General features: G+C 43.6%; 3 protein-coding genes and 1 pseudogene across 5 annotated transcripts; 3 read left to right on the forward strand and 1 right to left on the reverse strand.

Moving 5' to 3' along the window:
- The first annotated feature begins 6,561 nt into the window (after nt 1-6,561).
- Nucleotides 6,562-13,588, forward strand: LOC111959145 (rhomboid-related protein 2-like). 2 transcript variants are annotated; one of them, XM_023980616.2, is made up of 8 exons: nt 6,562-6,649; nt 7,446-7,700; nt 8,875-9,023; nt 11,246-11,358; nt 11,766-11,866; nt 11,969-12,029; nt 12,158-12,219; nt 12,971-13,588. In XM_023980616.2, the coding sequence occupies exons 2-8, from the start codon at nt 7,464-7,466 to the stop codon at nt 13,145-13,147; spliced, it is 900 nt and encodes a 299-aa protein (XP_023836384.1). In that variant the 5' UTR covers nt 6,562-6,649; nt 7,446-7,463; the 3' UTR covers nt 13,148-13,588. The 2 variants fall into 2 exon arrangements, with proteins under 2 accessions (XP_023836384.1, XP_023836383.1); XM_023980615.2 differs by having other exon boundaries at nt 6,648-7,026.
- A 4,963-nt stretch (nt 13,589-18,551) lies between these two features.
- On the forward strand, nt 18,552-20,661 carry LOC111959138 (gap junction alpha-9 protein-like). Its single transcript, XM_023980600.2, has one exon. It carries the CDS (start codon nt 18,557-18,559, stop codon nt 20,045-20,047), a length of 1,491 nt encoding a protein of 496 aa, XP_023836368.2. The 5' UTR covers nt 18,552-18,556; the 3' UTR covers nt 20,048-20,661.
- Nucleotides 20,662-21,007: 346 nt separating this feature from the next.
- On the reverse strand, nt 21,008-25,039 carry LOC111959152 (c-Myc-binding protein-like; annotated as a pseudogene).
- LOC111959140 (ras-related GTP-binding protein C) lies at nt 24,548-39,394 on the forward strand. Of its 2 annotated transcripts, none has more exons than XM_023980604.2 (7): nt 24,548-24,650; nt 28,811-29,014; nt 32,699-32,898; nt 34,601-34,715; nt 37,331-37,473; nt 37,740-37,888; nt 38,281-39,394. In XM_023980604.2, the coding sequence occupies exons 1-7, from the start codon at nt 24,594-24,596 to the stop codon at nt 38,430-38,432; spliced, it is 1,020 nt and encodes a 339-aa protein (XP_023836372.1). In that variant the 5' UTR covers nt 24,548-24,593; the 3' UTR covers nt 38,433-39,394. The 2 variants fall into 2 exon arrangements, with proteins under 2 accessions (XP_023836372.1, XP_023836371.1); XM_023980603.2 differs by lacking the exon at nt 24,548-24,650 and adding an exon at nt 26,027-26,723.
- The last annotated feature ends 32,695 nt before the right edge of the window (nt 39,395-72,089 follow it).

The raw sequence follows: 72,089 nt of genomic DNA on the forward strand, positions 1-72,089 counted from the left end.
ATGCATGCTTTCAACTCGCTTGCCTGCACCCGCACGCCCGACTAGCATCACCACCCTGGACGGTTCCGACTAAATATGTGTGGACATCTATAGTACCCTAGGGTGTCTGGCTAGACTGCAAACTCTCCTTCCAGACTCATATCAAACATCTCCAATCCAAAAAAATCAAATCAAGAATCGGCTTTCTATTTCCGCAAACCAAAGCCCTCCTTCACTCACGCCGCCAAACTTTACCCTAGTAAAACTGACTATCCTACCGATCCTCGACTTCGGCGATTCATCTACAAAATACTTCCAACACTCTACTCAGCAAACTGGAGTGCAGTTTATCACAGTGCCATTCGTTTTTGTTACTAAAGCACCTGATACGACCACCACTGCCGACCTGTATGCCCTGCGTGTCTGGCCCTCGCTACATGATTCGTCTGAGACGTGCACTGGCTCCAGGTCATCTGCAAGGCTATGCTAGGTAAAGTGGCCGCCTTATCTCAGTTCACTGGTCACGATGGCTACACCCACCCGCAGCACGCGCTCCAGCAGGTGTATCTCACTGATCATCCCTAAAGCTAAAACCTCATTTGGACGCTTTCCTTCCAGTTCTCTGCTGCCTGCGACTGGAACGAATTGCAAAAATCTCTGAAGTTGGAGACTTTTATCTCCCTCAACAACTTTAAAAATCTGCTATCCGAGCAGCTAACCGATCGCTGCAGCTGTACATAGTCCATCTGTAAACTACCCACCCAATTTACCTACCTCACCCCCATACTGCTTTTATTTATTTACTTTTCTGCTCTTTTGCACACCAGTACCAATATCTCTTCTTGCACATGATCATCTGATGATTTATCACTCCAGTTGTTAATCTGCTAAATTGTAATTATTCGATTTATTGCCTACCTCATGCCTTTTGCACACATTGTATATAGATTCTCTTTTTTTCTACCATGTTATTGACTTGTTTATTGTTTACTCCATGTGTAACTCTGTGTTGTCTGTTCACACTGCTATGCTTTATCTTGGCCAGGTCGCAGTTGCAAATGAGAACTTGTTCTCAACTAGCCTACCTGGTTAAATAAAGGTGAAATAAAAAATAAAAATAAAAAACACTGAAACATGCATGAGAGCATCAGCTGTTCTGAACGACTGTGTGATCACGCTCTCCGCAGCTGATGTGAGTAAGACCTTTAAGCAGGTCAACATTCACAAGCCCGCTGGGCCAGACGGATTAGCAGGACGTGTACTTCGAGCATGCGCTGACCAACTGGCTGAGTCTGTAATACCAACATGTTTCAAGCAGACCACCGTAGTCCCTGTGCCCAAGAACACTAAGGTAACCTGCCTAAATGACTACCGACCTGAAGCACTCACGTCTGTAGCCATGAAGTGCTTTGAAAGGCTGGTCATGGCTCACATCAACACCATTATCCCAGAAACCCTAGACACACTCCAATTTGCATACCGCACCAACAGATCCACAGATGATGCAATCTCTATTGTACTCCAAACTGCCCTTTCCCACCTGGACAAAAGGAACACCTATGTGAGAATGCTATTCATTGGCAACAGCTCAGCATTCAACACCATAGTGCCCTCAAAGCTCATCACTAAGCTAAGGACCCTGGGACTAAACACCTCCCTCTGAAACTGGATCCTGGACTTCCTGATGGGCCGCCCCCCAGGTGGTAAGGGTAGGTAACAACACATCCGCCACGCTGATCCTCAACACGGGGGCCCCTCAGGTTGTGCGTGCTCAGTCCCCTCCTGTACTCCCTGTTCACTCATGACTGCACGGCCAGACACGACTCCAACACCATCATTAAGTTTGCTGATGACACAACAGTCGTAGGCCTGATCACCGACAACGATCAGACAGCCTACAGGGAGGAGGTCAGAGACCTGAGCATGTGGTGCAAGGTCAACAACCTCTCCCTCAACGTGATCAAGACAAAGGAGATGATTGTGGACTACAGGAAAAGGAGGACCGAGCACGCTCCCATTCTCATCGACGGGGCTGTAGTGGAGCAGGTTGAGAGCTTCAAGTTCCTTGGTGTCCACATCACCAACAAGCTAACATGGTCCAAGCACACCAAGACCGTTGTGGAGAGGGTACGACAAAACCTATTCCCCCTCAGGAGACTTTAGAGTTTAGTTCATGGGTCCTCAGATCCTCAAAAGGTTTTACAGCTGCACCATCGAGAGCATCCTGACTGGTTGCATCATTGTCTGATATGGAAACTGCTCAGCCTCCGACCGCAAGGCACTACAGAGGGTAGTGCGTACAGCCCAGTACATCACTGGGGCCAAGCTTCCTGCCATCCAGGACCTCTGTACCAGGCGGCGTCAGAGGAAGGCCCTAAAAATTGTCAAAGACTCCAGCCACCCTAGTCATAGACTATTCTCTATACTACCGAATGGGAAGCGGTACCGGAGCGCCAAGTCTAGGTCCAAGAGGCTTCTAAACAGCTTCTACCCCCAAGCCGTAAGACTCCTGAACACCTAATCAAATGGCTACCCAGACTATTTGCATTGCCACTCCCCCGCACCCCCCACGCTCCTGTTACTCTTTTATTATCTATGCATAGCCACTTTAATAACTCTACCTACATGTACATAATTATCTCAATTACCTCGACACCGGTGCCCCCTGCACATTGACTCTGTACCGGTACCCCCTTTATATAGCCCCGTTATTGTTATTTACTGCTGCTCTTTAATTATTTGTTATTTTTATCTGTTACTTTTTGGGGGATTTTATTCTAAGTATGATTTTAGCCTTCTAAGTGAGATAATGGCGTTTCATATAAACCTGGGCCCAGTCAGTAACCATGCCCACATGAGCACAGACATTGTGTTAGCGTGATGGAATGCCCCTAAGACCAGAGTGCTTAAAAGGACTTGCTAACGAAATGTACATTAGACCAAAACATGCCGGGTTGCTGCCGACGTGCAAAGTGATCCTAGCTGTACCCTGAATAATCAACCATTGAGACCAGAGAACATGAGGCCGTGGTCCACACGTTGAAATGGTTAGAACCTTTGTAAACCAGACCAAAACATGCACCGTCTGAAACTTTGCGTGTAAAGTAGCCTAGGACATTCAACCAAAGATGAGAGGGAAGGCAGATCCCTCTGAACACCATGTGGTACACCTGAAGTATCTATTCTACAGAACACTCCAGAACAGAAGAAGCCTACAACTAGGAAGGACATTGTGACCTCTGGTGGACAACCAGAGACTTACATTGAAGGACTTCCCATAGACGGATCGAGTGGTTTCAACAGAGACGACAGAGAAAGACATCTACGTGTAAATATATATTGCATTTCTTTTTCCGAATGGAGTGGTCGTTCATGTGCAAAGTATTCATATTTCCGTGAGCGTAGCTTCCAAATGTGTGTATGAGAAGTTGGCTCTTTGTCTCTCCCTCTCCTTGCATACCCCTCCCCTTTCCATTGCGTAACCAATCGGTCATGCTTTTGTTAGTCCCCTAGGGACCTGTTTTCATTGTATTATGTATGTAATCAATAACCTATGCTGTGTGTGTTTACATATTCTGTGTGATTTAGTTAGTTAGTTAATAAATAATTAAGCCAATTTGTGTATCGCTGATTCGTCACTTAGGTTAGGGTTATGCAGATATCCAAGGATTATGCAACGTTCAGAACGAGACTGATGAGGTAATCATTTATAATTGACTGTTATTTACAGTGGGGCAAAAAAGTATTTAGTCAGCCACCAATTGTGCAAGTTCTCCCACTTAAAAAGATGAGAGAGGCCTGTAATTTTCATCATAGGTACACTTCAACTATGACAGACAAAATGAGAAAAAAAATCCAGAAAATCACATTGTAGGATTTTTTATGAATTTATTTGCAAATTATGGTGGAAAATAAGTATTTGGTCACCTACAAACAAGCAAGATTTCTGGCTCTCACAGACCTGTAACTTCTTCTTTAAGAGGTCCTCTGTCCTCCACTTGTTACCTGTATTAATGGCACCTGTTTGAACTTGTTATCAGTATAAAAGACACCTGTCCACAACCTCAAACAGTCACACTCCAAACTCCACGATGGCCAAGACCAAAGAGCTGTCAAAGGACACCAGAAACAAAATTGTAGACCTGCACCAGGCTGGGAAGACTGAATCTGCAATAGGTAAGCAGCTTGGTTTGAAGAAATCAACTGTGGGAGCAATTATTAGGAAATGGAAGACATACAAGACCACTGATAATCTCCCTTGATCTGTGGCTCCACGCAAGATCTCACCCCGTGGGGTCAAAATGATCACAAGAACGGTGAGCAAAAATCCAGAAACCACACGGGGGACCTAGTGAATGACCTGCAGAGAGCTGGGCCAAAGTAACAAAGCCTACCATCAGTAACACACTACGCCGCCAGGGACTCAAATCCTGCAGTGCCAGACGTGTCCCCCTGCTTAAGCCAGTACATGTCCAGGCCCGTCTGAAGTTTGCTAGAGAGCATTTGGAGATGGTAGGGGAGGTTGTTTACCGGGTGCAGCTTTCTCCCAGAGGGAGAAAGGTGGCACTGCACCGGGACAGGTTAACCCAATATAGAGGGGCCTCTTCTTCCCAAACCCCAGGAACCCCCATAATTCCCCTCTCTGGCAATGACATTCTCCAGGCACCAACCCCAGGTGCCGCAGACAAGGCTCCAGACAGCCCACTCTCCCAGTCTCTGGCAGGTGGATGGAGCATTGGAAGTTAAGACCAGGTTTAGCCGTTGTTCTCTCTCTTACGTCTGGCCTTCACAAGAGAAGGTCACGGTTGTTTTACTGGGTGTCCTTCATTTATTTGGCGTGGGCTACGACCAAAACAGTAGCCTGTGTGAAGTTGGGTTAATAAACCGTAAATTCGTAAACTCAATCCTCTGTCTGGACAATTGTTCCTTTATGATCTAGTCAGGTCATTACAATACATTAAAAAGTTATACTTTAAATGCAAATGTTTAATAGCATTATTTTTCATAACAAACCAATGCATGTTTAAATACATTGTGGTTAAAGTAGAGTATGACTTAATTTAATAATTTAATTAGAATTGTTTTAACACCAATCATAGTCAAACTATTGCAAACTGTTTGTCTTGAAAAAATACAAAACATTTTTTTAAAGAGCCGGTTGGGAGCCAAAAGGTCTTTTTGGTGATCTGAGCCGAACGAGCTGGCTCACTGAAAAGAGCCGGAATGCCCATCACTATTAAGGGGAAGTGTGTCTGCACTCGTGCGCCAGCGGCAGGTGCGCGAGACAACTTTACTAGCATCATAGCATACATATCGGTGAATCGAGTAGGATTTCTATTGTAATCAATGTGTAATAACTACGTAAAAAATTTATTAACGTGTTAAATGATTATGTGACGTGCAGTCCTATTCAGGTCCCGATTGGTGAACAAGCTTATTTGACATGTCAAATAGTGTTATTTGACGTGTATATTTGACAAGCAAAGACCCAAATGGCGTTCCATATCCGAATGCACTCTATGACTTGAGGAGTTGTCGGGTTGGGGGTAACTATTGTGACAATTCCAAAATGTCTAATTTAACACTACTTCCTCCCCCCATGGCACTTATGAAGATCTGAGAGGATCGGTGTATACAGTGTTGCCAACTAATTTTCAGGGTACGTTGCTAGAGGCAGGTTGATAAGTTGCTAAATGACGTTGTGATGTAATTGCGTCTTAACGTAAAACTGCGTCATCACATAGAATATACAATAACGTTACTCAAATTGACTGGCCATCTCTGCAAAAAATATGATTTGACATTTGTTCAGGTACAGACTCACACTCTTTTCTGTACTTCTGGCTGTACAATTTTGATTGAGACATGTTGATTGATGTTGTAAGTTCTGTTCAAGATCAAACATTCGTGACCAACTATATTCATTGGGTTTGGCTCGTCGAACCCGTACTACTGCTGCTGCATTTAGCCAACAATGATTTGCAATTTGCTGAAATTGCTTCTGGCCTGCTGCTGCTTGTGCACGAGCTGAGCGCCTGCTGCAGACGTCACTCACAATGCACTTTTGCAGCCAGTCACGTGTGTTGTGACTGGGTGTGTGACAGAGAAAATCGTTTTTGTGTCATTTAGAGGGAAAATGCGTGCATTTTAGCATTTGAGTCACCTTTCAAAAGTTGCTAAAAGTTCCAAATACATTTTTAAAAGTAGCAAAATTTGTTGCTAGGTGCTGTTTGAAAAAAAAGTTGCCGGGGTAGTCTGAAAAGTTGCTAAATCTAGCAACAAAATTGCTAAATTGGCATCACTGTGTGTATATGTGAAAATCAGCAGCAGCCCAATAAAGTCAGTACATGTAAAACTTTTTTAATTTTATTATTATGGGTGTCTCTCTTTCGTAATGGTCTCTTACACCCTCTAGTGGTACAACTCGTATTGTGCAGAAATTGCATTGATAGGATGCTTGACAGTAGAACAAGCTTTTCCTTTGGAACAATTAAAATATTTGAACACCAGAATCGTTGATAAACAAGTATATGACTCGTTTGTCTGTGGTCCACGAAACAACGATGCATATCACACTTTTAATAATATGTTGTTGATGGAGGACATTTCTACAATGTGGACCTCAAGCCCATGATGGCGTCACCGGTCTCAGGTGTTACCGGAAGCGCAGGTGAGTTGTTGCAAAATGCCTGCGAAATTCAACTTTTTAGATTTATGAAATGAGATTCAGTAGCCTATTCGTTTCAAGTGGGGGTGCTTCAGTGGTTTGTTTGGGAAAGGAAGGAAGTTCGTAGCAGGAAAAGCAAAGGGAGGTCTATAATTATCTCAAGTCATTTATCAGAATTGACCGTCATTTCCCCAAGGACAGTAGTGAGGATTTTACGCGTCTTGGAATGTCCGGACTGTTTTAGAATTGCTTGAAAATATAAAAACAGAAGAAAAAGTATTAAAGAGAAACTTCTACAGTAATTGATGTATTTTAAGATGCTAGTGGAAACGTTGAGTTGAATCATTTTACACGACAGCTCTACAAATCAGTAACGTTACGTAAGTTACTTCTAAACTTTCTAAACACCATTGCCTGCTATATAGGCCTCTGCTATTATGGACAATGTGTAGATCAACTTCTGTACTGAATGGGACATGATCATGTGTGTGTTGGTTAAGTTTACATGGTTCATATACAGGTAAATTGGGGGGGGGAAAGTCACGTTGTCAAAAAAGGGTCTTAGGAAAATTCACTTTGAAATTGTATTGTTCGTGCTTGTATTTCTGTCATTCATATTGACCCTACAGTGGCAGACTCCAAAGTAGTCCAATATATCAGCCATTGCTGTATTAGGCCAGGGTTCCCCAATGGGCGGTCTGAATTTATTTATGACAATACTTTCATAGAGATCTGAAATGTATCGTGTTCTTCCTGTCAATTAATTTGACTGTAGGACTCATCCACTCTATTTGTCTAGGCTACGATCTGAGGAGTGATGGACATAGACATTGAAGAGCAGGACCCCCTTGCTGTAGACCCTGTAGACAGAGATGGGAGACAGATGGGCGATACGGCAGGTGATGATGACGGGAACAGGAAGGTTGGATGCTGCGAGAGGTTCCATCGCTCCATCTCCAAGTGGATGCTTCCGGAAGAACTACACGAACAGTACCGGGAGCGAGCCAACTGCTGCCCCCCTCCCATCTTCATCATCCTCATCAGCATCGGAGAGGTGAGGGTTAATACGCATCCTACTAATGGCAGCGCAGCATTGACAACAAGTAGCCTCGTTTGCATCTGCATACGTTGTCACGATTGTGTTATACCTGAGTGAATTTTCGATTTCAGGAAATGCTCTGGACATGGTATTTAAAGAGAGAGGTGCAGCTGATATTATACCTCCACCATGGTTCATTGGACAAAGCCTATGGGGAAATTTATGTATATATTTTTTAAATAAATGTCAGAAATAAGGTCTGTGGTAAACACAGGCTTAGGAGATCTTATACGTTTTGTTCTATGAGATAATCTTAATCAGCTAACGTCACTTTTTGTGAATTTTGAAGCACATAAAGCACAACGGCGTCATAATTCATAAAGGTCATTTTAACTGACTGATATTATCTCACAGAATAAAATGTCTCTCCTAAGCCTGTGTTAACCTCAGACCTTATTTTCTATGCTTATCCCAAAACCCTATTCTTTCCCCATTCATTTCCCCCATAGGTAACTCATTTCTGTTTTTTAGGACTACAAGCTGGCGAGCTCGATTAAATGGCCAAACATTGGTATTTGTGTATTCAAACTCTGAGTTTTGGATGTGGCTAAGGTCCAAACTGAAGAGCTCTTGTACCAGACATTCCTCTCTCTCCTTCTGCTGTGGGAGGTCTTGGCCAGCTTATCCATCTCAATGTTTGAATTCATCCAAGATTCTTAGAGCAATCCCTAGATCTATGCGTTGGCTCAATGAAAATAGAGTTTGAGCACAGTTAACATTGGGACCAGGGTTTAAGGCTATCCTCCCAAGGAATGTGATTGTAATCATTCACTGTGTCCATGACATTTCACAGATATTTTAGTAGTATGGTGAGCTTGTTATGGCAAAATAATTGAGATGTGTGTTTGTTATTTAAAGGTGAAATGAGTTTGTGAGTAGAAAAATGTGCGATGTTTGTTAAAGGAATTTGTCTAGGGTTCTCTCTGCTCTTCTCATTAACTTTGTTGCCATTGTGTGTTATCAGTTTGAAGTATGTTTGTTTTCTGCTATAATGGTCTGCTCTGCCCATACTGCAACACTATGAAAAAGGCTGACTAATGGCTACATTTAAAGCAACTGTTTAGCCTTTCAGGACCCCTCCTGTCATTATGTAACTAGTCACTGATCTAACCTGTGTCTGTCTGGACAGTTAGCAGTGTTTATCTACTATGCGGTGTGGAAGCCCCAGAAGCAGTGGGTCACCCTGGGCGAGGGCATCTGGAACAGCCCTCTCACTTACAAGTCTGACCGGCGGGAGGAGGCGTGGCGCTTTGTCTCCTACATGTTTGTCCACGCTGGGTAAGGGTCACTTCACCTCACACAGATGCCCAAACCCACTGGAGATTTACCATTGACCAAACTTTTTAGTCCAGGACTAGGCTTAATCCACAGGAGGCTGCTGAAGGGAGGACGGCTCATAATAAGAGCGAATGGAATGGCATCAAACACATGGAAACCATGTGTTTGAAACCATTCCACTGATTCTGCTCCAGCCATTACCATGAGCCCGCCCTCCCCAATTAAGGTGCCACCAACCTCCTGTGGCTTAATCTGTGTCCAAAAGAGTAGAGCATTGCAGATCATTCTTCTTGCCACATCTCACTGAAATGATTCACTCTCTCCCATATCATCTGTTTATACAACACTTGGCCACTGCTAAAGCAGTTCTGGGTTCTTCAGAGTTTGAGGTCACGATTCAATCCAAGTGAAAGGCTTTAAAAGGCAATTTCCCAAATGTTCACAGAGCTTGCATTCACTGTAAACGCTGTGGATGTCGGCTCAAGCAAAAATGACCTTTAAAAGTAAATTGCAGTGTGCACGTTGTTTGTGTTTCTTTGAGTCTTTCCACAGGTTCTGATTCATTGGTAAGACATTCACTCGCCTATCCACTCAATCATACTCTCACACTGGCGGCGCTAGGGGGTAGCAAGACGGTGGCGGAAGCCCCCTCTAGAATAGGCCCGTTTTAAATTGTCAATGTATAACGAAAGTTAACATTTCAATCAAATCAATCAAATGTAATTATAAAACCATTTTTACATCAGCCGATGTCACAAAGTGCTAAATCCACAGGATTTCTCTCTCTCTCAAAATCCTGTTCTCACGAACGAGCTCCCACTGCTCAGCAAGACGGCACAGCCTAAATAACGCCGTGCCTCCTCATTGGCTCAGCCAGAATCTCATGAATTTGAGTGGTTGAAAAATCCTGTTAATTGAGATACTGTATCTTCGGACTATGTAAAAGTTGCTTATAGCTAGCTATACCCTATGAAAGTCTCGCCTACTTCCTGGTGCAAGTCCTGTGCTGTTTTTGAATGGGCTTCAATCTCATATTATCAAATTCATGAAAATGTGGTAATTTAAGATATGTACAATTATATTCGTGTTCATGGATTAATTTACTTCTACCTGATGCCTTTTATGAAGATTTTCGATTGCATTTTTTCTCCAGAATTGTGGAATGTACCCCATAAGGAGTTTTTACCAGAAATAATTTAAGAGGATCTTCTCAGGTAAAATAATGTTTTTGAGGATGTGTTGAAATGTACTTTGCTTGCAAATACGTGCCAACCTAGCCATCAGCTAGCGTTAGCTAAAAGCTAAAAGTTTTGCAATTAACATTAACTGTGTTGTTTCATATAGGCAGCCTGACCTTACGTATCCACATAACATGATGTGGGCGACGAAACAATGGAGCCTCATTTCATTTTTAGTGAAGTGGGCAGGGGGGACAGTTGGGTGACGGTAGGGAGCGTGAACAGTGTGGGACCAAAGTTGTAGAAAGCTGAACTTTATGCATATACTCCGCGATATTGTCGCTTTTGACCAATAAAAGCTGACTATAGCTTCTAGCCCCTACTGGATTGGCTGTTGACGCTTGCTTTCTAGTTTTTCTAGCAGCCACATAAGGGTGAAGTTGGTGGTTATCCGATTTAACGCTGATATTTCAACTACAAAAAAAATATTTAACCTTTATTTAACTAGGCAAGTCAGTTAAGAACAAATTCTTAATTACAATGACGGCCTAGGAACAGTGGGTTAACTGCCTTGTTCAGGGTTCAGAACGACAGAGTTTTAGCTTCTCAGCTCGGGGATTCGATCTAGCAACCTTTCGGTTACTGGCCCAATGCTCTGACCACTAGGCAACCTGCCGCCCTATTAGCTACTACTAGCTGGAAAATATTTAATGCTGGAATGCAAAGTTTTCACTTTGGTTGGCAATTTTACCAGCTGACACTTCTGCTTCTGAGATATATTTTTTGTGGCTTCAATGTCAATGATTGATGAACTTCTCTTTGACACTGGCCCCAGTGTACATGTATCCCGGGGCGAAGAGGCTACCATTGTACAGATAGTATCTAGCTAGCTTGGATTTTAGCTTGTGTGTGCGTACTTCATAGATTGCAAGCACCCTTTTGCAATGACCAAGCTACCCCAGTGAAAAATTCCTGGCGCCACCACTACTCCTAAGTCTCAACTCCCATGTCTCCATCTCCTCTCTATGTCTTCCTTCCCCACAGCGTGGAGCACATCCTGGGCAACCTGGTGATGCAGCTACTGCTGGGCATCCCGCTGGAGCTGGTCCACAAAGGCTTTGAAGTGGGCATGGTCTACATGGCAGGTGTCCTAGCAGGTGGGCATCCACATACACCCCCCTTTTCCATTGACACACAGTCAATTAGACACAGTTGTCTTCAAAGGTTTGTTACGACTGAATAAAGTTGCTTTTTAAGTTGACTCTGTTTTGGTTAGTGACATGAATAGTATAGCATATGATTGGTTAACCAACACAATGTGCGCGACAGGTTGCCTTAGTTAATATTAGCTCGCTTGTTACATACCACCTCTGGATTTTTCCTGATCATGACTGCACAATGCTAGCAACTCACAGGCACAGAGCTGTGTAGATGGTATTCACGTTTCACACTTAAGTGTCCTCAAATTCTTTCGCTTCTCAAAAGTTAGATTTTTCCTGTTTGGGTTTCATAGCTGAAATGTTTGTAATGCTATAGATGACCTTCTCATGCATGTTTTCTTCAGGCTCTCTGGCCAGCTCCATATTTGATCCTCTCAGTGCTCTGGTAGGGGCCTCTGGGGGGGTATATGCCCTCATAGGTGGATACTTCATGAATGCTGTTGTGGTGAGTTCTGGCAAACTGCTGATTCTACTATTTTAGCAGATTTATTTTCTYTCTCTCATTATTTCCCTGTTCCTTCCTCTTGTGTTACACCCTGGCCTACAGAACTTCAGAGAGATGATTCCTCTCCTTGGAGTGTTTCGTATTGGAGTGATTGTGATTATCGGTAGGTCCCTTCCCAGATCCACTCGTATTATTTTCCCACCAGTGCCTCAAGGTTTACTGTTCCAGCAGCGCCCACGCCTCTGTGGTTGTATTTCAGTAACTAAACGTTCAATGTTTTTTTTTCTCAAGTCGGGACAGATGTCGGATTCGCCCTTTACAGAAGGTTTCTTACTCACGAAGTTGGCTTGAAGGTAAGACATCTTTTTTTTTTTCACATGCCCTTTCTCTTCTTAAAATGCCTGGCATTGAAATATTTTCCACAAACAGATAAGTATTGTTTCAGCAGAGAGCAATGCTTTTTTAGAACAGTCTTTAGTTCACAGCTGGAGAGGCTCTTAAGTGAAGTCCAACCCTAGACCAATATAACAGTGAGTAGATCTGGCTTTTATCAGTGTATGTAAATAGAAAACTAGAGACAAAAAAACTGCAGTAGCAGTACCACCCAGCTGCATTATACGGGTTACAGTTACACAGGGCTGACTAATCTCTAAACCAGATTGCCCTCTACACACACTGTCACACACACAACCTGTCTGTTCCCCCTGAATTATTGCACCCATACCATTCCTGTCACTAGACTGAGTGTGATCCTTGATTCTGTTCTCTCTGCTTTAGGAGAAGCTGAGAGCATGATAAGGGTTGCAGCTGTTTGTCTTTCCAGCAGCCTAACTGACTGGCCTATAGGCTACTAATCTATCACCTGCTTCCCCTCTCTCATCTTGCATTTATTTCCTGTTTTCTTGGTCTTCGTGAGAAGTGCAGTTCCACATTCACTGGCTGCTTTAAAACTGGTCCTGCTAGTTTTACTGGCTGTCCACCCTTTGCATACTAACCACAGTGACAGGGCAGAGGGCACTAATTGTAAGGCTGCAGCACAGCATGTCTTTGTTGGTTTGAAGGGAAACCGCGACTGAAATGAGACTCCTCCCTGGTCTCCCCCAGGTCTCGTTTGTGGCACACATCGGAGGAGGGGTGGCTGGGATGACCATTGGCTACGTGTTCTTCAGCGCCTACAACCAGAAGCTCCTGAAGGACCCGCGCTTCTGGCTCTGCATAGTCGGCTATGTTGTCTTCCTCTTGTTCGCTGTGCTCTTCAACATCTTCCTTTCCCCTGCATAATTTCACACTACACGAATGAATGTGTTTTGAATAACGGAAATAGGGCATTTCAGGGACTTGGAAGGTTATCCAAAAAAATGTAAACCTCTACTGCAGGAGAGAAGAGATTTAAATGGAAAGAGGGACCCCCTGTTGCTGAAGTGTAGTATTACACACAGCACACATTCTCTTTATTACATGTGTTTTTTTAGTGATGTTGATAATGATCTCTAGGTTTTGTACTGAACTCAATATATCTCAGTTTGTTGGTGTTACAGGTCTTTTTTTTCATATGATGTTTGTCCTGATTGGTCAGTGAGGTAGGACATTATTTCCCCAAGCAGGTCCTTTCCTCCAAGTTCTAGATTGGCCTACAAGTGTCTTTTGTGTATTTTCAAGCCATCAGGAGCAGCACTTTCCATTGTATATCTGTTGGTGACTGGAGTGTCAATTCATAAACAAGCAATGACAATGGCCCAATGCCAGGTTATTGTTTCACTTCCCTGTTGACAGGATGAGACACTGTCTGACAATAGCACATATCAATGTTAATCTGCTCGCATATCCTTGGCTAAGCCTCTTTCAAGTATAATTTATTGAAAGCATGATTTTAATTTGTGTTTCTCTTTAGCTTTTGCCACTTGCCAGCAGTTTGAATTTATCAGTCAGTCTGTTTGGTTGTTTAGGATGTTTGTGTACAGTGGAACAGTAGAGGGCAGCACTTTCCATTGTATATTAGGCATTTTCTATATCATTTCAATTGTACCAGTGTGTATTAGTGTACATAACCTTTTAGTAAAATGAAACGGCCTCAACTTAAGGCCATCTGGATGGCATATTTTTACTGAAGATATCTTCAAATGTTTTTTCCTAAATTTATTTGTGGTGATATTTGTTAGTTGGCATCTGAAACCAAATGGTGGTTCAACAAATCTCTAAGAAACCAAATACATACTTTAGGTATTTAATTATGTAATTACAACTTTACCATGTACTTTCTAAGTAAATCTTAGGTAGACAGCATAACATTCCAATTGTAAATGACTTGTTTTGTATTTGAACCTCTTTTTATTTTTATCACCAGACTTGATATTGTATCTTTTCATCACTTTTACATTAAATAAATATTTTACATTTCCAAAATCCCTTCAGATCATAGATCTGTGTGTTGACAAAGCCATGCATAATCCAATCTCTGAAAATGATTAGATAATGAGTTTTTGTTGTTGTGTAAACTCTATTTGGTGTTAAATGACTAATACGTTAATCTTGGCAAAACAATCTTAATTCATCTGGCTTTCAGCAAGCCAGACATGGGGGTTAGTGAATCGGTATGGAGCAGGATATTTGCTTGGCTGATGTCTGACCTGAACCAGGGTGCCAAGCAGCCTCGCTTCTATGGCTCTCATTAGCTGACAGTGGCTTCAAAAAAAAAAGACAATTGATCGTACCCCAATGACAGCCACCACTCTAGCCAGTTTATGTGGAACATTCCATAGTTCCAGACTCGGAACATCAATACAGTGCCATTATTTAATTGTGTGCTAGTTAGTGCTTGCTTGTCTGCTTTGTGTACACTTAAACCATTGGTTAAGAGGGATAATGAACTTCAGAAAGTACTGATAAATTAGTCATGGCCAAGTTGTCATAAATATTGGTTCTTAAATTCAACAAACTGCTGGAAAATATGCTAAATAAAATCCTCAAACAAGGTTCACCTAATGTGAATCCCTGACTATAAATGTGTTTGAATCAGACTCATTTGGAAAGTGAATCAATCCCCTTAGTGTTGCCAAATGATTTGACCAATATTCTAAAGAGAGACCATTTCAGGGCAGTACACAGGGTTCTCAGGTGAATGGTATAGTCAGTTTATATTTGGTACCAGTCTGTTTGGGATTGAACAATGCTAGCTCCTGTATTAAAGTAGAGTAAAGCAGAACCAGACTGGCGCACCGTCTGCTCAGCAATAATAAACCCAGGATTTGGGGTTAAGGTTTTGTACTGAGAACCAATATTTTCACATTTTCCCTTTGTGCAGGTCATTAGTTAGAGCATGAAAATCTGGTTTACTCATCATGGGGAGATACTAGTAGAAAATGTTTGGATTTGGGCCAGTAGATATATGTAATTGATACTTCAGCCAAATTTAAAATGAATGAGTGGGAGGTGCTTTGGAAAGTTGGAAAGTGTTCGAGATAGACATTAGGGATTGCATTTGAAAGAATGTGTTAGAAAAAATATTTTCAGTATGCTCATATTAGTTTTAAATGAAACGGGTTTGAAGGAAAAATGTATCCTGTATGCAATTGGTTGTTTCAATTACTGGTTGTTCTGAAACAGAACTGAAAAGAAAACGTAATGTATTTTCACTGCACTTGATACACTCCACAAACTATAAACAGAGTTTGAAATTGTGGCAGTGCTTATAAATTTAACCGGCTAAATATACTGAACAAAAATGGGAGCCAGGCCCACCCACTGGGGAGCCAGGACCTGCCAATCAGAATGGGTTTTCCCCCCACAAAAGGGCTTTATTACAGATGTAAATACTCCTCAGTTTCATCAGCTTTCTGGGTGGCTGGTCTCAGACAATCCCGCAGGTGAAGAAGCCGGATGTGGGGGTCCTGGGCTAGTGTGGTTGCAAGTGGTCTGTGGTTGTGAGGCTGGTTGGACGTACTGCCAGATTCTCTAAAACGAAGTTGAAGTGGCTTATGGTAAAGAAATGAACATTATATTCTCTGGCAACAGCTCTGATGGACAATCCTGCTGTCAGCATGCCAATTGCACACTACCTCAAAACTTGAGACATCTGTGGCATTGTGTTGTGTGACAAAACTGTACATTTTAGAGCGGCCTTTTATTGTCCCCAGCACAAAGTGCACCTCATACAGCTTAATATGCCACACCTGTCAGGTGGATGGATTATCGTGGCAAAGGAGAAATGCTCACAAACAAGGATGTAAAAAAAAAAATGCCTGCACAAAATGTGAGAGAAATAAGCTTTTTGTGTGTATGGAACATTTCTGAGATCTTTTATTTCAGCTCATGAAACATTCTGTTCAGTATAGTTATATTTGTAAATTTAGTGTACAGGAATTTGATTATTAGTAATAGAATATAAACCTTTAATCTAGTACTCGCGCCCATCCCTAATAGACATCAATTGCACATCACACAGATTGGCCAACTCCTATTGGTGTTAGTCTACTTGTTGATAGACAAAATTACAGACCCATGTAACTGCACTGTGCATTGACCAAAGTCGATTATCAAAATCTCATCGACATCCATTCCTTTGGAAATAATGATAGTATGATCTGGTTAAAGGAAAACCACAAAGAAAGTTGTGTTTTCTGACCATGACATGAGACTATATGTAGGCTAACACATACAATGATCAGAACTGCATTTCATTTTGTAACTGCTTTATAAACACGTTTGTAACTGTTTTCAGGTCGAGTTACAGGACCCAGGATTATGCCAACTCCTGGACAACAAAAAAAAACAGATCAAGTTTTGAATATACCCTTAACATCTGTGGTAATCAGGTTTAGGCTCAATTTGAATTGAGGCAGTCAATTTAGAAGTAAACTGAAATTCCAATTCAATGATTGAAAAAGGGAATCTATTTTCCACTACTTCTCAATAAACTGAACAGGAGAAGCTATTTATGTCAAAAGTTGTCAAATGTTCTGATTTTAAATTCAATTCACTTCCTGAATTGACTGACTTCAATTGCAACAAGCCAGAGTAATCGATTTCTTGTAAATTAATACAAATATTGTGTCAACTGCCAGAGACAACTTAATTACAGAGGGGAAGCACCAGAGTATGAAATCGGACATGACCCATTGATTGCATTACAAGAGTAAAAAAACTATAGATCTGAAAGAGTTGTAGCACAGTCCCATAGCGTTATGTTGTTTGGGGGGGGATACCAGAACCAGTAACTGATTTCAAAAGAAACTCCCATCACATTGCCTATATATACCATGATCAAACATCAGATGAACTGCACCAAACATCTCTCACGGGGGCTATGGCGTCTCCAACAACCTATAGAATCTACAGACGGTAGACAAGAGTGAACCTAATAAGTAGGCCATCTGTCCAGTACAACACCTTTCCATGCTTCACTCTTATATTCCTGGCTATACATTCAAGCCATACTGCACTGTTCAAATTTAAGTTCAGCTAGTCCTTTAGGAAAAGCCAAATATCTTTTTAACCAAGTAATTCCACTGTTTCTTTTTAATTAAGGACATTATTTAACTAACCTAGAACCCTGAATCAATAAATGGCAAGCATGAATAGGCTGAAACAATTGCTGTGTGGCTATGATTTATCTTGTACTGTATTGGTAGAACTCTGATTATTGATTTTAACTCGCTGACCAGAATCTGGCACTGGCAGCTGTCTCAACTGTTCAGTCATACGTGGTGTATTGTCGGCACTGGCAACCCTGGTAAAATTTGGGTCACAGAAGTTCAGGTGATGCGCATCGACAGATGTGGAGGGGGCACAACATTTTTTTTTCTTTTTTTAAAAGCTCTTTGGTGGCCTCATCGCGGCTGGATGACCCGTGGGGGTTCAAATCACCAGCAGTCTGTCCATGCTGCTGCAAGGTAAATGGAAATGACTCTCTCATTGATTTCTCTCATTGTTTATAAGTTAAATCACCGAGGGGAATGGCTTTATTTTTGGCAAAACAGGACTACTGAAAGGAGCAAGAGAGGCAAATAATAAACATGATAATCGATGGCTTGCTTATTCGTACATTTTGATATCTACTTTACAAATATGTGATGCTCCATATTCATGATACATTTACATCTGTCTTCGATGTACATTTCTTTTTTTCCCCCTGATAAAGGTATGTTTCAATTCATTATTTATATGTCAATGACTTAACCAAGTTTAGTTTTAAATTGTATTTATTGATATGAAAGGACTGATGCATTATTTTAATTGGTAAAGCAACCTTTGTGGGATTAAAATAGTCTCTGGAATAATATATTTTTCATAGAGTATTTGTTAATGAAAGAGATTTTAAAACAAACTGCATAGAAAATAACATTTACATGTCATTTTTTACGATATTTTTGAAGATGCTAGTGTAAGAAAGTGCAGTTGCTAATTGTTACACACCAAATTGTGGCTTGAAAGTTAGCTGAATGGTTTATATATAGATATTAATATGAATAAATGTTGTATTTCACACAAAAAAACAATGCTTTTGCTCATTATTGGGGAGGAATACCCCTTTATGTCCAATTAGAATTTCTGAGTAATATTTCTGTCCATTGAGGGGCCTTGGGCTCAATACCCATCCAAAAAGGCAAAAGTTCCATATAGCCTCTTTAAATGACAAAATTGCCTCGATCCTCTCTCTGCCTCCTACTCAGACACAACGATGCCCGTGTAAAGATGGGTGATTGGAATTTCCTAGGGGGGATATTGGAGGAGGTGCATATCCACTCCACTATGGTGGGAAAGATCTGGCTCACCATCCTATTCATCTTCCGCATGCTGGTGTTGGGTGTGGCGGCCGAGGACGTGTGGAACGATGAGCAGGCCGACTTCATCTGCAACACGGAGCAGCCCGGGTGCCGGAACGTCTGCTACGACCTGGCTTTCCCCATCTCCCTCATCCGCTTCTGGGTCCTTCAGGTCATCTTTGTCTCATCGCCCTCGCTGGTGTACATGGGCCATGCTCTCTACCGCCTCCGAGCCCTGGAGAAGGAGCGGCAGAAAAAGAAGGTCCTGCTGCGTCGCGAGCTAGAGCTGGTGGACGTGGASATGGTGGCGGCTCGGAAAACGATTGAGCGAGAGGTGAGGCAGCTGGAGCAAGGYAAGCTCAACAAGGCTCCGCTGTCGGGGTCCCTGCTGCGCACCTACGTGGCCCACATCATTACCCGCTCCGCCGTGGAGGTAGGCTTTATAACGGGCCAGTACATCCTCTATGGCTTCCAGCTCTCCCCTCTCTTCAAGTGCGAGCGTGAGCCTTGCCCCAACGCGGTGGACTGCTTCGTYTCCCGGCCYACAGAGAAGAGTGTCTTCATGGTCTTTATGCAATGCATCGCTGTAGTCTCCCTCTTCCTAAACATCTTGGAGATCATGCACCTGGGCTACAAGAAGGTCAAGAAGGGCATCCTGGACTACTATCCACACCTGCAAGACGAGCTTGACGACTTCTACTCAAGCAAAGCCAAGAAAGACTCTGTGGTGCATCAGACAGGCATTGCTTCCTCCGGCTGCAAGCCCACCATGGCCTCCGCGCCCAGTGGCTACAACCTCCTACTGGAGCGGGCCCAGGASGGTCACACCTACCCYYCCCTTATCAACCCMTCTGCCTTCCTCCCTGTTCAGGGYGAACTGGCTGGTAAACRGAGYGYGGAAGAACTCAAARATGCTGCACATARCCYGACGGAGCACAACTCCAACTCCAATAACACCAGCAGTGACAGCCGCTCACCGCCCTGCGACTCAGTGACCCCGCCAAAGCAGGAGGAGCCAGAGGAGTCTGCACACCTTCCCCCTCACAGCGAGGAAGAGAAGAGGGGGAGCCCAGACTCTCCCAGGCGCCCAAGGGACGCATCTCACGCCTCCTCCTGCCCGACATTGCTAGTAGGCGCCGGAAGGAAAACATGGAGGGTCAACGCTCCCTCAAATTGTTCCACAGTGGTGGAGGGCAAAAGCTCAGACACAGATTCTTATGGGGGTGCTAAGGCCAGTGGTGGGTACCAAGCCCGGACTGCATCGAAATCAGAACCCAAAATGCGTCCCTCCACCCCAGACTCACTGGGGGACTCAAGTTCAGGGTCACAGCACAGTCCGAGACCACCCTCTTCCAATCGCCGACCATCATCCACAAGCAACGCAAGTAGTAGGCGAGCCCCTACAGACCTACAAGTCTGAATGCTAAGAGTAAAACCTTATCTTTTGTCCCTCATCAGACAAAAAAAATACTTTATTTCAAACACAGGGATCAGAAGAACATGACACGAGTTGTGACATTGTGCGAACTGCTTCGGAGGGAGATCTGTTGCAGTAGTCTAGCAAAATGTATAGATGTGTTTTATAAGATGTCTCCTCTCTTTCTGTTTATTGCTTACTGTACTGTTGATCTCTATGTGGTAGTTTATTTTTGTATTCACCAGCTTCAAAGCCTCTGTCATACTTTGTGATGACGTAAGACACAGTAGATCAAACATTGGGTGTGGGGACTAGCTATTGGGAATATTGACCTGCTTTTAAAAGTGTTGTGGCTAAGAGAGAAAAACACTGGAACAGTACAGATCACACAGCAGTGACACCGTTAAATGCTTTTTGTAGGTTTCAGTTCATTTTAAACACCATTGTTTAGAGAGAAACCATGAAAATATGTCCCCATGGCAGCCCAATTCAGAATTTTTGCTTCCTTAATTGGTCTTTTGACCAATCAGATCAGCTCTGAAAAATATCCGATCTGATTGATCAAAAGACCAATTAGTGGAAAAAGATCAGAATTGGGCTGCCTGTCTAAACGCAGCCAAAGTAGCTTATTGACCACTGAAAATAGAGTATGTAGACTAAATGATGTATTTGTATATTGCATGAAAGAATGACATAATTTCATATTTATAAAAGCGTATATCTTGCATTAACTACTGTATGTCCATACTATCGTCGTAAAACCATGTATGACGGTTACAAATGGCCCTCCACGTTCTTTTAGGCACAGCTTTTCTGTTAAGGGTTGTGGGGTATTTCAGTTTCTTATGCATTTCAAGTAACGCCAGCAGAGCCTCGGTGTGCACACAGTACAAAAGTGATATCATGAGGTAAGATCTCTATATTGTAACAAATATGTGAACGTGATTAAAAAGGAAAACACCATTACGTTACTGTTTGTTTACTAGATACAAAGCATTGGTGTACAGTAGGCTAAGTACACTGAAAGCAGAAAAGGGGGGTTTGCTATTATATTTTAATATATCAGATTTACAAAATAAGTTAAATATTTAAACATAGTAGAAAAGAAACAAAAGAACAGAGGTGAATAAAATCCCTTGCCTCCAGTTGTTGGTTTCGACTTGCCATAAAAATCGGAGTTTCTAACAAAATGACTTCAATAAAGCCGAGGCACATCCTATTCGGCAGCTCCATCCTCTTGTGTAGGCTCATAGCGTTGAAGCTAAGGAAGTGTGTAAAAACAGAGATTCAATTATTTTATTAGTTTTGAAACGTTCAAGCCTACCATGTATAGATCATCACACTCAATGAAAAATAATCACAGGCAGGCCTACCCTGTTCTTGAGTCCTTTGTTCTCCTCGGCCAGAAGCTCACACCTCTGCAGACTCCTGGCCAGCCACACCCAAGTGCTGCTTGAGGAAACTGGATCTTATTAAAGAAATGACAGTGTGCTGAGGGAGGAATTCAACTCATTCTCAACCTTATTGTCATTGAAAATTAGTAATTTTTACATTTTAGAAAAGCATACCATCATGAGCTGTGACAATCAACACTTGATCTGTCATCTGTGTGAGCACGTCAGGTTGCTAGACCACTAAAGGCAACAGAAAGGTCAGACTCTGAATGAGAGGAGTCTCAGTGGAGTTTCATCACCTTCCAAAAACATAGCTATGCATGACTACATTATGTAGGAAATATTCATTACAAAAACAGAGTAAACATTTTAAAAAAGGATACTCAAGTGCATTGTTGGGTTTCTCCGTCTCTTCATACAATGCCACCAGCACTGTAATAAGGAAAGGCACAAGCCGTTTTCGTAATTTGTGTAGGTCAAATAAAATTAACAATTAAAGTTAATGAAATATTCAAAATAAACACACCACTGGTGAGGCTGTCAAGGACACCAGCCTTCTCCAGGTATCTTTGAAACGGCTCTCGTTTGGACTCTGAAGCCTGTGGACACATTGGCATTGAGACAAATGATACTTGATTACCAACAAGACGGCCTATAGGGAGGAGGTGAGGGCCCTCGGAGTGTGGTGTCAGGAAAATAATCTCTCACTCAACGTCAACAAAACAAAGGAGATGATCGTGGACTACAGGAAACAGCAGAGGGAGCACCCCCCTAGCCACATCGACAGGACAGTAGTGGAGAAGGTGGAAAGTTAAGTTCCTCGGCGTACACATCACGGACAAACTGAAATTTACATTTACATTTAAGTCATTTAGCAGACGCTCTTATCCAGAGCGACTTACAAATTGGTGCATTCACCTTATGATATCCAGTGGAACAACTACTTTACAATAGTGCATCTAACTCTTTTAAGGGGGGGGGGGTTAGAAGGATTACTTTATCCTATCCTAGGTATTCCTTAAAGAGGTGGGGTTTCAGGTGTCTCCGGAAGGTGGTGATTGACTCCGCTGACCTGGCGTCGTGAGGGAGTTTGTTCCACCATTGGGGTGCCAGAGCAGCGAACAGTTTTGACTGGGCTGAGCGGGAACTGTACTTCCTCAGAGGTAGGGAGGCGAGCAGGCCAGAGGTGGATGAACGATGAAATGGTCCACCCATACAGACAGCGTGGTGAAGAAGGCCAACAGTGCCTCTTCAACCTCAGGAGGCTGAAGAAATTTGGCTTGTCATCTAAAACACTCACAAACTTTCACAGATGCACAATCGAGAGCATCCTGTCGGCCTGTATCACTGCCTGGTACGGCAATTGCACCGCCCTCAACCGTAAGGCTCTCCAGAGGGTAGTGTGGTCTGCACAACGCATCACCGGGGGCAAACTACCTGCCCTCCAGGACACCTACACCACCCGATGTCACAGGAAGGCCAAGAAGATCATCAAGAACAACAACCACACGAGCCACTGCCTGTTCACCCCGCTATCATCCAGAAGGCGAGGCCAGTACAGGTGCATCAAAGCTGGGACCAAGAGACTGAAAAACAGCTTCTATCTCAAGGTCATCTGACTGTTAAACAGCCACCACTAACATAGAGAGGCTGCTGCCAACATACAGACTCAAATCTCTGGCCACTTAAATAAATGGACTTAATAAAGGTGTCACTTTAAATAACACCACTTTAATAATGTTCACATATCCTACATTATTAATCTCATATGTATATACTGTATTCTATACCATCTACAGCATCTTGCCTATGCTGCACACCACCACTCATCCATATATTTATATGTACATATTCTACTCATCCCTTTACATTTGTGTGTATAAGGTACTTGTTGTGAATTTGTTAGCTTACTCGTTAGATATTACTACAGTCGGAACTAGAAGCACAAGCATTTCACTACACTCACATTAACATCTACTAACCATGTGTATGTGACCAAAGAAATTCGATTTTTTTTACTTCCAATTTTTTTCAGGGTTCAGTAATTAGCTAGTTCATCCATGATGTTGCTAGATGTTTGCCCAAGAAAGGGAAGGAACAAGACCCTGTGCATTCATACCTCCCTTGATGTAATCACTGTTAATAAAACATGATTGGACAGGTACACAACTCAAGGGCTCCACCACATAGCTTTCACCTGTCCAGTCATTTCTAATCAATGATTCCATCAAGGAACCGAATTCAAGCTTAATGGGACTAGTATGATTGCTAGAAATATTATAGCCTTCCTTACAGTGTACTGAAGAAAAAACATCCAAACTGAGTATTGTACCTCGGTAATAAACAAACTAGCTACAGGTTTAGCTAGCCAGCCAGGAATGGACTAAACTCCACGGTGAAGATTGTTTCTGATTAACTTCACCAACTGAGTGTAGCCGAGACCAGGCTTTGTGGTAATCTAGCTCAGACTACATCGATTCGCCCAAGGTCAATACTTTAAATTATAAAACTTGTACCCATGTTAGCGTGCCTTTGTTTGCTTTAAATCCATACTTTTCAATATACGTTAATTCAAATACAACCACCGACTGTTTGCCCATTGCTCTAAGATGGCAACTCATCGCAAATGCGCATGTGCCAATTGAATCTCAAAAAGGAAACAGTCCGTGGTGGTATCAATATTACCCCAAAGGCAGTACAATATGAAGAGAAGCTAAAACTGCTTCGTCAATTGAAATCTCCATCACACTGTAGGCGAATTCATGGCGACGTTAGCGCATGCGTAGAAATACGTTATCGGGTCCAACGGTCGTCTCACGCGGAACTGCGCATGTGCAGCCTATCAACCCAACGGCAGTCCTTTGATATAAAGTTGTTTTTGACAAATTAAAACGTGTCGGTTTGTCACTTTCACGAAATTGGACTAATAACATGTTCAACTACTTAAGATATTGGCTCGAATCTAGGTTGTGCCTTTAGATTGCAAGAAAATTAACAACTACGGAAAACATTTTCACTCATCTCATTTACATCCCAAACCCCGGCCTGGCCGGTTTGGTCTGTTTCGCAAGCTTTCTCGGAAGTCTCGCGATGTTGTGACTCTGGGTTTGGAAACCGAATGATTAAACCTGTGGTTTACCGTTTATTGAAAAAGTATGATTTTAGCAAACAACGAAAGTCACGCAACTACAGAGGACAAACTTAGGTACAAGGTGGGCGTTTCATAATATATATATTTTTAAGTATTGACCTTGAGCGAATCGATGTAGTCTCAACTACATTCCACAAAGACTGGTCTCGGCTCCACTCAGTTGGTGAAATTCATCAGAAAATTTCTTCACCATGGATTGGAGTTTAGTCCGCTAATTTACCTAGCCAGCTAACTAGCAAATGTGTAAAGGGCTAAATTAGCACACTAACGCGTTATAAAATTACATATGGTTAAACTTTAAGCTCTCCTGGTTGTGGAACAATGTCATTGTTGTATTTTACACACTACATCGTTACTCACGCCAATGTAAAACATGATCTCAGTAGTGTGCCATTATGAAGTTAAACTTTGGCTTTACTGCTAACTGACGTTCTTACGACTCACCGCCTGCAACAGGCAGGTTTCCCTGTTAGCATTGAAGTCAACACAAGCACGCTCGTGCTTAGAGCATGCGCAGTGTAGTTTATTGAAATACTTTCTGTACTGTCTTTTTCTGCCCTCTGCTGGTGATTTTGTAGGCTTTACACAGACGGTTTTCACTTTTTATTTGATTTATTTCACCTTTATTTAACCAGGTAGGCTAGTTGAGAACAAGTTCTCATTTGCAACTGCGACCTGGCCAAGATAAAGCAAAGCAGTTCGACACATACAACAACACAGAGTTACACATGGAATAAACAAACATACAATCAATAATACAGTAGAAAAATCGATATACAGCATGTGCAAATGAGGTAGGATAAGAGAGGTAAGGCAATAAATAGGCCATGGTGGCGAAGTAATTACAGTATAGCAATTAAACACTGGAATGGTAGGGTGTGCATAAGATGAATGTGCAAGTAGAGATACTGGGGTGCAAAGGAGCAAGATAAATAAATACATACAGTATGGGGATGAGGTAGATTGGATGGGCTATTTACAGATTAGCTATGTACAGGTGCAGTGATCTGTGAGCTGCTCTGACAGCTGGTTCTTAAAGCTAGTGAGGGAGGTAAAGAGTCTCCAGCTTCAGAGATTTTTGCAGTTCGTTCCAGTCATTGGCAGTAGAGAACTGGAAGGAGAGGTGGCCAAAGGAAGAATTGGCTTTGGGGGTGACCAGTGAGATATACCTGCTGGAGCACGTGCTACTTTATATTTTGATTGAATGTAGATTCATTCCACAGATGGAAAACAATACTGGAATTACTGGAATAACATTGATTGTACAATTTTACTATGAATCAAAGAGATACATCCATCGTGAATTGCCCCCCCCAGTCAAAACAAAAATAAAACAGTCAAACTATAAATTTCCAGCCAAAATAACTCCAGGTGAAAGGTCACAAAACAAACCTGTGCATTAGCAGAGATACTGTATACAACGACGAGATGCTCTTGTCTCCGCACTAACTGTCGCGAAGGCAGACGGTCTGCTTATCGGTCTCATTGTTGACCCTGTTTAAATTAAGTTCGGTCTGCTTATCGCTGTATTACTGCGGGGACAGATTTTGACGGGAATGGACCCTCTCGCTTCGTTTCTTCCTCTTTGGTACTAGTCTACTTGGTCAGCTGACTGCAAAACATCTGACAAGGATAGAACCAGTCTCGACAGATTGACACCCTGGTTATCCAATTATTATTCGCATCCTATGTACATCGTCCAATTAGATTCAGAGGTGGTTCATGTGCAGGGTTTTCGGAGAAAGGGAAACATAGGGGACCCGAAGATCTAAAGGATAAGGGAGAATATTACAACACACTCTGGATTTGCAAGTAACATTGGCATAATTGATGCATTTAAACTGTATTTTAAATTTTATCGGCGGTGTGGAAGGATCTATCGGTAAAAGCAGGACTGCGTAAAACTAATAGGGTGAGGGGGGATTGGGGAAGCGAGAGTTGTTGGGTCAAAATGTCGATTCAGTACGAAGTGGAACCGTTGGCAGACAGCTATGGGGTTGCGGACTCGTTTCCCAAAGATTTTGGCTATGGAGAAGAGGAGGCCGACATCGAGGATAGCCCGACTCCATCTGACAGCAAACCTAGAATTCTGTTAATGGGTTTGCGAAGAAGTGGCAAGTCGTCAATACAGAAGGTAGGAAGCGATGTCGGCGGACATGATTCAACTGTCTTTACATAACGCCTTATTTTAGTTCAATCAGCAACTATAGCTATCATCACCAGTTATTGAGATAGCTTGCTAACATTGCCACAACTTCTAAACATTCCTGAGGTTAATATAGTAACATGCATCCATTCTGAACGCCAGACTTTACTTCTATGTGAAAGACCAGTTGTCATCCTGGTCTGAATAGCAAGTTACTGCTACATGACATGCAAGTAAACACTTTAGTATAGCTAGCATCTACAGAGATGGTCTGGTTTAAAAACTCCGTGGTGTTGCATTCTTTCTTCTAGGCAGTGGTGTAAAGTACTTAAGTAAAACTAATTGTTTCTAAATACGTTTTTTTGTGGTATCTGTAGTTTACTATTTATATTCTGGAGAACCTTTACCTTACTACATTCCTAAAGAAAATAATGTACTTTTTACTCCATACATTTCCCCTGACACCCAGAAGTACTCGTTACATTTTGCATGGCTAGCAGGACAGGAAAATGGTCCAATTAAAGGTACTTATCAAGAGAACATCCTTGGTCATCCCTATTGCCTCTGATCTTGCGGACTCACTAAACACACATTCTTCATTTGTAAATGTTGTCTGAGTGTTGGCGTGTGCCCCTGGCTATCCGTAAATAAAAAAAATAAAAAATTGGGGCCGTCTGGTTTGTTTAAATTTAAATTTGAAATTATTTATACTTTTATTTAAATTATTTATACTTTTACTTATTTTAGCAATTACATTTACTTTTGATACTTAAGTATATTTAAAACCAAATACTTTTAGACTTTTACTCAAGTAGTATTTTACTGGGTGACTTTCACTTTTAACGTTACTTGAGTAATTTTCTATAAAGGTATCTTTTACTTTTACTCAAGTATGAAAATTGGGTACATTTTCCACCACTGTTTCTAGGGAGGTTCAGCCAACTATTTCAATTGATGTGAGCTAGCTAGTTGGTTCAGCTAACGAGTGCAAATACTATACAATTAATTCAAACGTATGTATGTAAAATAAACCTTTGCTAGGTTACTTGTTAATCATTTATCAGGTGAAAACATGTTTCTTGCTCGGCACTCGTGTGTGCGCGCGCGGTGTGATCACTTGTAAGGATTGGGCACGTGACTGTCTAAAATCTATTTTGTGGCGTTCCAAATCTTGTCAGACACTCGCAATCAGCATTATATTGCTAAACAACCTCACTCATGACAGCAGAGCTACAGCCACACATTTTACAAGTCATATCATCACTTATATGGTTCAATAAGTATGCTCTTTCCAGGAAAATGCAATTCATTCTAGATGCACCATATAACTTTACTCATTAGAATAAACATTTCCCATCCCTGTTTGTCAGTTTTAGATGTAGTTGTTTTGTAGCAGACTTTTTGGCGTTCTTTTTAAGATGTTGGGGGCAATGCCTTCACCCATTTGATACAGGGAGGAAGAAATCATGTAACTTGAAATTAATCTGAAAGTATTTCTGCTTCAGTAGTAGAAGATACAAGACTTACAACAGGTAACGTATTAAAGAGACTTTCTGGTACTTTTGCATACTTTTTAGCCAGTAGTTCTGAAAGTAGCCCACATGTGGTGGCAAATTGAGGTAAAACAGTAATTCTGCTCATATATTATGCATGTATGAACTACACATTGAAACATCCAGCCCAAGGCGAGAGGTTTTAAAATAAAATAAAATACTTCTAGTCTCCAAAGTACCCGAGCATGTCTTTTAAGGGCGCCAAACTATTTAGTTACATGGTTTATTTGTGTTCTTCTCATATATTTTCATTCATAGGCAATGGTTGTGCAGAGCTATACTGTTGTTGAAGGCCCATCTAAATCCATGACCCTAAATACTGAGCCGCAGAGTACGTTCTTCCCTTAATAAGCCTCTTGCTAGTTCCAAAACATGTGATTTGGCTTTTTCCTCTGGTAGTAGTGACCCCAGTTACTACAAACTCTCAAAATGGAGTCTCTCTTTGGTATTTTGAGAAGGAAGCAGTAGGTGTAGGTGTGATCATTTTGTCTTAACAGCACTATGTCTAATTTCCTGTTTCAGGTGGTATTCCACAAAATGTCTCCTAACGAGACGTTGTTCCTGGAGAGCACCAACAAGATCTACAAGGACGACATCTCCAGTAGCTCGTTTGTCAACTTCCAGATCTGGGACTTCCCGGGTCAAGTGGACTTCTTCGACCCCACCTTTGACTACGAGATGATCTTCAGAGGCACGGGTGCTTTGATATTCGTCATTGACGCACAGGTGAAAAGATTGAGTGGAAAAGTGTATTAAAAACACAATGGTTGACTGACTTACTGACACCATAATTGATAAATGCCTGATCTCAGAGATAGAATTACTAGAAAGGGAAAAAGCCCTTCAGACCACAGCATTTTAACAGAATACTCATGTCATGGGTAATGTCTGAACCTGTTCTATGGTCTTTAAATGAAATGTATTCAAACTGACTAAACTGTATAGTTTATACATTTAATTTGTGTTTATAGAGAAGTGGATGATATAAGTGTGGGCCAGACTGCTTCTACTCTGCAGCACAGGATAAGCTTCTCATGTTGAAACGTTAAATGACCCAACGCTTCAAAGACAATTGATTGTCACAGACGTTTTCCGAAGACAGTGCACATTGTTATCCTAACTGCTGGAACAAAGTGATCTTAACCATGATCTAAATCAAAGCTAATTTAATCACGGAGGCCACCGTTTATCTCAATTTAATGATCACATTGAAAGGAGTTACCAGTGTCACTACGTTTTCTATTTTTCTGGTTTGTGTTTAGTAGAGCAGGCAAAGAAAAATGGTTTCAAACATTTTAATGGAATACGAAATTGAGCGTTTCTCATTGGACGTGTCCAGGTAGTCCCTCCCTGTTACACGCCATTTTCTTCTGTTTGGTGCCTAATGAACTAGGGGTGTGAACGTTAAAACGTTTAAATGAAATTGGCATCCTTAACGTTAACATGGAACCCAAACCGGCTGCGCGCGTGCGCTATCGTGCATACATTTATTTTGTCCCCCTACACCAAACGTGATCACGACAACCAGGTTAAAATATCAAAACAAACTCTGAACTAATGTCATTAATTTGGGGACAGGTCGAAAAGCATTAAACATGTATGGCAATTTAGCTAGTTAGCTTGCTGTTGCTAGCTAATTTGTCCTATTTAGCTAGCTTGCTGTTGCTAGCTGATTTGTCCTGGGATATAAACTTTGAGTTGTTATTTTACCTGATATGCACAAGGTCCTCTACTCCGACAATTAATCCACACATAAAACGGCCAACCGAATCGTTTCTAGTCATCTCTCCTCCTTCCAGCCTTTTTCATCTTTGAACTTATATTGTGATCGGCATCTACACTTTCATAGTATTACCACGACCACCGGCAAAACAGTTTGTCTTTCAATCACCCACTTGGGTATAACCAATGAGGAGATGGCACGTGGGTACCTGCGTCTATAAACCAATGAGGAGATGGGAGAGGCAGGACTTTCAGCGCGATCTGTGTCAAATAGAAATTAGTTCTATTTTAGCCCTTGGCATAGCAGACGCTCGTTGGCGCAATAATTGAATAACATGGATTTCAAAATGTATTTTGCGACGCTCGCATGACATGTCCGGTCTGGTCAGCATGTAAGAAAAATCCCTAACCGGAAATCAATGTGTTTTTTTTTTTTTTTTTACTTAGATGCACAAAGTAACAGGATAGTAGGCCAGTTTCTGCAACAACTAGGAGGGTTGAAACGCGAGGATCAACTTCTCTGCTGTTTTGGTGCTCTTGCTACCTCGCTGTGAACAGCGTGATGCGAACCTGTGCACATGTGCATATACTGTGTGTGACTGTGAGAGCGAACTGGTGCATCTGGCTCAATATCATAGCCTTTTCATTGATGATAGGCCCTGCTTTACTGAAGTTGTGAGACATTGCAAGCTAAGAAATTGTGAGATACAGCTTTTAATTACCGATAGATCGGTCAAGTGCACAGTTCTGCCTGTCTGTCTGGTGGCCGACCTGCCTATATTGTGCCCTTCTCTCCGTCCCTCGCTAGCACGCTATGAAAGATGGAAGTGTTTGTATTTTCGGAAGTACGGCATCTAATCAGCTTCCTCCGTTCCAAAAACATGAATCTTAGGAGTGGATTCGTAGCTGAATCGAATCTTGACACTCAGAAATGGGAGTCGACACCGGGAGTTGACGTGGAAGGAATCAAGGAATAAATTATTTTGGACTCAACTATCCACCACTACGTCATCACATTAACAGTTCGTAAAAAAGGCAAGGGACAGCAATGAAGTCCTGTATGGCAACACTTTGAGAAGGAAATGCAAACTTTGCATGGTGGAATTGAGGTACAGTTTAAATTGCATTAATGGACCACCCCCCAATTTTTTTTTTTGCAGTTTAAACATTAATAAAAATTGTCCATTTGTCACATTCCTATAACCCGCAACAGGACACAGTGTCCACATTGCTGGTGTTTTTTATCAACCTTAATAAGGTTGTTAATCCACCCTAAGCCACTGTTTATCATAGGAATTGGTCTTAAATAACTATGTTTTGTGAACATATGTTTAATTTGGTCATTTATAAGGTTGGTAGCAATGTGAAAATTGTTGTGCAAATCTGTTGCAGCTCTAGTCAACTACAAAACACACAATGCAATACTCTCTCTGGGCAGGCTGGCTAGCTGGCTGGCTAGCTAGCAAACATAGCTACACACAATAATACCAAAGTCAATATCAGCATGTGAAGTAGCTAGCTGTAAAATTGCCTAAAACAGCACTATCAATTTAGGCGTCTCTCACAGTTCGCCTCTCCACAAAGTGAGTACAAAGTACGTTGCTATAGCAATAGCGGCCCTTTCCCACGTTTCCAACAGACACACAGGGCGCATCGCATTGAAGGAGAAACTGAGTTGAATAAATTTGATTCACTGTTTAGATTGAGAAAATCTAAGCGAAAAACAGTATATAGTTTTTCATGATGATTTTTAAATGGATGTATGTGTTCTAGACAAGTATGCCCATACCATCTATTGGCTGATTTGGTGATCTTTAGTGCAGGTAGGCCTAATTGTTATAATAGCGTTATGAAATGTCATAATGTGTTATCCCATATCTCCAGTGACGAGAACCATGTAGCTATGACGCGTTCCTACAAGATTTCCTGATTTCAGACGGACCACTTAGAAGTTAAATCACTGGGGGGAATTGTTATTTTACCCACTGATAGAACATAGGCTTTCACCAAATTGACAGGAGTGTCATGATTTTTCTTTCTGTGGGTGGATTATCCCGTTAATGTTGTCAATTATCTGTGAGGTATAACTAGGTTGTAACTACTTAACGTGTCCTAGGTGTTGTATGTCCAACAAACCTACTGTATCCTTTTGCCAGTTTATTAAGATTTTCCAGCTGAGTTAAATTTAGGAAGTGTTTGTACAAGCCACTGTACTGAGGCAGAGTGGCACTCCATATCTCACTAGCGTTCAGTATCTCTCAGTGCAGATTCAGAATTCGCAGGGAAATAAATTGGCCAGCTTGCTCAACACATCCAATGTTGTCACTCATTTTTGCAGTGGGACTTTGAGATTTTGCAATCTGAAGTATTATCATGGTTATGTTGAAATCTTCGATTGCTTTAATCTAAAAAGTAGCCTAATTCTCCAGGAATTCTGGCTAACTCTCCCCACCACAGGGATTGTAACAAGTAGGATATATGGGCGTAGGCGATTGCAATTTGGCATAGGGGATTGCGTTATGCATGTTGGATAGTATGGATGTGGAAATGTGCATGCAGGCAGCAAAATGCATGTAGTCTACTTTTTAGGCACACTTGTACACTATTTTGTTTTAAGCCACCTTTTCTATTTCTCTCTGTCTCGGTCTGTCTGTCTCTGTTTGTGCGTGTGTTCTTCTTTCTGCCCAGGATGACTATGTGGAGGCATTGGGAAGACTCCACCTCACCGTGTCGCGGGCCTACAGGGTCAACCCTGAGATTAACTTTGAGGTGTTCATCCACAAAGTGGACGGCCTCTCCGACGACCACAAGATCGAGACCCAGAGGGACATCCACCAGAGAGCCAACGACGACCTGGCAGACGCCAGCTTAGAGAAGCTTCACCTCAGGTAGATCCACAGACACTCACCCTCAAAGGGATAGTTCAGAAAATCTAACCATCCCTTTAATCCTCTCCTTTTGAGTTTACAGTATGCCAAGGGAAAAGCATTGAAAGCCTACAGAAAGAGCAGCTACACTAAACTAATTAGCCTTCTCAGCTTATTACCTTGCTATTGTTGGTTAGTATTCTATTGTAGGCCTAATTCTCTTTTTCTGCTGTTCAACCCAGCAATGACCTCATGGGAGTTCAGTTGCTGTGCATTTGACTATAATGTTAGCAGTTTTAGCATTGGTCAGCCATCTTTATTTCACAACATAAGCTAGTCATCTGTGCTGCCAAGTAATTTCTTGCGGCCTCTTGTCACTTTGATTCTTTTCTAAATAGCATGATTGGTTTTGGAATATGGCTGAAATCTGAGTGAATCAGATCACACCTGCGATTCCACTGATGTTGATACAGTGAAAATAGATTCAGGTAGTTTTGTGTTAGTGTTGTTAGCCTAGCTGTTATAACTCTCTCACTTTGCATAAGGAATGTTGTCCAGTTTATTTAGGCTTGTAAGATTGGGTTCCCAGAAAAGGCTTGCCTTACACAACACATGGATGAAAATATTTGCCGCGGTGTGAGGCAAAACACGTGCCTTGTTTTGGTCCAACATTTGACTGTGAGTGGGGTAGTAACACATTAATGACAAGCACACTTGTCAGTGTGTGGTCCTGGATCATAGGGTTTGCTTGTATATTTTCCGCGCATGGTTGTCATACTCCGAGCATTACTGTCAGATTCCACCCCGGCCTCTTAATGAACAAACACCACAGCAAGTGTGCATGGTGCAAACTGTCTATGTTAAAGGATCAGAAGGATTACATGTAGCCTATATATCATGTACCGTTATGCTTATACTGCCTTCAATGTTTGCTATTTTCTCTTTTGAAATTGAAACTATAGCCTCAAATTTGAACTCTGCTGAAATCGTTGTTTTTGATGGTGATATCATCACATGCCCTGATGATAATTTCCCAGATATTGGCCTAGGTCCTTTATACATTAATGATACTGAGCCTAGCGAGTCGTTTTATGAAAAGACAAACCGGTTCAAACACGCTCTGCAGATTTTCAGTACTAGGTTTTTCAATCGGCTGTGTGCTTTTCCTTTCTTGAGATGTCGGCCTATTTTATGAAAGGTGAGGTTGCTGTTGGTGCACGCCAGACAGTTGGATCAAGGGTGGATTTATAGTGAAGCTGGGAGGAGGGCTGTCATGTTGAGTTGAGTTGTGTTCTGTTCTCTGCACTGCGAAGACATCTCTGTGTGAAGTCTTTGGATCTGTTGGTTAGAACTGCGGTCTCTAAAGTTTCCCAATTTTCTATTTGGGACAATGAAGTTACAATCACTACTGTTATTTATAGAATTCTTTAAAATGTTCCGCTACCTTAATGCTTTTGTAATACGTTGCTAATATTTTCAATTCTACAGTTGGACTGTCCCAAAATGTAGCATCATGGGCATTATTAAGTGATAGCTTATCTTTGTGTGTGTTTAAAGCTGAGAAATGCTTTCAGTTTCTAATGTTCCCTACTGTTTTGTAATATGATCCAGTCTCGCTTTGTGTTTTTACTTGAACTACAGCGCACGAGGAACTAAGTTATCAAATCAGTCCTAACCTGTGCAAACCTATAGCTAACTTCCCTTTCGTTTCTATATCTTTCAGTTTCTATTTGACAAGTATCTATGACCACTCAATATTCGAGGCCTTCAGTAAAGTGGTCCAGAAGCTTATCCCACAGCTGCCAACACTGGAAAACCTTCTAAACATCTTTATATCCGTAAGTACCAAATTCCCTCTTGATTTAGTTCTCGCTGTTTGATTTGAAGTTTTTTTTGCTTTTCTTTCATTTGTTTTACCTGGGTTGTGTTCATTAGTGTACACCATAACAAAAATTAATTTCAACAGAAAACGGAAAGTGATGTTTCTCATTGGACGAGTTCAGCTAGTCCCTCCCTGCTAGTTGGCTGTACCTGCACCAAAACTCCAGTATTTTTCATAGCTTGTTCTCCATCTTCTTTTTAAATAGGGAGACAAATGTTTTCAGCACTTTTATTTCTATGTCTGACCAAAACATGTTTCCTCATGGCTCCCTCTTGTCCCTCTGCAGCAATATGTGTGGAACATCGAATCACAATAAAATCCCATTGTTGAATCGCAGTACATATAGAATCGTGAGAATTGCAGTACATTGAGAATTGCAATACATATCGTATCGGCACTAAAGTATTGTGATTAATATTGTATCATGAGTAGGGCTGTTGTGGTGATCGTATTACCTCCACACCGACAGTCATGAGTCCTGACCACAGTCAAATTCCACGTGACCGTTGAGTCACGGTATCTCCTCTTATGCACTGTGGACATGCGTTGGTACGTAGTATCCAACTCGCTAACGACCATCAGGTCCTATTGGCCTGGTACTCAGGGCTCTGTTGACCCTCTAACCACTCTGACATCAATGCAAATGCCATCGAAAATCACATCAAACACTTTTCATCAAAACAGTAGCATGCTTTTAAAACGCACCTCACTGTAATTGATCAATTTTGAAGGAAGAAGTTCAACAACAGGTTGAAACTGAGTGGAAAACATGGTCATTGTAGATGTTGTTCAAAGCCTTAACACCATGAAATGGACAGCGCTTTATTCGGTGACGATTAATTCAAAGCACCCATACTATATATGAACCCGAAAACCCCCAGAAATAAAATGTTTGCCGCTATACAATGCATAGCCTACCGCATATTATGCACGGCAAAAAAACATGAAGAGGGAAAAAAAACGAATTTAAGATGTCTTTGGTACATAATTGGTATAGCCTATACTCTAGTAATCACCTTTGAGTGTGGACTGTATTATTATGCATACTGGATGGACTGGTTATCTTATGCTGCGCTCCAAACTGCTGTTGAGTCTGGGAGAGAACATATAGGTCTAGGCTATGTTGTTTGTTTGTTGATTATGCAGGGCTGCTTACAGAGTTAGCCTACAATTTATAGTGCATTTGTATAGCCTAGTAATAGGGAATTGTTTTTATATTTTCCAAATCAATAGGCTGACACTACCTTAAGGTACAGAATATCTCACCACTGTGCGTTTCCATCTCATCCCCTCTCTCCTTCATTCCTTTCTCCAGGTGCAGAGAGAGTGACTGTCAGCTTAATTAAATATGTTTTGAAAACATCTTACTATCGATGTTCCCGAACGGATTTCACTTGGGTTTCCCAAATTAAGCACTGGGTAGCTGCAGTAACAGGGTTGGAGAGCCCATGGCATACAGAGGCTGCATGCTCCTCAAACAGTGGTTGATGCGGTGTGTAATAACCAGAGTAGCCTACCCGGCATAATTTAAAAAACGAACTGGCGGGAAAGCGGCCTCCGTTCGTTATTCCCCTGTTCCTGCCCATTTGATAATGGGTCATCATGCAGCTCATATATACATTTTGATTTCTAAGGTTTGTATACATTCAGAACTAAAGTTGCCGAATAACTGAATCTAGCATATAAGACCTGTTCCAAATGATCACTTTTTTACGCTCACCATAGCCACTTAATATGTGTACTCACTTTTCTGTTTTATTCAGCTAAGTTCAATTATGTTCTTTTTAGTATTAAATCAAATAATGGCTGGGGACTTATAAGCATATCTTGTCTGCTAAATGAACAAGTCTACTGCCTATGGCATGGCACATGGCCTACTGTATGTTATCTGGCTAACTCACATTCTGTTCTTCTGAAATACATTTTCTTCATATCGTAATGTTTCTTTAGACCTGCCTAAAATAAATAATGGATGTATTGTGAGGGTGTATATTCAATTGATTTATTAGACTTTTTAAAATGTAGATGTTCCGAAGGCGCTCATCAGCGGCTTGTATGGGTGCAGGCCTGGAGATGCTAAACGGGTTTCTGTTAATTAACAGTCAATTACCGTGGGACCGGAAGTCTTTTGCATGACAATAACCGTCTGACAAAATTTCATGGACGCCACACCCCTAACCATGAGGTCCCAACCCTAGCAGAAATGGTGTCTGGTGTGTGACTTACATTGTGACGTGTGTCATCATCATCGTCAGCCCTGATGACTCTTTCATACACTGCTTTTATGGTTGTTGTATAATACCAACCTTCCAGACCCCAATGTCTCTTCAATCCCGGTCAAAATACGTTTTGCATTGGTAAATAAAATGTTTAGTTTTTTTTACTTAGTAGTTCAATAATTCATTTGGAAACCCTTGCTGTTGACATGAACTGAAAGATAGCTCTGAGAGATTTCTGCCAAGCTTGCTTTTAGAAGAACCAAATGGGCACTCATGGTGTTTCTCTGCCCCTCCTCCTTCCCTTCCTCCCCTGTACCCCTATTCCCCTCATCTCCCTTTTCGCCTTCCTCAGAACTCCGGCATAGAGAAGGCCTTTCTGTTTGACGTGGTCAGTAAGATCTACATCGCCACAGACAGCAGTCCGGTGGACATGCAGTCTTATGAGCTGTGTTGTGACATGATCGACGTGGTTATAGATGTCTCCTGCATCTATGGGTAAGTCCCCTAGAACTGAATTCAGTTATGTCAGATATGTATAGTTTACAGCTGTGTGCGTGCATGTGTTTGTGGTCATTTCTGTGACAACACTTTACTCCAAGCCGAATGGTATAAAATCATACTTTTACTCCTTGTTATAAGCGTGTATGAGGCGTTTAATGTCTTATTATAAAGTTTGATATGTTAGGTCTCTGTATCGAACACATTTTCAATTTGAATAAGTTCCTTACGTTGACTGTTCTATTTTGTGTGTGTTATTCCAGTCTGAAGGAGGACGGCAGTGGTAGTGCCTACGACAAGGAGTCCATGGCCATCATCAAGCTGAACAACACCACAGTCCTCTACCTGAAAGAGGTCACCAAGTTCCTGGCATTGGTCTGCATCCTCCGAGAGGAGAGCTTTGAGCGCAAAGGCAAGCCACCCACCCCAGCACTTCCTCATTACGGCATGAAGCAGTCTCTCGATCAAGTGCGACTTCAAGCGCAACATTCAGACAGATGTCAATGGAAGAGTGGCACAGTCTTATTTAAGGAAGTAATCTTGAGTCTCTTGAATTTCAAGTTTCACAGGCGGTAGCATGCATATAAGTGGTTTGTTTTTCTTTGCCACTGTTTTTGTAAATGTTCTTCACACAGGGCGTTATTGGTTTATCTTGTTAGGGTGATCCTTTATTCACGTCTTATTCTTTGTTTCCACAATACATGACTTATGGAGTAATCGACTGAGTGATGTTCAAAGTCTCTAAGATCACAGAAGTGAAAATATATTCATACCCTTCTCTCATTGACACGTATCTCTCCCCAGGCTTGATAGACTACAACTTCCACTGTTTCCGGAAGGCCATCCACGAGGTGTTTGAGGTGGGCGTTTCCACACCGTGGACGGGCTCCCAGGTGGCCGGCACGCCCTGCACCAAGGCTGTGACACTCAACGGCACGCCCCGGAGCACTGTCTAAACACAAATAGACAGACGGCGAGAGGATAGGAATGGACAAAAAGAAAGATGGGGAGGGATCGTGCGGAAAAGACTAATGGATTGGGGTTTTCAGTAAACCAATCATAACTCTCGCACCCAGATCCTAAAAATCACAGGAAGAGGACTAGAGCAAAGAATTCAAATGAAGAGTCAGGGCTGAACCCGAAGCTCAGAGGCTAAGGAGGACTGCGAGCTTACAAAGCTAGGATGGAAGGGAAACTAAGTGCAGAGATACTAGGAACATTCGTACATTTCGTGTGAATGCAAGGCATTGTTTTCCGCTGTTCGGCACTCTTTGCCACGAGTAAAAACAGTCCAACAGGACTGGTATACGTAAGCAAAAGCCTATTTGGGAACTTTCAGTGAGATAGGCCTCACGTGCTGCAAGTCCCAAGAGACCTGAGGAAGCTTGGTAATATCGTTGTCTGTTTTAGCTGCTGGTTCATCCATGTGAAGAAGTACTTTAAAAAAAAATGTAAACGTTGATGTAACCCTCGATAAGGAGAAGAAACTGCAAAGGCTGTAACGGGGATCAGTATAGTTGTGTAACCCTGTGCAGACTTATGGGTCGAAATGCTTGGTGTTTATCCAAAACGCACATGGTAACACTTTCTCAAGGCCTTATTTAGATAGAAAGCTTGCAACAGGCAAGCTCAATCACTACTCACTCGCCTGTATGCTGCCCAAGACTTTGCTTCTGGTTTCATTAATTCTGAAGAAAACAGGGTTCCTCAGAGTGCAAAAGGGATTGTAGTGTAGACTTTTTCTTCTTCTGTTGTGTGTGTGTGTCTGGAAAAGAGGATAGTTGGTGATTATGGATTCATGACTGCCCCATGTTGATTTGCCAGTGCCGGACCTATGCTCAAAGTTGCTGTAGTGTCATACTGTATAATGCTATGCCATGTAGGAAAACTGAGCTAAAAAATAAACCTGTTACCAGCGGTTTGATCAGTGATGCTTATAGATTCTGAAACAACATTATAGATTCTAACTACAATTTGTTGCAGTTGGAAATCTGATTCATTAGAATCTTGCACAGACAAAACATTCTAAATATAGTCTTCTGGAAATAACCCATTGCATTGGCTTATTCTCTTGGTTTGGCTATGAAATAATGTATGCAGTACAAGCACATTCTAGATATATCTATCTCCCTTATGCATAAAGTACTCCGTTTAGCCATATTTTCTGACACTCAATCGTAATACTGCCCCGCATGGATGCTTGCCATAGACCAAATGCTACTAACAGCCAATCAACTATGCCAATCTTCAACTAATGTGTGCAACTCATACATTTATGACATCACAAGTTCTTTGAGCATGACCCTTCTCTTTACTGAAGCAGGTGGAGTCTGATGCCATTAGGAATGAGCTAATCTGGTCCCAGATCTGTTTGTGCTGTCTTGCCAAGGCGTGACAATGAATAAAAGAGTTGGCAAGACGGCACAAACAGATCGCGGACCAGCCTAACTAGGAAAGGTCTCTGATGGGACCTATACATTCTGGTTGTGTGGCATCAATCGACATATCATTTAATGATGGTTATGATCATGATAAACAGAATGGTGGCAATGAAACGCCGGTCACCACTTCAAACCCTGCCTTACGTGACTAGTTGTTTCATTCACTCATCCCCCATCGCACAGGGGCGGCAGGTAGCCTAGTGGTTAGAGCGTTGGACTAGTAACAGGTTGCAAGATCGAATCTCCGAGCTGACAAGGTAAAAAGCTGTTCTGCCCCCGAACAAGGCAGTTAACCCACTGTTCCTAGGCCGTCATTGAAAATAAGAATTTATTCTTAATTGACATGCCTAGTTAAATAAAGGTAAAATTAAAAACTTAAATTTTTTAGGACAGCAACAATGGCTTTCCACTTCTGGCACTTCTTTGGAAATCTTCTCCACTGTGCTTTAGCTCTGCTGATGTTGATCAGCATTTCGGTGTCTATTAGGTTTGTCTCAGAGCCACAAGGAGTTGGGCCATTGCTTGTTTCTCTTGAGGAGGTTGGCGTTTACTGCATTAGGCCAACAGATGTGTTCTTCGCAGACAAGTTGTGTGTAAGGTGAATCGTTTGTTCAGGTCCAGTTCAGTCACTTTCCAGCACTCTGTACCATATAGCACAACACTGGTGGATTTAGAATTTGGTCTTTGTGCTGTTATCTATCATCTTGACTTACAAACTTGTTGGAACTTTGTGAAGGTTTCACTTTAGCCGAGGGTTCTGCTCAAGGACTTTGTCAGTTTTATCACAGCAATCCACACAAAAAAACAAGAAACGCAGCATGAAGCCGATATGAAAACCCATTCCAAGCATGTATGCAATAATGCGTCGTCAAGCTAAATTATTCTCACCATAACATTGCTCATTGTATTTCACTGTGGGTAAGGGAGACCAGGTCTAACAATGAAAATGAATCCTGGGAAAAAATGACCAAATTGCATTATTCTGCCCTGAATGCAAGAAAGGTGTTTTTTTTTTGCCTGTGTTTGTTTTGTTCATTTGATTTTTGCAAATAGTAGACATTTGGGACTATAGTAAATCCACTGTTGTCAGTTCTGCCAAAGGTTTTATCATTCACATGAAATAAACACTTGCACATCAAAAGCAAATGTTTCTGGTTTTACTTGATGTTTTAGGACATTAGGTATTTGGCAGACTAGGGCACAATGATGTATCGTATGAAATCTGGTATCTGGCACAGTATCAAAGGCTCATGTGCTGGCTTGCCAAATCTGCAGGCTCTTTTGACACACCTGGAAATGAACACTAGATGGTGCCAAATGACTGTTCTCATTTTTTCATTATGTTGTTGCTATTCAGTTGTTTGCCAAACTACCTGAATAATTATGCATTTCAACTATGCATTTCAGTGATGACTACATTGGCTATGATAGACTGTTTTTAACCCTAGCCACAACCACAGGGATCGAACCAGAAACACTTGGAGGTCAGATATCCAGGCAGAGATGACTGAGAGCGGTCTCAACTGGTTTGCTGTGAAAGAACTTGCCCCGAACCGGGAGAGATGGAGAACAATGGCCTTCGTCAATGGCCTGTGCTGAAGGTAAAGTATACAAATCCGACAACCACGTTTTTCAAAAAACAACACAACTTGCCTAAAAACATCTGTATGTGATGTATATATTTTCCATTTATAATAACATAGGCTAAATACATTGGCCTATATTTTCAACAATGCTATTATTTGAAACCTTAGCCCAAAAAATGGCAAATTTTGTTGAGTTTGCTGTGGTTCAACATTGTGTGGTCTTTTTAAAAATAAATGTACCAAACCATAAACCCCCACTGGTTTACTGTGCAAAATATCAGTTGAATGGCTCCGCTATGAAAGTGCCTTGCCAGTTAAAATAAGCCTCACAGCCACTGATGACCCATTATGTGCAGAGGTAGGCAAGGCAACTAAACACCACTTCCCCACAATTTAGATGCAATAAAACACTGACAGCTTTTTTTATCCACTTCATTAAGCCTCTAATTTCTTATAAAAATCCTGCATTAATCTTGACGACGGCTTCCCCGCGGTTCTTTAAACTCTACTCCAACCTTCCCGTGTTGGTTTGATGGCTCCTCAAATAGGCTCTAATTTAAGATAAATAATGCATTCCCACTGTAGCAACCATGCCAAGGAATCTACAAAATGACTGTGACATACTAAAGTCATAAATTAACAATCAAAGTATAAGGTCTCTCAAACCCTACATCCCAAACCGAGTACACCATTCTGCCACCTCTGGTCTCTTGGCCATCCCACCCCTACGGAAGGGCAGCTCCCGCTCAGCCCAGTCAGTGCCCTTTTCTGTCCTGGCACCCCAATGGTGGAACCAGCTTTTCCCTTTAGGACAGCAGAGTCCCTGCCCATCTTCCCGAAAACATTTGAAACCCTCCGTCTTCAAAGCGTGTCCGAAATAATCCCACAGCGCCCCCCTACTTTGCTGATAGTAGGTACATTTTTCCTCAATACATTAGCTATGACTGAGGTATGTGGTTGTCCCACCTAGCTCTCTTAATATGAATGCATTAACCCTAAGTCACTCTGGATAAGAGGGTCTGCTAAATGACTATAATGGTAAATGTCTCAAATTGTAGACGAATCACATTCTCTGATAGGCCGCCTGCCAGCCTAATGTTATGTGAATACTAAAGGTATTGCTCTGCAGTTTTTAAGATGTTTTTATTTTTTTCACAAGTTGAAATAGGTTTGACCTTTTTAGGTATGGTGCGAATAAGGACTTGAGGTCCTGGCTTACTATGCTAAAGTTGAAGTCAATGTTTTTGGGCTCTACTGCCAACATTGGTCATAGACCTAAAGTCATTGTGATGTGATGATGGTACACTATATACAGTGCATTCAGAAAGTATTCAGACCCCTTGATGTTTTCCACATTTTATACCAAAATGGATGATTTTTTCTCCCCTCATCAATCTACACACAATACCCCATAATGACAAAGCAAAAACAGGTTTTTAGAAATTGTAGCAAATTTATTACAAATAAAACAACTTATATCACATTTACATAGTATTCAGATCCTTTACTCAGTACTTTGTTGAAGTGCCTTTGGAAGCAATTACAGCCTCGAGTCTTCTTGGGTATGACGCTACAAGCTTGGCACACCTGTATTTGGGGAGTTTCTCCCATTCTTCTCTGCAGATCCTCTCAAGCTCAGTCAGGTTGGATAGCATCGCTGCACAGCTATTTTCAGGTCTCCAGATATGTTCGATTAGGTTCAAGCCGGGCTCTCAAGGACATTCAGAGACTTGTACTGAAGCCACTGCTATGTTGTCTTGGCTGTGTGCTTAAGGTCGTTGTCCTGTTGGAAGGTGAACCTTCACCCCAGTCTGAGGTCCTGGGGCAGATTTTCATCAAGGATCTCTCTATACTTTTCTGTTCCTTTTACCCCTCAATCCTGACTGGTCTCCCAGTCCCTGCCGCTGAAAAACATCCCCACAGCATGATGCTGCCACCACAATCCTTCACTGTAGGGATGGTGCCAGGTTTCCTCCAAACTTGGCATTCAGGCCAAAGACTTTAATCTTGGTTCCATCAGACCAGAGCATCTTATTTCTCATGGTCTGAGATTCCTTTCGGTGCCTTTTGGCAAACTCCAAGTGGGCTGTCGTGCCATTTACTGAGGAGTGGCTTCCGTCTAGCCACTCTACCATAAAGGCCTGATTGGTGGAGTGCTGCAGAGATGGTTGTTCTTCTGGAAGTTTCTCCCATCTCCACAGAGGAACTCTGGCTCTCTGTCAGAGTTACAAACAGGTTCTTGGTCACCTCAATTTTTTWAACATTTTTTTTCACCTTTATTTAACCAGGTAGGCTAATTGAGAACAAGTTCTCATTTACAACTGCGACCTGGCCAAGATAAAGCAAAGCAGTTCGACACATACAACAATACAGAGTTACACATGGAATAAACAAACATACAGTCTATATACAGTGTGTGCAATTGAGGAAAGGCAATAAATAGGCCATGGTGGTGAAATAATTACAATATAGCAATTAAACACTGGAATGGTAGATGTGCAGAAGATATGAATGTTCAAGTTGAGATACTGGGGTGCAAAGGAGCAAATAAATAAATAAATACAGTTTGGGGATGAGGTAGTTGGATGGGCTATGTACAGGTGCAGTGATCTGTGAGTTGCTCCGACAGCTGGTGCTTAAAGCTAGTGAGGGAGATATGAGTATCCAGCGTCAGTGATCTTTGCAGTTCTTTCCAGTCATTGGCAGCAGAGAACTGGAAGGAAAGGCTGCCAAAGGAAGAATTGGCTTTGGGGGTGACCATTGAGATATACCTGCTGGAGCGCGTGCTACGGGTGGGTGCTGCTATGGTGACCAGTGAGCTGAGATAAGGTGGGGCTTTACCTAGCAGAGACTTTTAGATGACCTGGAGCCAGTGGGTTTGGCGATGAGTATGAAGCGAGGGCCAGCCAACGAGAGCGTACAGGTCGCAGTGGTGGGTAGTATATGGGGCTTTGGTGACGAAACGGATGGCACTGTGATAGACTGCATCCAATTTGTTGAGTAGAGTGTTGGAGGCTATTTTGTAAATGACATCGCCGAAGTCGAGGATCGATAGGATGGTCAGTTTTACGAGGGTATGTTTGGCAGCATGAGTGAAGGATGCTTTGTTGCGAAATAGGAAGCCGATTCTAGATTTAATTTTGGATTGGAGATGCTTAATGTGAGTCTGGAAGGAGAGTTTACAGTCTAGCCAGACACCAAGGTATTTGTAGTTGTCCACATATTCTAAGTCAGAACCGTCCAGAGTAGTGATGCTAGATGGGCGGTCAGGTGCGGCAGCGATCGGTTGAGGAGCATTCATTTAGTTTTACTTGCATTTAAGAGCAGTTGGAGGCCACAGAAGGAGAGTTGTATGGCATTGAAGCTCGTCTGGAGGTTTGTTAACACAGTGTCCAAAGAAGGGCCAGAAGTATACAGAATGGTGTCATCTGCGTAGAGGTGGATCAGAGATTCACCAGCAGCAAGAGCGACATCATTGATGTATACAGAGAAGAGAGTCGGCCCGAGAATTGAACCCTGTGGCACCCCCATAGAGAACTGTTTGGCCAGGTGGACAACTTCTTTCATTTAACAATTATGGAGGCCACTGTGTTCTTGGGGACCTTCAATGCTGCAGAAATGTTTTGGTACCCTTCCCCAGATCTGTGCCTCAACACAATCCTTTCTCAGAGCTCTACAGACAATTCCTTCAACCTCATGGCTTGGTTTTTGATCTGACATGCACTGTCAACTGTGGGACCTTATATAGACAGGTGTGTGTGCTTTTCCAAATCATGTCCAATCAATTGAATTTACCACAGGTTGACTCCAATCAAATAGTAGAAACATCTCAAGGATGATCAATGGAAACAGGATGCACCTGAGCTCAATTTGAAGTCTCATAGCGAAGGGTCTGAATATTTATGTAAATAAGGTATTTCTGTTATTTATTTATTTTATAWATTTGCTGAACATTCTAAAAACCTGTTTTCGCTTTGTCATCATGGTGTGTTGTGTGTAGATTGAGGATTTAAAAAATATATATTTTAGAATAAGGCTGTAACGTAACAATGTGGAAAAGTCAAGGGGTCTGAATACTTTCCGAATGCACTGTAAGTACATAGGCCTATGTGTGATGCTGGCCTATGTTGACACCAGCCACGCCCTCCAGTCTGTAAGCAAAACCAAATATAGTAATGAAAGGCACAGCAACAGATCTTTATTAATGACAAACCTTTACTGTCCAACATAATGTGGATTATATTCAAGTCAATCACATTTAAAACCTTTTCAGGCAGACTGACATGACTGCCATTCACATTGACACGTTTCATACTCCAGAATCCCTGTAGCACTTCCTTTCGGTCTCTGGATGGCACTAGTGTCTACGTTTTGAATCTTCCTGAGTCACTGATATTCTGTCCTCACCCACACTCTTTCTCACAGTGGTGGGCAACACGCAAATCAAATGTTAACATCGCAGACTTGCACAATGAGAGCGGGGGAGAGCAGCTTGATGTACAGCTGTAATTTGGCACTATAGCAGCTCCTGAAATTGCCTTGCTTTATCAAAACCGACGCTTGTCTTCTCCTCGCCATCTAATAAGAAAACTCACCCAATAATGAAATTAAACCAGCAGAACATACTTTTGCCTGTCTGTGATGTCACACTCTCGGCTCCATTACGTTGCAAGCGCATGCACGTCTAGTTGAACCTTTATTTTATTTGCGTGCGCTGTCATTATAGCGACGATACAGTCAGTGAAACCCTTAATAAAGCTCTAACTCCCGTCAACTATCTTTTTGATCTGTGTGTTAGTATTAGACGTGATGAGGAGGAAATGAAGTCGACTCGGGTAGGCATGTTGGAATTTGTGACAAATGTGAAGGTGGTTAATTGATTTCTTTCTATTTGTCAGGCAATACATCATCACCGTGTGTACTGTCGTACTTTCACGCAAATTAGGATTAATTCATTAGGATTGTATGGTTTTCAAATCAAGAGTCACTTTTTGTATTAGATCAGCCTTATATCAGAGTAATTACGATTCAATAACATTATGTAACAAATTAGTAAGTATATGGAATAACATTTGTACTCATTTGAAAGTAGAAGTCGGCTTGGTACACGATTCCCCTGTCTCCTATATAGATACCCTGAAATGATGCCACTGCGACTGTGTTGTCATGTCCAATAGCCTTGAAACATGTGTCTCGGTGAGGGGGCAGGAGCACCTATATCTGGGCCCTGACTGTCAAACCCCCTTGCCTTATTTCCTCTCCCCTCCCACCCTCTGACCCTGCACTGGAGGGGGGAAAAGAGGAAGAGGAAGAGGAGAGACGGAGAGAAAGAAAGAGGGAGGTAGAGGCAGCCGTCTCCTGTATTTCCGTGGCTGGTCGGCCACTAGACCATGTAGTGCAGGGCCAGTCAGACAACAGCCAGCTAATGGGCAGTAGCAGAGCAGCCACGGTGACAAAAGGAGCGGTGACAGATGCCATTATCTCAGCCTCATGCAGATACAACTGGATGCAGACACAGGCCTGGAGACAGACAGACAGGCAGCCCTGTGTGTGTGTGGAGGGGGTAAAGTGGTGTGCGTTTGTGTGTGTATCGGATGTGTGGGTGTGTGGAGGGGATATGGGATGGTGTGTGTCTGTTCACACGTGTGTGTGTGTGAAGTGAGTACGTGGGTGGATGTGTGTCTGCGTGTGCAAAGTTAATGAAACACGCTAGAGAAGCACTGGATTATCAGTGGGACTAGACTTGCCTGTTCACACTGGTCTGAGCACCTCCATACTCCAAGTGTGTGTGCGACTGACTGTGAGTGTGTGCTTGAGTATGCATGACCAGTGTAGTTACTGCTAGACATTTGGATCACTCACCCAGTTCTCGCTCAGTATTCAGAGGGATCATGAAAACCATATTGCATGCTGTCCGCGTTTCATCTGGTGTTGGGTTTATAACATATGCAGTTTCCACTTCACCAAGGATGTTCTGGTCATTTGGAGAACCAAAATGGGTCCGTACGGGGGGAATGTGGCAGCATATTTAACAGGCTTGGCAGAGGGAGAGAGTCGTTAGGCAGCGTTTTTTGGGGTGTAACAAATTTGTGCTAGCTCTGCTCAGTGTGGTGTGGTGACATGGGACAGTGATATAGACTGTGGAGATGGATGTTGACAGGGGAATGTCAGCCCTCCAGCCATTTTCTAGACTGAGACTGAACACTGGGTTGGAGTTTCCGGACCTTAGCCAGAGAGAGGGAGGGAGGGCGAGAAAGGGAAAGAGGGGGAGAGAGCGACAGACACAGTCAGTGATGGAGGAGTGAAGGTCTCTCTGCAGTGATACATTTCCTCCCATCGTCTTTGAATCTCCACAGGTGAATGATAAATCCAGTTAGTTGTGAGGAAACAGATCTTCGCTTGAGGACTCTCTTTACTCATTACTGTTACTTCACTATTTCAGCCTCAACCACCACTGAGGCTTGCGCACACACACACACACACACACACAACACACACACACACCCACACACACACAGCCTCCTTCCCCCCCCCCCTGCTGAGTGTCTGACACCGTTGCTGCCAGACTAATCAGGGCACTACTGTACCCCCTCCAGCCCTGCGTTCTAAACTCTCTCTCTGTCTCTCTTTTTAATCAGTGTGACTGGAAGCAGACCTTCGGTATGACGTCATGCCTTGCCTAGATGACAATGATCGGCATCATTGGAGATGTACGTGGCTGTGTGTTTTTGTGTTTCATTAAAGGAGGACAAACAGGATCACGTCAGACTTACGCACCTGCTTTCTATTGTGGAACCTTCTGTTGGGAATACTGGTGACTAAAGCCAAGGTGTAAAATGAGGGGCAACTGTATGGTCTCTCTCTTTCACACACACACACAAAAATACAGAAAAAACATGTTCAAATCCCGATTTTAAGAAGACAATATCTATTAAAGGATTCGGTGCAGTCATGGTGAGGCCTTTTTCTAAGAGAGGCCAGTATGAGAGCATATGAGACATAGGAGTCTTATGCTGCTGGGTCTTCTCAGGAAGAGGAGYGCATTACAGGGAGACAGCAATGAGAACCATGGAGCCCTGATACACACACGCACTAGCGCACACACACACTTGTGCACAGACACACACACCCTTCTATGGCACTGTGAAGCAGCAGCATGGACATCCAGCAGAGCGATGTCCTGATGCTGTGTGAAGTGCAGTCTCTCCATGGTAACTACTRGAGCCGTSTATTCAAATGGCACTGCAAGACACCACCCCCACCACATCCCATACTTAGTCTCTATCCCTGGGTCTCTGCCTTCTCTAATTTGCTCTAAAGCTAACTCTCGTGTTGTACTGACGAGCTTCTTATAGTCTGGTAGAGTACTTAGTATTCTCCTTGGAAGTGTCTGTCTTCTTTATTCTTCTTTATTAAGCGAGCGAGAGAGAGAGAGAAGAGAGTGGTGGTGTGTGTGTGTGTGTGTGTGTGTGTTGTGTGTGTGTGTGTGTGTGTGTGTGTGTGTGTGTGTGTGTGTGTGTGTGTGTGTGTTTGCGTTTGCCCCTTAGAGCCTTCCAGGGGCAACACACTGAGAGAGTGCAAGTGAGAAGTGAGTGTGACGGATTGCATCCTGCCGCCGAGCGTGTGTATGCGTGCACAAGAAAACGAGAGCAACTACATGTAACCAGCCATGGGACAGAGGATTAGAGGAAGATGACTGTAGAGGAATGGAGCGGGATGTGACAGTGGATGGAGAGGTGCTGATACGTAACACAGTAGAGTACACGAGTAGAGAGGTGGGAGCGAGACCAATCGGAAGCAAGGCTGAGAGAGGAGGTTTAAGGCAGGAGTTGAAGGCACGGACAGGTGGACACAGACAATAGCCCGGCCTGCATACATTGCATCCAATGGTCCAGTCTCAGCCTCTAGCTCCTGCTCCTTATACAGTATCTGGGGCCAGGCAAGCAACACACAGGAACACATTAACACAAGATCCACATGCTAATGGTATGGCCCTGCAATTTGTGCAGCGCATTGGAGTATAGGCCCTTTGAACTGTACACTCACTTGTACTCGATGCACACACGCATGCACAAACCCCGACACGCACGCACGCACGGACACACACACACACACGGATGGATTCACGTGTGCACACTTGGACACGTGCACACAGACACAGAAACAGTGGGAGATGGGTGTTTTGCAGCTTGGATCCACACCAGTGGTTTCCCTCACTGCAGTATTGTTATTTAAATGTGGGAGAGCGATCAGCGAGCATTAATGGCACCCTCAACACTGCAGAGGCAATTCTCCTCCAGTTCCCTACTCTCCTTTCTCTCACACATGGCTCGTGGGCACACCTTGAGGGGCATATGAATACCAAATATCACCGGCATCCACAATACAACACATTTCCCAGTTTTTCTGCACATTTGGCATTGTAGTCAGCAATACTCCAGTTTACGGTTTAGTAACAGCAAATKGTGTATTTGTCATCACTGCACGTTAGTAATAATTTGGGCATGGCGGTAGAACACATGCATACAGGTAGTATTGTGTCGCTGTATTTGGGCTTGTTGTTGTTAGAAGTAGGTGGGTTTTAGGTTGTTTTCAAAGCTCTGTGTTTTGATGAAACTTTAGTGTCAGGCCTGCCCCGACCTTGTCTGTCTTTCAGAGTTTGACGTTCCTGAAGCCCTCGTGATGTTTACTCTGTCACAGACAATCAGACCCCGGCCCTAACACCTGTGGTGATGGGATCATTTTAGCTGCGTAGAAGAAATCCTCAACTCAAACAGTAAATAGAATGAGACTGGACAAGCACCCCTGGCAATCGCCCCTTAGTCCTTACCTGTTTAAGATTTTTGTTGTTGTAAAACAACTAGGACCATTGGCACAAAATTCAACACATTCTTCCCCTTTTCTAGTTCTCAGGTGTGTCCTAATGCTTTATTTTAAGAAGGCATAAATAGTTATTTTTTTTCATCCCTAAATTAGATATTTAATGTTTTTTTATGTTTTGATATTTGATATAGTATAGAGGCTTCCTGATGTTAGTGGTCAAGCAATTAATAACATGTCTTGTGGGCTCAGTATTGGAACACATAATATTCTCTATATTCAAGTCAAAAATTTGAACAAAACGGTTGAATGTTGACAGATGTAAGAACGACAAGTTAAACCGCACCGAGGACAGATAATRGGGGACATTTATTGCATATGCCGAAGTGCTGTGTAATTGGTGAGCAATTTACATATGTTTTGTCCCACAATTAGCTAGACAATGAAATTCTCAGGCACATTTTCATTTTAAACAAGAGAATGAAAGCACATACAATTCATGTCAGTTAATAAAGAAGACATGTTAAATAGACAAGGGGCACAATGTGCACATTTTAAACAGTCCTCACCTTCTTCGGACAGACTGACTTTTTATTTAGCACAAAATATTTCCTTACAATTTAAGATTGATAAATGTAACAAAATTTGCAGAGCAACCTTTTTTCTTCTTTAATATTCAATTTAAATTGAATTCATGTATTACTTTGCAGATTTATGTAAATGGCATAGAGAACATGTCAAATGTGGGGCATGTTCACTAAACTCAGTCCACCACCTTAAGTTGGGAGCATGGCTGACTCATGGGGCTACGTGTGTGCTAACACATGCCATTTCTATGTGTTTGTTTGAGTGTCCATTTTTATGTATGTGTATGTGGTATGTGTGTGTGTGTGTGTGTGTGTGTGTGTGTGTGTGTGGGGTGGTGGGTGGGTGGGGGGTGGGTGCGTGCGTCTTTTCTGTGTATTTAGTGACTTTGTGTGTGTGGGGTGCAAGCCTGTACACACACACACACACACACACCACAGTAGGTGTTGTCAGAAATGATCCCATTTTCATTACTCACCAGTTCAAATGAGGTGAGGCCCTGCCTTGCAGCAGTGATAAATGCATTACCCCAATAAACCCTGTCTCCACAGAGGTGCTGAGTAGGGAGACGCCAACACAAACACTATTGTTACGGAGAGAGAGGATCAGATAGAAAAGAAGAGGAGTGACAACCGAAGAAGAGGGAGAACGAGGAGGAGAGGGGACACAAAGGACAGACAGCAAAGGAGGAATAAAAAGGAGATGCGAAAGAAAAGTAACAGATGTCAGAGAGGTGAGAGGAGGAAAGAGAATGGACCGGGAAGGACAGACACGAGAGGAAAAGAGACAGACAGACGCCGAGGAGGGAGGGAGGAAGTGAACAATCGAGGGAGGGGTGGGAGGGAAGGGAGGGGGTTGAGAGACAGAAGGGTTAGGGGTAGCGCGAGGGCTAATGCAAGGATTTGTGGCCTGAGGGTGTGGTGGAGGGAGGGATGTAGGGAGAGCTCAGGGCCTCACTGATGTCCAGCTAGCCTCTGCCTCTGCCCCTCATAGAACAGGGCCATGTCCCCGTCCCGAATAGTAATCCAGGGAGGAAGTGGAGATGGCGAGAGGGCAGGAGGAGAAGTGTATGTGTGTGTGGATAAATGGATGTGTATGCTTGCATACATGCACAAGTGTGTGTGTGTCTTGCTAACTGTGGATAGGCCTTTCGCCCGGCCACCACCTCCAGTAATGAGGTGAGAAGAAACAGATTCAAACCTTTAGAGGAAGTGGACCAGTGTTGCGTCAGTTAAACACACAAGGTCACGATCCTTCATTACCATCCATCAAATGACATCAGAGCGCCAAAGCCACACGCGTGCAAATTGACCACGGGCCGGCGAGTTCATCAAAGTCAAATCAAAACCTGAACCAACGTAACGGCCAGACTTTTCAACATAACGGACAGGACTTTTCAACATAAGGCCAGGACTTTTCAACCATAACGGCCAGGACTTTTCAACAAACGGCCCAGGACTTTTCCAACATAACGCCAGGACTTTTCAACATAACGGCCAGGACTTTTCAACATAACGGCCAGGACTTTTCAACATAACCACCAGGTCTTCCCTCCTCTTTTGCACTCCGTAAGGAACAATGATGTGGGGTGGGGGTGCAGGAGGGTGGTGGGGAGGGGAGGCACAATGCAGCATACATTAAAAGGCGGAGCAGCGAGTCAAGGGGACTGACCCGGGTGGAGAGAAAGTGTTGTGTGTGTGCGCCACATAATGAAAGGTTGAACTTTGCAGTTGCCGGGGTGGCATACCAAATCAACTTGCCACTGGGAGAGGCAAGTAGAGAGGGGGAGAGAGGACTTGGCTAGTGAGAGAGGGGAGGGAGAGCGGGACCGAGCGAGACAGACAGAGGGCGGAGAGAGGGACTGAGTGCGAGTGGGAGGGAGAGGTGCCGAGAACAAGCAATGGGAAGAGAGGGACTGAGCAGGAGGAGGGAGGGAGAGGGAGCCGGAGCGCGTCGTAGCCACAGGGGCTGAGTGACAGAAATTAATAATTAGTGACAATGATTGACAGCGCTCCCTCCATCTGCGGCTCTCCGCTGCCTCGCAGGCGCTCGCCTCCGCCGGCGACCGGCGGCACAATGAGTTCCAGAGGATTCTGGGAGAAGCACAATTGACAACTGCCGTCCTGGAGACGGGACAGGAGCTGTGGGGGGCGGTGAGTGAGGGGGGGCGGAGGAGGAGGGGGAGGAATAGAGGGGCAGGGAGACAGAGTTAGGAGGGAGGGGATGGGGTGCTTTGGGAGAGGGAGTCAGAGAGATGGTCCCCACACCACACCACAATCCCTCCACCACACCACGACCCCTACACCACACCAAGATCCCCCACCACGATCCCTCCACCACAATAGTATTATGCAAAACAAACAAATTTACCGCGGAGAGGGGGAAATAAACAGAAGAAAATGAGAAGTGTCAAGCCCTGGCTTCTGCTGTAAGGACATTTGTTTGCTTTGCTTCTAAATAGCCATCAGCTGTGAATTTGTCAGCCTTCTCTCCTCTGTCACCCCTTCTCATTCAGTCTCATTCCATCTTCAACCTGAACTGTCGTGCAGCTCTCCCAGCTGTCTGTCTTTCACTGTCAATCTGACACCATATTGCCGTAAACAAAAGTGATGTGATGATACATAGCCTAACTTTTTGGTACAACAATAGAATTCCACTTTTACCCAACCTATCAAGTTGTAGGCCTGAACAAAGGTGAAGTTTGCCCAATATCCCCATGTATTTTTTGATCAGGACATTGCCCCCCCCCCCCCCCCCCCCCCAAATCTCTTCTCCATCCTCTTTTCTCTCACTCTCTCTCTGCCCAGCGAGCGGACAGACACATTATCCCATGCCAGGCCAGCTTTAGCCCTCTTTGACATGGTTCTGGCTAATATGCTCCAGCACAGCAAGGCGTCTCCAAGGCTTACAGCTACAACACTGTAACAAAGTACTGCTATATACCTCAGGGCACAGGGAAGAATGTGCAGAGCAAAGGAAAATCCAGTGGGGAAATGGTTCATATCACAAGACATTATTGATTTCCCCCCCCAAAACAGCTTGGTTTTTCCAGCATTTCTTCTGTGGTCGGCTGTGGGGTTTTCCTAAGTCATGCCCTGGAAGTGAGTGCAGTAAGTTGTCTCATTTTCAGGGTAGTCCACTATTATTTCACAATTGTTATGTTGAAACGGATATGGAAAGATTCTTTGGGGGACTCAGATGTTGTAAAGACAGAGCACTGACTGTTGACACAGGTAGTGCATGTTTTGAAAGGAGCCCAAGGAGGGAATCTTGTTGTTTTTGTGGTGTACCTCAATTGTGTGTGTGTGTGTGTGTGTGTTTAGTCTGACAGTCACACACCTGGCAGGCTGTTTCTAGTTGATTTGTACTGGAAGGTAGTGGGGGATAGAAGAGGTTAATGTAGCATTATTGGTCATCTCCTTCCCCCCTATATACTTAAGGGTCTCTCAGCCCTCCCACCTCACCAGCTGACATACAACTTTGTTTCTTTTCCTTTTTCCTGGACTAACTAACACACACACACACACACACACACACACACACACACACACACACACACACACACACACACACACACACACACACCAACCACACACACAACACAACACACACAATCCACACACACACACACACACACCACACACACACACACACACACACACACACACACCACACACACACACACACCAACAACACACACACACTCCCTCCCTCCACACACACACCACACACACACACACACACCACACACACACACACACCACACACACACACACACACACACACACACACACACCACACAACTCCTCCCTCACACACACACACACAACACACACACACACACACACACACACACACACACACACACCAACACACCAGTAAACAGACATGGGGGCACACGTGTAGTTGTAGACTTGACAGCTGGTTACTGCAGGGCCCGGCAGGGGTGGTGTGTGTGGCCCCAGAGGGCCCCTGACTCATAGGCAGAGAGGTGTGTTCTGGGTCCTGGGCTGACTAGCCTGGAGTTTACTTCACCTCCACTACACTGATTGATTGGAACAGGCCTGGACACAAGGCTCCCATCGCCTTTTGGACATCCAACCCAGCTTTTCCTACCGCCAACCCTCCAACATTATGTATTCATCTATTTCTCTCTCTCTCTCGCTCTGCCTCCCTCTGTCATGTTCTTCTTGTTTTTTTGTTCTTTCAGACCATCCTAACTCTCCAACTTAGAAAGTTGACTGTCGTTCGTATAGGTGATTCACAGAAGAGCTTGGGTAAGAAGTTGATCATTGTGGAGTATGAATTAAATAGTACAATAGGCCCTTTGCTCCACTAGTAGCTAAAAGGAACAAGTCACGTATGAGAGCCGGGTGTTCAGTGTACAGTATGTTCATTCTGGTAATTGTAATGGAATGACACATTGATAGTGACATCAGACATATGATATATTTTAGTCTGGGTCAGGAACTGTTGTTAGAAATGCTCTGTACGAGTTCAGATAAAAACATCCCTCTTTCACTGATTAATTTATGAATACTAAGTGATTGATGTACAGATGAGAGGATGACCGTGATGAGGTTCTTACCCTGACACACTCTCTCCATATACCTCTCTATTTATTTCCTTCTCTCTCTCGCTGTATCCATCCCTCTCTTTCTCTCTTCTTCCCCTCTCCTTATCTCTCTCCCCTTCTCTTTCTTTCTCTCTGTCTCCTCTTCTCTCTCTCACTCTCTTTCTCTCTGTTTCCTTCTCTTTCTCTGTCTCCCTCTCTTTCTCACCCCTCTCTCTCTCTGTCTCCCCCCTGTCTCTGTCTCCCCCCTCTCTCTGTCTCTGTCTCCCCCTCTCTCTCTTTCTCTACGTCTCCCTGTCTCTGACTCCCTCTCTTTCTCTATGTCTTCCTTTTTTTTCTCTCCCTCTCTCTCTCTTTCTCTCTGTCCCCCCCCTCTCCTCTCTGTCTCTCTCTCCGCGACCGGAACAAGCCTGTTCTTGGTCAGTGTTAGCTGACGGTCAGAGTCCGAGCTCGGTGCGGTCTTGAAAGGCGCCGCGCCACACACACCTGGCCCGCCGGCTGCCTCTTTGGTCTGCGTCACCTTTTGTCAGCGCCATGTTAATGAAGCTTACGCACACACTGGGGCGCCTTTTTAATGAGCGCGGCATTTGATCGCAATAGACACCCGACCCTGGCTTCGGCCGCKTTGTYTTATTTCTGGACACCACCGTTGTATGTGTGTTCTGAGGAGGCTAGGATGAGTAGGAGGGAGGGGGCAGGTCAGCTGATGAGAGATTGTTTATTGAAAAAAAGGGGGTGTTTGTCATCTATTTTTTCTTTCTTTCTCTCTTTTTCTTTTTTTGCACCCAAGTCAGACGTGCATCATGGCTCTCTCCCTTTTCAAGCAGGGAGATGAAAGGGGCCCCGCGCAGGGCTTCCAACAAAAGTGCCAGCGATCACAAACAAACCTTCAAATGAAACACATCAAAGCCGCTGCCCCAATTGTTAGCCTCTCGTATCCGAGGAAAATTGGCTCATTAAGGGCAAAAAATGACATTGTTTACATTAGCCGGGGCCCTGATTAGATCCCGCCATGTTTGTTGTGTTGTGTTGTCCGCCTTCGCCCCGCTGCCGCTTACCAACAGACCACTTCAGCCCCAACGCAGCACAATCACGCCTTTGAAGGCTTTCTTTATTTCTCCGGCAAAAAAAAAGAGTGGGACGAGAAACACACAACACACAATCACCATCGCAAACACACACAGATGGACATGATAGCTGTGGCTTTTTTCCTCTCCTCCTCGTTTCTCTCTCTCTTTAGAACTAATTAGGTTGCCTGTGGAAATAGAGCCGATTGGAGAGGACAGTTGGGTCCGTGATGAGACTGTTTGTGGCGTAATTGTGCTGATAAAGAGCAGGGTGTTGTTGGAGAAAAAAGAAAATAAATGCTTGACAATGAAAGGGACCTGGGCTCTTTTAGTGCCTTCGGGGCTCAGCTCCATCTCTTCAATGAAAATAACACCTTTTGTGGTCTTTTGAGCCTTTTGTAAGCGGAGATGAGTTCTAATCGTCGCGTCCCGTGTTTTTGGACAGGCCGGCCATGCGCTGTGTCATGAATTTGTTGCTGTGTAAGAGCCCTTCTGCTGTCATTCATCTCCCACTGAAGCTCTCTCTCTCTCTCTCTCTTTTCTCTTCAAGCCTTTCTCCAGCCTGGATCATTCCCACTTATGGGTACACATGGCGGATAGAGCACAACTGGGATCATTGAAGATCTATAATCAAATTCAATCTTTAAAAGCAGATTCATGATCCATTATGAGTTACTTTACACTGAACAAAAGTTACCAGGGGAAAGTATTTGGAACTGAAAATTCAGGAGGTGTAATTGATATGTTGCACAATTAAAACTGCAAGAGCAACTAACAGTTTACCTATGCTTTTTTATTTACTTTTTTTGTGCGCTGCACCTGCAATTTACTGGATGTGTGTACACTACTTCCAAACAAATGGTACTTTGCCCAGTAAGGCCTGAGTTATAGTGGTGAAGCTAGACAGACAGGCAGTGGTGGAAGTGGGGTGGAACAAACTTAAAGATGAGGTGAGCGTCGCTAGCATCGTTGCATCGCTAACGACAGCCAGTGACCCTGACCGTGCCCTCCGCTGGCCCTCAACTCTCCTCATTCCCCGGGCTGCCTCCGACAGAGAGCCCTCTTTCCTCACACACTGATGACCTCTCCCAAACATAATAATAACCACTGAGAGATGGCCGCTGGCCCCTCGGCCCCCAAACACCCAGCCCTCCGGTCAGGGCCCCACATTATTTAGACCGTTTCCTCCTGAACTCTGACTCCCTATTTACATATCTTCAGTTTTTTTCTCTCTCTTTCTCTCTTTTTTTCTCTTATTGTCTTTCAGTCTCTTCCTTTCCTTCCTCTTACTCTCTTTGTTTCTGTCCTTGTTTCTCTCTCATTCCTTCCCTTCCCTTTTTCTCTCTCTTTTTATTTTGCATTGTGGCAGTCAAGTCCTAAAAACTACTAATTACCATTTAGAATAGTATGGAATCTGTCCGGGAGGGGGCCCGGAGTTTGCCCAGTTGCCTATAGAATGGTTGAGATGTTTGGTTTGTTTGGAGCGGAATCTGAATTTCCTTGACTTTTGACCGCCTCGGTCTCCAGGGGGGAGCTGGGAGCAAAAGAAGGGCACGCAATGAGTTACATTTGCCATTTAAGGACCCATATGGAAAATAAAAATTGGTAGCAGCAGGAAGGAGAGGGACGAGAGACGACATTGGCGTTCTGGGGCAGCCACCATTTGAATTCATGAGGTTGTGTTGTGTGTCTCTGCCCACACTTCTCGATTGGAATATAAAGTTGCCTTTACTTGAACTGTTTTCCTCTTTTGTTTCTCCTCTCAGAGTAGGGCATCACACGCTTAGATAATTAGTTGAATTAGAATTAGTTGAATTTAAGTGTAAAAAAAAAAAAAAATCTTGTATATTGTATTGCATACATGTCGTGAAATATATAGTGGACAAATATAGTAAAATACACTGAGTGTACAAAACATTATGAACATAGCTTTCATCTAGTCAGGCTATGCTCCTTTAAAGATCACTTTCACAGTCAAAATGCAAGACGAGATCTACCGCTTAGATTAAAAAATTTAAAAAAACACGACTTAAAAAATGTTGTGTAGGAATGAGGTTTGTGCAGTAGGCCTGATACATTTTCACAGCATATTGGCGATATTCTTGGCCCACCAATATTGTGCGTCTAAAAACATATCACAAAACAGATCAGTTCGTGTAGCACTTGAGGSACAGCTGAGCATAAATTGAAATAATTAGCTTTTTATTTTACTGGACTGATGGTGCCTGCATCTGGTTGTCATGGTGTTTAAGACACCTGAGAATGAGGGAAAAAACGAGGTCAAATCATGATATCCGTGATCTTCGGGTCGGAGCTCTACAAAGATGCCAGAGTTTCCGACTTGGAATTCCGACTTTGATTTCCCGAGTAACTGTAGTTTTTCCCCCCCGAGTTCCCAGTTGTCTTGAACGCACTGAAGTCAGAGATTTCCAAGTTCCCAGTTGTTTTTGAACACAGCATTAGTCTGAGCGGAGGGAGGGAGAGCGCAGCAGAGGGTCCCCCTCTCACGGTCCCTGCTTTTCTCCAGTGAGACTGACCAGAGAGARGGGACACCGTCTTCCGCCTGATGGCCAAACTCCAGTCACACCACATCCTCATATTCAAATAGACGAGCTGCTAATAATAAAACGCAGGCCTATTGATACACTTGGCTCCTCATTCATTTCAGCTACAGCGTGAGTGGATATAGGGAGAAGTAAAGTTTCTGTTTTTAAAGCCGTGTTGATTGGGATCCCCCGAGTGGTACAGCGGGCTAAGGCACTGCATCGCAGTGCTAGAGGCGTTTACTACAGACCCGGGTTCATTCTCAGGCTGTGCCACAAACGGCCGTGGACGGGAGTCCCATAGGACGACGCACAATTGGCCCAGAGTCGTCCGGGTTAGGGGAGGGTTTTGCCGGGGGGGGATTTACTTGGCTCATCGCACCCTAGCCGTGACTCGTGGCGGGCCGGGTGCCTGTAGGCTGACCCCGGTCGCCAGTTGAGCGGTGTTTCCTCCGACACATTGGTGCGGTTGGCGGGTGTTAAGGATCGTGGTTAGGCGGGTCATGTTTCAGAGGATGCATGACTCCACCTCCGCCTCTCCCGAGCCCGTTGGGAAGTTGCAGCGATGAGACAAGATCGAAAAAGGGGGGTAATAAACTGTTGACAGTGCTGAATAAAAAATTAAACACACACAAAAAAAAGGAGCGTAAAGCCTTTATCGTTGGCTTTTCCGCAGAAATGTTTGGTGATCGAATAGGAATACCTTTAAGATCGACCAGTTTGGTGACCACTGGTGTAGATGAAGGGAATGAGACCGGTTCAAGAAGGATTTTTAAGCCTTGAGACAATTGAGACATGGATTGTGTGTGTGCCATTCAGAGGGTGAATGGGCAAGACAAACACTTTAAGTGCCTTTGAATGAGGTATGGTAGTAGGTGYCAGGTACACCGGTTTGGGTTTTTCATACTCAACAGTTTCCAGTGTGTATCAAGAATGGTCCACCACATCCAGCCAACTTGACACAACTGTGGGAGCATTGGAGTCTACATGGCCCAGCATCCCAGTGGAACGTTTTTGACTCATTGCATAGTCCATGCTCTGACGAATTGARGCTGTTCTGAGGGCAAAGGGGGGGTTGGGGGGCAGGGTTCAATGTTAGGAAGGTGTTCTTAACGTTTTGTACACTGTGTATAGAGATACAGTAATCACAATTCAATGTAACACAGTTTTCATCATTTATAACGACAGCAACACATTTATTGAGCCCTTAGTGCAGACATTATCCTAGGATGGAACCACCACTACTCAGGCAAACCACAGCAGTATAAATCTATGACGAGAAAGACCGGGAGAGATTCTCTCTCTTTCTCTGAAAGCCACATCAGAATGATGTCACGTACCGTATAGCTCCCTGTCTCTCTGCTACACCTCTATATCTCCATGTAGGAACAACAGTGAGAGGAGGGAGGGGCTGGTGCTGAGAGTAGACGGGGGGGGGCAGGCCCAGTGGGGGACTACATTAGGAGGGTTTGTGTCCGGCTCGTGGGACAGGGGTCCGGTCTGTGACCTTGCGGATAATAACTGTCACAGAGGTCAGAGCTTCAGGTCCACGTCCCCGGGCTGCTCTTAGGAAGGACCGGGAAGAGAATAAAACCCCATCACTTCCTCTCTTTCTCTCTCTGTCTCCATCATCCCATCTTCCTCYGAGTGCYCTCCACCGCTCATGTCRCCGCTATCAGTTTAAATAGTGCATTATGCAAAGCGGAGATGATTTAGCTGRGGGGTATGATAGGGAGAATTACTTGGGGGCGAGAGAAAAAGAAAGAGGGGATTTTTTTTGTAGAATGTAAGGGTAGTGGGTGAGAGGTTTTGGAGGGGTGGAGGAGTTTGGGGTGTAGAGGAGGGTTAATATAACTGACATGGGAGTCCTTCATTCTATCTAAGCTAGCTTCTAAGACAGGTAACTCACTTAGTGGATCGGCTCACTGAGATGGGCTGTTGAGAGGATCTTCACTTTGGTGTCTCTCTCAATATGAGCCGGAGGCGATACAGGGCCTAGAGGTCTCACTTTACCATGCAGAGGGGCCGCCGGAGAGCCACAGCAATAAAGATGACTTAGGCAGGTGYGATATGGCCGGAGGGGAATTTGTGAAAAACCGATTTGGGGAATGAAATTGAAACTCAAGAATTATGATTTTCTTAAAATCAAAAACCCCAGGTTGACTTAGGAGAGTCATCCATATAAGATCTATGGTTATATCGTCTAGTTAAATCCATTTGGTTTGACCTGACTCAAAGAAAAAGGTTATTGCGGAATAAGATTTGGGAGGTTGTGGTTCCCGATGTGCCACTACTGATACTGTGGCTGAACAAAATATTTTCAAAGTATTTTTGTTTTTCAATTTATGCCACAATGCTCTCTAAAACAATCAACTTCTCAAAATATGCAGCCAAAACCACCAAAGCAGCGTTCACGGTTAGCTTCTATAGTATTTTGAGACATGCTAATAGTGCTTTACAGTCAAAATATGAAAATGTGAATCTCTTTGTTTGTCTCATATCTCAGTCATGTGGCTAATGATATGCACAAGTTCATTTGGCATGCTTTGTTCTGTTTATTTATCTCTCCAACCTTACTGGAGCGACGACGCAATGTGACTGTTTAAAGCGTCAGATTGCGATTGTTTGAAAGGCGGCCATTTTGTCCGTCAAAGTGGCCATTGATTAGCCCAAGGCATCCCCCTGGGGTGAGTTAAATGGTTTCTGTGTATCACTATTACGGAGGTTAACAATCATTTTTTTCACTGAAATGAAGGGCATTGACCCTAATATGGGGCTACGTAGCTCCCATAATAAGATGATAATTGGCCAGTGATGATGATCCTGCCCCTCCCCCCTCCACCAAACTGTCAGTTAACAGTAATAGATTACCTATGCATTGCTTACTTTTATCATTCCCAAAATGAGCCAGAGAGAGAGGGTGTGTGTGTGTGTCGAGGGAGTGGGGCTAGGATAAGACTTGAAATGACAATACTTCAAATAATTTCCTCTCTCTGTCTCTATCCTGACATTTTCTTCCGCACACTGCCCCTCTTCTTCACGTGCATGCTTCACTGATGACTGTCGTAATTGCGTGTGCACAAGCACGATTTCCCCCGAGGGGTCCCAAATTAAAAGAAGTCATCCCATCCCTCCCTCCCTCCAGCACTCCCACTCCCTGCTCCAGGGACCGCATGCTTATTTGAATGGAACTTTATATTTTTCTCTCTTCTTTGCTAAGCTTCGTGTCACTAATGAATAAATAAACACAAGCGTGCAGTGGATTGACTTTCACGCCTGGGTGCTCCGGCTTTGATGAGATCTCCTCTTCTTATAGATAAGCTGGAGAGGAGAGGACGGTCATCTTTAGTCCTGCCCCACTGCTCTAGCTCACTTAATGTAGATAGAGGAGATGTCGAGTGCTGCAGTCTATAGAACCAGTCTCTCATATGTCTCTGCTGCTTTCTCGGACCTGCTATTGTTTGACAAATAGATTTGATCAAATAAGATGTATGTACTGTAAATAAATGAAGGTGAAACAAAATATGACATTCTGAGGCTGGTTTTCCTTCTAGCGTGTTAAAATTCTGATAGAGGAAGTCACTTTCTAGTGGTCTCTCAGTTGTTCCTTTTGAGGATATAAGGCAGCAACTTTTAAAGGCCAGCTCTGTGATACTTGCAGCAGCTTTTGATAATTGAAATGAATGATATATACCCATTGATAATTGAAGAATATCACTTATGAATACATAATGAGCTGAGTTCAACTGTCTAACCCTGTCTATGATTTACAATGTAGCATGACTGATAATATAGTCTTTGCTACTAGCTTTAGAAGTAGAAAGGTAGCCGTGTGCCTGTGCCTAAGAGCCAAGAGCGCTAACCGTGTGCTGTGCTGAGCTGAACGGGGCACAGGGATTGTGGCACTAATTAGCCCATAATGGCATCATAAATTATGGTCAAATAAAGGCCGGTCGTYGAGCAGACGTTTTAATGAAAAGTTGTAATGGGTCACCCACAGACGCCTGAGGGGGGCTAGAGGTCCTCACTCATGCCATGGCCATTCATCACCTAGCCTCTCGCAACAGTTACTGGTACTGTGCTAATGTGTTATCCACCAAACCAGAGAACCATGGCATAAACAACACTGGTATAGAGATACAGCAGCCTAGTGCTAGCCAGTATGGCCGTGGATACTGGACAGCAGACCTGTCGTTTGAGTGAGGGGTGTGTTGGTGCCCCTGTCGTTTAATGTTAGATTTAAGAATGTTCCATCCTCCTCGATCTTAATATGACCAATATTGTTAGGGTGCTGTAATTGATGTTTAATGAATGCCTTGTTGGTTTGAAATCCCTTAAACACAATGTGGAGCATCCAAAATTAGACTGGTCCCACATCTGTTTGTGCTGTCTTGCCATTTGTTGTGCTTGACAATGACCATAGGAGTTAGCAAGATCGTACAAACAGATCTGGAACCAGGTTATACAAATGCCAAATGTCTGGAGTTTGTTGTTTGCAAATACCAAATGCTTATACATGAYCAGACATGTCATCCTTGGACATGTGATGCAATGATGACCATGACTTTTCACTGACTTCACTTTCCTTCTGAGAAATCCTTGACTAACCGAGTGTCAATGCCTTGAAAGAGTGGTGAGATGAAATAGTTTTGGGACTTATTGATTATTGTTTTTTTTTGTTCCCCCCATACACGACTCGATGGGTTCTAGCCAATCCTGCCAGAGTGAGAAGAATCATTAACGAGGCTGCTGTGATTTACGTCCTCTGTAGATGGGCCACCCAAATGATCTGCCTTGCCATCGCTCTCATCAATCACCCACAACCAGAGGGCACTGCAGGCACACAGAGTGGGGCGCCGCATGGCGCGTAGGGTGGCACTGAAATGCACCGAGAGGGGTGGGCGGGGGTGTTTCTGTGTGTGTGTGGGGGGGGGTATAAATATGTGTGTGTGTGGATTAATGTGCTTGTGTGAGTGTGTATATGCATGTGTATCTGTGTGTGTGTACGCACAATCTGCATGTGTGTGAGTGGGGGGGGCTAATGACAAATGGCTGCTTTTACACACCGGAGAGGGATGAGTGATTTTACTGACCATTGGCTGAGCAGAGTGTTGTGGTTGGCAGCCTTCCACACAGTGTAGTACACTCTGAGTGGGTTGACAGCCACTCCAAACCTCAGTAGGACAGCATAATGCACACGGGTTGGATTCCATCGCACTATTGCGTCACAAAATAATCTATTCAAGCCAACAACACACAGGGAAATGGATCAGAGCTACCTCGGTTCCGTTGACCTTATCCTAACCTCCTATCTCATCCAAATTCAATTGAAAGACCATACAGGAAATATTGGAATATACATACAGGCCTATTCATCTGAGATACACTATACATACAAAAGTAGGTGTGCGCACCTTCAAATTAGTGGATACGGCTATTTCAGCCACACCTGTTGCTGACAGTTGTATAAAATCAAGCACACAGCCATGCAATCTCCGAAGACAAACATTGGCAGTAGAATGGCCTTACTGAAGAGCTCAGTGACTTTCAATGTGGCACCGTTATAGGATGCCACCTTTCCAACAAGGCAGTTCGTCAAATGTCTGCCCTGCTAGCGCTGTCCCGGTCAACTTTAAGTGCTGTTATTGTGAAGCGGAAACATCTAGGAGCAACCAGTGAAGTGGTAGACCACACAAGCTTACAGAACAGGACTGCCGAGTGCTGAAGCGCAAAGTGTCCTCCATTGCAACACTCCAAACTGCCTCTGGAAGCAACGTCAGCACAAGAACTGTTCGTTGGGAGCTTCATGAAATGGGTTTCCATGGCCGAGCAGCCGCACACAAGCCTAAGATCACCATGAGCAATGCCAAGCGTCGGCTGGAGTGCTGTAAAGCTCGCAGTCATTGGACTCTGGTGCAGTGGAAACGCGTTCTCTGGAGTGAGGAATCCCGCTTCACCATCTGGCAGTCCGATGGACGAATCTGGGTTTGGCGGATGCCAGGAGAACTCTGCCTGCCCGAATACATAGTGGCAACTGTAAAGTTTGGTGGAGGAGGAACAATGGTCTGGAGCTGTTTTTCATGGTTCAGGCTAGGCCCCTTAGTTCCAGTGAAGGGATATCTTAACGCCACAGCATATAATGACATTATAGATAATTCTGTGCTTCCAACGTTGTGGCAACAGTTTGGGGAAGGCCCTTTCCTGTTTCAGCATGACAATGCCCCATGCAACAAAGTGAGGTCCATACAGAAATGGTTTGTCGAAATCGGTGTGGAAGAATTTGACTGGCTTGCACAGAGCCCTGGCCTCATCCCGATCGAACACCTTTGGGATGAATTGGAATGCCGACTGCAAGCCAGGCCTAATCGCCCAACATCAGTGCCCGACCTCGCTAATGCTCTTCTGGCTGAATTGACACAAGTCCCTGCAGCAATGTTCCAACATCTAGTGGAAAGCCTTCCCAGAAGAGTGGAGGCTGTTATAGCGTGGAGGCTGGTGTTTCTTTGCACCTTTAATGTGTTATATCAACAAGCTCTCACAATCTCACTGTACAATTTGATGTTTTTTTGTTATTTTCTCCAAACATTTCTCCAAACATTGAATTTCGAAGTTACTCCAAACGTCAAATTTCAAAGTGTTTTGACAGCCTGGTTGCTCCCCCTAATCGGCATCGTTCTGTTTATCCAAATGTCAAATTTCGAAGTTAAGGGTTAAAACATTTAGCCATTCATCAGGCATTCATTCCGAATGGTTACATTAAGGGTACAATTTTGGGATAGGGTTAAAACAATTAAAACAAAAACCTTTAAAACTGAGTGTCCACCACTGGGCTGAAACATTCAACCTTCTGATCCGGAGTCATAGGATTAGTCATGGGATTACTCTCTAGCAAAACCCAAGGCTACTAAGTAGGCCCACTTGATGGTAATAGCGCTCACTGTTGCCCCTAGTGGCCGGTTTTGAAGGCATTTCCTGACATCCTCAGGACATAGACAGACGTCCAATTTCGAAGTAAATCTTCAGCAATCCACCTGGTCATATACAATATGAGATACATTTTATATACCAAATTAAAGAGCCTACACCTGACACAGCCTACTGAGCAGACCTGACTAACCATAGAATCCTTTCTTCTCTTCTCTGTAGCACTGTTGGTTTAGCAACTTGAAATATCACCTATTGGGGGAGACGAGGGAGAAAAGGGGTGCAGAATTAGCCTGGTTGTATAAGCAATTATTGGGGCAGGGTATGTTGCTAAGCACCATAATATGTATCTAGAGGCGGGATTATTCAATTAAGGTGGCGGCTGGCAGTGCGCGGGGAACAGAGCACCGTTGACAGCAGCGGTGTCTTCTCCTTATGAAACAACCTATTTAAGCTAAATCAACTCCCACTTAAGAGCGGTGGTAATAAGGGCTGGTGTGACACTCGCCAGCCCGCAGGGGCCCATCCGTCATGCTGTAATACGGAATCAGAATGAGGGATAACACCTTGCTAGGCCGCTACTCTCCTCGGTCCAAGCCGAGGTGTTGCTACACACACAGAGACGCACACATAGTGAAACAAAAATGAACACACACACACACTAACATGTTTTGTTCTTCTATCCTCGTGGGGACCCAAAATTAATTTCCCTAAAAAAATCATATTTACCATTACCATAACCTTAACCTTAATCTGTAACCCTAACCTAAACCATAAACGAATTCCTAACCCTAAACCTAACTTCTTATCCTAACCCTAATTCTATACCTAAATGTAACCCTAATTGTAACCCTAAACCTAAACTTAAAATAGTATTTGTCCTCATGGGGACATGGGAAATGTCACCACGAGGGAGAATTTTCCTTTATTTACTATCATTGTGGGGGCATTTGGGGATTTTAGGTCCCCTCAAGGATAGAAGAACCAACCCACATAGCCGGCCGGACGGACGGACGGACGGACCATATGAATTGTACATTCAGAGAATAGCTGGTTTCTGTATTACAGTTCTACCAAGTATTCATACCACTGACAGACTTTTATAAAAGGTGATTTGACTGCAACTAAATCAATTGTAATTTGGATTTTGTATACGCTCATACCTAGTAATAACCAGTTATAACCAGTGTAGCCACGTGTGCACATTTGTTGATATTCCTTGCTAACTAGTGAGTAATTTGCACAATTATAGTAAACTGGCTTCATATGGTCACGGACGGACGGACAGACAGACAGACAGACAGAAAGCTCATTCTCCTATGCCTCCTATGCCTCCTATGCCTCTTCCTTGCCCACACCTACCTACCTATATACCCAACAAGCTCTCACTGTCTCACTGAATAATTAGAAGTATTTTTGACACTCTGGGTTGACTCATTCTGCTCAGGATCCTAGCGTTTCTCCATACATAAAATTTTGATGTTGCTCCAAACGTAAAATCTAGAAGGTTGAGGTTTTGGATAGGGTTAAAACATAAAGTTCAGGCACTCATTCCAAATGGTTAAGGTAAAGATTAAGGCTTGGGGTAGGGTTAAAACATGTGTCCACCACTGGGATTGAACACGCAACTGTCTGGTCCAGAGTCATGGGATTATGGTGGGCCAGGGGTGGTTGGTGATTACACCCATCTTGATGGTTATAGAGCTCACTGTTGCCCCTAGTGGCAGGTTTTGAAAGCATTCCCCGATGTCCTCAGGACATGGATAGACGTCCAATTGCGAAGTCACTCTTGAATTTTCTGCCTGATCTACCGCCCACCTCTGCATATGAACAGGGAAATTGTGGCTGGACGCAGTTGCATGCGTATGCTTGAGATTGAGAGGGGCGGCAGGTAGCCTATTGGCGTTGGGCCAGTAACCGAAAGGTTGCTAGATCGAATCCCTGAGCTGACAAGGTAAAAATCTGTCGTTTTGCTCCTGGGCAAGGCAGTTAACCCACTGTTCCTAGGCCATCATTGTAAATAAGAATTTCTTCTTAACTGACTTGCCTAGTTATATAAAGGTTAAATAAAACAGTGTGACGTGTTTGGGTGTGTGAGATGTATCTTTCTCTCTCTCTCTCTGTGTGTGTGTGTGTGTGTGTGTGTGTGTGTGTGTGTGTGTGTGTGTGTGTGTGTGTGTGTGTGTGTGTGTGTCTCTCTCTGTAATGTCTGAAACTCCTTAACTCAGAAGACCAACTATTGTACTGATTTATCCCTCTACCAGGTCCTGTATCCACAGTCTTTACCTAGTAATCTAATATAGCTTATGTTAATAAGATGAACACACTCTTCCAACCTCCACAACAAAAAGAAACAAACAAGTAAAATGATCCAGTTAATGTTGAACAATTTCTATTGTACATGACAGATAAATGAACATATAAAAACAGAAACAACAAAACATCTAATGCTAAATGAGTGGCACGCCTGGAATGTTTGCCAGTTCTTTCTCTCTCTCTCTCGTGTGTGTGCGGCAATGACTTCCACTGTAGCAGGGTCCTTTAAGGCTGCCCCCCCCCCCCTCCAGTCTCCCCTAATATGCATATTCATTTCAAATCAAATGAGGGAACAACAGTAGCAGGAGACATGGTGCATGTGCTTCCCCAAAACTCCCCTGAGGCCCCAGTCTGATAACCCCAGCCCATGGCAGATATTTAAGGGTGGACAGGACAGAAGAGGGCCTCCTCCCAGCCCCACCCTCCACCCTTCTGCGTTTGTTAGCACTCAGAGTCTTTTTTGAGTGGCACGTCCGTGTGACCTCTGTTGCTCTTTCGGTCTTTGCTTTCTCTTCCTCGCCAAAACATTTTGAGGTTTTTGCTGTTTATTGGGGGGGGGGGGTGATCGGTTATTATTTCAGTAGCATTGCATGCTATCAAAGTTTTATGTGCGTTTTAGAAAATGTATGTGATTGTAAAGTTAGCAAGGTCCAAACTGTGGATTCTTTAGCAATAAATCAGAAGTCTGTCCTTTGACCTTTTTCTAACAGGCAGCCTGTGTGTGTTGTTGTTATTATTGTGATACTGTCTTGAGTACTGTGAGTTACTGTACACCATACACATCAGTATGATCTCTTTCATATGTGTACAGTCCTCTCTGTCCTACCCTTCTCCCCTTTGGTAAATGAGTATGTCTTAGTGGCCCAGAGGAGCAGAGGGAGGTTTCACACCATCTCTGATGCTGCTCTATATTTGCTTGAGCACAGGAGGTGGCTGATGGAGTTCCCTGACTCCATTACACTAGTAACTGATTTTGCTCTGCATTAGAAAAGTAGGACACAGAGATGAGAGATAGAATGTAGTTAACCGTATAACTTTACACCGTCCCTCGCCCCGACACAGGCGCGAACAGGGACCCTCTGCACACATCAAACAACAGACCCAGAAGCGTCGTTACCCATCGCTCCAAAAGGCGCGGCCCTTGCAGAGCAAGGGCAACCACTAACTTTAGGTTTCAGAGCAAGTGACGTAACTGATTGAAACGCTATTAGCGCGTACCCGCTAACTAGCTAGCCATTTCACATCCGTTACATGTACACTACATCACCAAAAGTATGTGGATACCTGCTCGTCGAACATCTCATCCAAAATCATTGGTATTAATATGGAGTTGGTCCCCCCTTTGCTGCTATAACAGCTTCCACTCTTCTGCAACTACTTGCTTCCATTCAGCCACAAGAGTATTAGTGAGGTCGGGCACTGATGTTGGGCGATTAGCCTGGCTCGCAGTCAGCGTTCCAATTCATCCCAAAGGTGTTCGATGGGGTTGAGGACAGGGCTCTGTGCAGGCCAGTCACGTTCTTCCACACTGATCTCGACACCATTTCTGTATAGACCTCGCTTTGTACTCTGGGGCATTGTCATGCTGAAACAGGAAAGGGCCTTCCCCAAACTTTTGCCACAAAGTTGGAAGCACAGAATTGTCTAGAATGGCATTGTATGCTGTAGCATGAATATTTCCCTTCACGGGAACTAAGAGGCCTAGCTCGAACCATGAAAAACAGCCCCAGACCATTGGCGCTATGCATTGGAGCAGGTATTGTTCTCGTGGCATCCGTCAAACCCAGATTCGTCAGTTGGACTGCCAGATGGTGAAGCTTGATTCATCACTCCAGAGAACGCGTTTCCACTGCACCAGAGTCCAATAGTGGCGAGCTTTACACCACTCCAGCCGACGCTTGGCATTGCGCATGGTGATCTTAGGCTTGTGTGCGGCTGCTCGGCCATGGAAACCCATTTCATTATGCTCCTGACGAACAGTTATTGTGCTGACGTTGCTTCACCATACAGTTTGGAACTCTGGAGTGAGTGTTGCAACTCAGCGGCCCTGTTCTATGAACTTGTGTGGTCTACCACTTCGCGGCTGAGCCGTTGTTGCTCCTAGACGTTTCCACTTCACAATAACAGTACTTACAGTTAACTGGGGCAGCTCTAGCAGGGCAGAAATTTGACAAACTGACTTCTTGGAAAGGTGGCATTCTATGACGGTGCCACGTTAAAAGTCACTGAGTTCTTTAGTAAGGCCATTCCACTGCCAATGTTTGTCTATGGAGATTCCATGGCTGTGTGCTCRATTTTATACACGTCAGCAACCAATGTGGCTGAAGTAGCCGAATCCACTAATTTGAAGAGGTGTCCACATACTTTTGTGTATATATGAGTATGTAATGGCATGCATCCATACAGTGCTCTCCCTTTTGAGCAATTCTGTTTTCTGAAGAACAGGCCCACCAGGGATCTTAAGGATTTCACAGTTTATTGCACAGAACTTCATTACCGGGTCTTTCTTCATGGCCAATCCTGTTTCATGGTACAGTTGAAGTCGGAAGTTTACATACACCTTTGCCAAATACATTTAAACTCAGTTTTTCACAATTCCTGACATTTAATCCTAGTAAAAATTCCCTGTCTTAGGTCAGATAGGATGTCTTAGTCAGACCCAGGAGTGTGAAGGTGAACGGAAAGGCACTGGAGCAATGAATCACCTTTGCTGTCTCTGCCTGGCCAGTTCCCCTCTCCACTGGGATTCTCTGCCTCTAACCCTATTACAGGGGCTGAGTCACTGGCTTACTGGTGCTCCTTCATGCCGTCCATAGGGGGGGGGTGCGGACAGGGCCACAGTGTCTCCCAACCCCTTCTGTCTCAGCCTCCAGTATTTATGCTGCAGTAGTTTGTGTCGGGGGGCTAGGATCAGTCTGTTATATCTGGAGTATTTCTCCTGTCTTATACGGTGTCATGTGTGAATTTAAGTATGCTCTCTCTATCTTTTTCTCTCTTTCTTTCTTTCTTTCTCGGAGGACCTGAGCCCTAGGACCATGCCTCAGGACTACCTGGCCTGATGACTCCTTGCTGTTCCCAGTCCACCTGGTCATGCTGCTGCTCCAGTTTCAACTGTTCTGCCTTCGGCTATGGAACCCTGACCTGTTCACCGGACGCGCTACCTGTCCCAGACCTGCTGTTTGCAACTCTCTAGAGACAGCAGGAGTGGTAGAGACACTCTKAATGATCGGCTATGAAAAGCCAACTGACATTTACTCCTGAGGCGCTGACCTGTTGCACCCTCGACAACCACTGTGATTATTATTATTTGACCCTGCTGGTCATCTATGAACATTTGAACATCTTGTCCATGTTCTGTTATAATCTCCACCCGGCACAGCCAGAAGAGGACTGGCCACCCCTCATAGCCTGGTTCCTCTCTAGGTTTCTTTCTAGGTTCTGGCCTTTCTAGGGAGTTTTTCCTAGCCACCGTGCTTCTACACCTGTATTGCTTGCTGTTTGGGGTTTTAAGCTGGGTTTCCGTACAGCACTTTGTGTCATCAGCTGATGTAAGAAGGGCTTTATAAATATATTTGATTGATTGATTGATCTTTGTCCCCATGTGCAGTTGCAAACCGTAGTCTGGGTTTTTTATGGCAGTTTTGGAGCAGTGGCTTCTTCCTTGCTGAGCGGCCTTTCAGGTTATGTCGATATGGGACTCGTTTTACTGTGAATATAGATACTTTTGTACCTGTTTCCTCCAGCATCTTCACAAGGTC

This window comes from Salvelinus sp. IW2-2015, linkage group LG35 (assembly GCF_002910315.2).
Source record: "Salvelinus sp. IW2-2015 linkage group LG35, ASM291031v2, whole genome shotgun sequence".
In the NCBI taxonomy this organism is placed as follows: domain Eukaryota; kingdom Metazoa; phylum Chordata; class Actinopteri; order Salmoniformes; family Salmonidae; genus Salvelinus; species Salvelinus sp. IW2-2015.

What these genes read in the sequence shown, in the direction of transcription:
- LOC111959145 (XM_023980616.2), top strand. Translation starts at nt 7,464, where the DNA reads ATGGACATAGACATTGAAGAGCAGGACCCCCTTGCTGTAGACCCTGTA. An exon ending in TCCTCATCAGCATCGGAGAG is followed by an intron (nt 7,701 to 8,874) that starts GTGAGGGTTAAT and finishes CTGTCTGGACAG; the next exon opens with TTAGCAGTGTTTATCTACTA. An exon ending in ACTTCATGAATGCTGTTGTG is followed by an intron (nt 11,867 to 11,968) that starts GTGAGTTCTGGC and finishes CCTGGCCTACAG; the next exon opens with AACTTCAGAGAGATGATTCC.
- LOC111959140 (XM_023980603.2), top strand. Translation starts at nt 26,541, where the DNA reads ATGTCGATTCAGTACGAAGTGGAACCGTTGGCAGACAGCTATGGGGTT. An exon ending in GCAAGTCGTCAATACAGAAG is followed by an intron (nt 26,724 to 28,810) that starts GTAGGAAGCGAT and finishes TTCCTGTTTCAG; the next exon opens with GTGGTATTCCACAAAATGTC. An exon ending in TTAGAGAAGCTTCACCTCAG is followed by an intron (nt 32,899 to 34,600) that starts GTAGATCCACAG and finishes TATATCTTTCAG; the next exon opens with TTTCTATTTGACAAGTATCT.